The sequence below is a fragment of the Lepidochelys olivacea genome (genome assembly GCF_965140295.1).
Source record: "Lepidochelys olivacea isolate rLepOli2 genome assembly, chromosome: 3".
Taxonomy (NCBI): Eukaryota; Metazoa; Chordata; order Testudines; family Cheloniidae; genus Lepidochelys; species Lepidochelys olivacea.
In genome coordinates, this window is record NC_140413.1 from 29,848,135 (window position 1) to 29,920,223 (window position 72,089).

Genomic DNA, 72,089 nt, shown 5'->3' on the forward strand with positions numbered 1-72,089 from the left:
AGGCAAGCATGGTGAACATACCCAGTTGTGCTTTATAGCCCTAGCTTCCAATGCAGCTTTAGGTATGGTCCCAGCTACATGAGTAAAGTAGCTCAGTTAAATCTGCATGGCTGCTACAGTTCTGCTCCCTGCCCAGTGGCACACCTCAGGCAACAGAAGCCAGGACTTAACCCAGATGTTTGACAGCTGTGATTCTTCCAACTCCTCAACATACAATCCTTTTGGGAAAAGTCCTGTAGAATTTAACAGAAAATAGCATTTATATAGCTTTTTAACTACCGTATAAGATCAGTAGAGAGTTATTTTGGCAATTAATTGATCTTTGACTATTAGCGCTAAATATGCCCAATGGCCTATGATCGGATGTTAGATGGGGTGGGATCTGAGTTACTACAGAGAATTCTTTCCTGGGTGTCTGGCTGGTGAGTCTTGCCCACATGCTCAGGGTTTAGCTGATCGCCATATTTGGGATCGGGAAGGAATTTTCCTCCAGGGCAGATTGGCAGAGGCCCTGGGGGCTTTTCGCCTTCCTTTGCAACGTGGGGCACGGGTCATTTGCTGGAAGGTTCTCTGCATCTTGAAGTCTTTAAACCATGATTTGAGGACTTCAATAGCTCAGACATAAATTAGGGGTTTATTACAGGAGTATGTGGGTGAGATTCTGTGGCCTGCATTGTGCAGGAGGTCCGACTAGACGATCATAATGGTCCCTTCTGACCTTAAAGTCGATGAGTCTATATCCCAGCTATAGCATCCCATAGGATGGTATAAAAATGGTTACAAAGATACAATTCACTTTTAAATTCTATTGTTTTTAGAGTCATTTTGTTAGAACTCTATTGAATTAATAGAGATGCTTATTACATTCTCTAGGAGTTTTGTTGAAGAGAAGGCCACTAGCTTTGCCCTGTATCCTCTTGTGACATGTGCAGAGGGACACAAATTACATCAACAATTATGCATGAGAGCTAGTGTATAGAAGCAGATCCTTTGCAGGAGCATATGCACTGAAGAGTAGGAAAAGTGGCAGCTAGTTATCAGCAGAGGAAGTGCAAGAGAACACACAAGTTGATTAGTAATAGGGGATTCTGGCTAAACCATGCACATGGACATGTGTACGGCCACTAGTGCAGATCCATCCAAATACATGAGATGGGAGAGGAGGCGCTGGTCATTCAGCAGGACAAAGGATCAGGAAGAATTATGTAGTGAGTCACAGCCAAGTAGTGAAACATGCACATAAAGCTATATAAATGCTATTTTCTGTTAAATTCTACAGGACATCCAGGCACTAAGGGAAATCAAACACCAATATATAGACCATCCCTCCTGATCAGGCCAGAGGAACCCAGAAATGACCGCCTCACTGATCAATGTATTTTAAGCACAGGAGGAAACACGGTTATCACACCTAATACTACAGCTATTGGGAAATGCTGATTTTTTTTAATGTTTACAATATTTATTATTTGTATAGCTTCATTGGTGGTCAGGAAGGATGATCTTGTGGTTAAGGTAATGAACTGGGACTCAGAAAATCTGGGTTCAGTTTCTGGCTTTGACACAGTCTTCCTGTATGACTTTGCACAAGTCACTTAATTTCTTTGTGGTTCAGTTCCCCATCTTGGAACTCTTCGTGATCATCTTTGAAATCTCATGGAGGATGGTGAAGTCCCAGAGGAGTGGAGAAGGGCAAACATAGTACCTATCTTCAAACAGGGGAACAAAGAGGTCCAGGGGAATTAAAGACCAGTCAGTCAAACTTTAATGACTGGAACAAATTATTAAACAATCAGTTTATAAGCTTATATCTTATCGTCTAGATTATTAAGTTTATATCTAGAGGATAATAGCATTATAAGTGATAGCCAACATGGATTTGTCAAGAACAAATCGTGCAAAACCAACCTAATTTCCTTCTTTGACAGGTCTACTTGTCTAATGGATGGCAAAAGCAGTAAATGTGATTTATCTTGATTTAATAGAGCTATTGACACAGTCTCACATGACATTTTCATAAGCAAACTAGAGACATGTGGCCTATATGAAATTATTATAAAGCAGGTGCACAATGATTGAAAAAGCATCCTCAAAGAGCAGTTATCAATGTTTCACTGTCAAACTGGGAGGGCGTCTGTGATGGGTCTGATGTTACTCATTATTTTCATGAATGCCTTGGATAATGGAGTGGAGAGTCTGCTTATAAAATTTGAAGATGACACCAAGCACCAAGGGGGTTGCAAGCAACGGAGGGCAGGATTAGAATTCAAAAAGACCTCTAAACTGGAGAGTACGTCTAAAATCAACCAGCTGAAATTCAATAAAGACAAGTGCAAAGTACTCCACTTAGGAAGGAAAAATCACAAACATGGGGATAACTGGCTAGGTGGTAGTATCGCAGAAAAGGATCTGGGGGTTATAGTGGATGACAAATTGAATATGAGTCAACAATGTGCTGTGGTTGTGAAAAAGATTATCATCATTCTGGGGCATACTAATAGGAGTGTTGTATGTAAGATATGGGAGGTAATTGTCTTGCTCTGCTCAGCACTGAGAAGGCCTCAGCAGGATAGGTGTGTCCAGATCTAGGTGCTGCACTTTAGGAAAGATGTGGACAAACTGGAGAGTCCCAAGGAGGGCAACAAAAGTGATAAAAGGTTTAGACAACCTGACTTATGAGGAAAGGTTAAAAAAAACCTGGGCATGTTTAGTCATAAGAAAGGAGACTGAGGGGGAAACCTGATGACCGTCTTCAAGTATTTTAAGGGCTGCTATGAAGAGGACAGTAATCAGTTGTTCTCCATGTCTACTGCAGTAGTCAGCTTAATCTGCAGCAAAGGAGATTTAGGTTAGATATCAGGAAAAGCTTTCTAACTTAGCGGCGGCTCCAGGACCACAACCTGCTGACAGGGCTGGGCATTGGGGTGGTGAGGCTGGGCATCTATGGTTACACCTTCTACAAGATCTCCCAGGAGCGATTCCTGGACGAGCTGGAGCAGGAGGTAGAGGCTACCTGGGCCCAGGCTGCCAAGACCCCTGCGGACTGAGACCCTGCACAAGCCAGGGCTGCTCTCCACTTGGGATGGACCCAGCTGGAACTGATGCATATGCCAGGGACCCTCAGCAGTCTGACTCCTCCTGGGTTGCATCTGTCTTTGACATGTCTGGCACTCCCTATGGTGGGCTGAGTCCCCGTAGTGTGTGTGTATGTGGGGTTTCCCTCTCCCCTGTGCCCAGTGAGGACCAGGCTCCTGCTACCTCCAGTTAAACCTTCAGGTTGCAGTTGCAGACTGTAGTGCAACAGCACCAGGTTTGTTTCCTGACATGCTCATCTGCCATTCACCCTCTGAAGCAGGTGGGCCAGGGCCTCAATAAACCCGTCTAAATGATTTTAAAAAAATAGGATAATTATTTACTGAAATAGGCTGCCAAGAGAGGAGGTGGAATCCCCATCATTGGATGCTTTTAAGAACAGGTTAGATAAATATTTTTCAGGGATGGTCTAGGTCCTGCCTCACCACTGGGGGGCTGGACTAGGGGACCCATTTGGGTCTACATTTCTGTGATTCTATGATTTTATGGGGATAATCATTTTTCCTTTCTTCCACTCATCTGTCTTATCTTTTTATATTGTAAGTGCCTGTTGGCAGTACAAGCTTGTGGGCAGTCTCTCACTATGTACTCTGTCTAAACAATGGCCCTTGATTTCAGATGGGTTCACTAAGTGCTTCCATAATTATTAACAGTGATAAGAGTTATTACCAAAAGGCTTCTTGGAAGGAGTGGCATGAGAACACATTAGAACTATTGAAAACTTTTGGGAATCAAATGCTCCACTTGACACTTTTTACTATCATAATTTGCCTTTCATGACCTGTTAAATATTTTAATTAAATTTATGTAGCCTAAAGTTTAAACTACATTAAGTTGGTTCAATATTGCATTTTTCGCAATCTCTAGGAGAATACTAAATAATAAATGCCAGCCGATGATGGAATGAATAGTTTACACAGAACGTTTGAGGAAAAATTCCATTTTCTGAATAATGGGTATTTAATTATTATTTTTTTATATAAGAAAAAAAATAGGCTGTTCTCCTGTATGAAACAGCAGTTCAAGCACTGTTTGCTGAATATCAGGGGAAAAACACAGATGTATAGGTGTTCTGCTGCTCTAAGCAGGAATCCCATTCTAAAATGGGGAACCTGTAGTACTTTGAAAATGTTACTCAGGCTTTTTCTGGTTGGGAGAATTGCCACTTTATATGGTGTATGAAGAAATCCAAGGAAAAACTAGAGAGAGAAGGCAGAAAAGAAATCATTACTGGGTCTACCTGATAACATTTTGTAGATGTTGGGATCATAATATTCCATTGGGTTCCAGAGAATGCAAATTATATTCCATTGTCTCTTCGTCATCTCATACTTAAAAAATCTAATCGCCTAGCCCAAAGATTTGAAATTTGAGTGTCTAGTTGTAGGCATCTAAATACCTGTTTAGCCACCTAGATAAAAGTGGCCTGAGGTTGAGCACCCATAATTCCCACTGGATGTAGGAGGGAGATGAGGATGCTCTCAGCACCTCTGAAAATCAAGCTGCTTTTATTTAGGACCCTAATTTTGGGCATCTGTTTAGGTTTGACATTTTTGGCATGGTATATTTTGGCATAGAAAGATTTTAATAAGCTTGCAGTCTTTCTCTGTTAAACCGTATGTCAGACACTTGTCTTACTTCCTGTAATATATCAACCTTGATCTAAGCTAATGCTCAGACCTACCTGCCCAGCTACTCTTGTCAGCTCTCCATTTATTAAAGCTTTAGATGTGGATATGATTTTGCCCTGCTTATTGATGTTAGGCAATTTGGTCTGCATCCTTAGAGACCCGTCTGGAAAACTTTGCTTTCTTCTGTTTCATTTGGGCAAGATGATCAGAACTACAATCCACTTGCACTTCAGATTTCTGGTTCTTTGAATTTCCTTGGGGATATGCAGTGCTGCTTGCTGGCAGAAATGAAGCACAATTGTGCTTGCTTTCCTGCTCTATTTCCAGTGAATTTGCCTTTGTGTGTCATCATGGTTTGGGACATCCTGTTCATGCCCATCCTCAGGGTATTGGCTATGTGGGAAAGGAAAAAGAGTGGTGGAGCAAAGTGGTATAACTAGCTAGTAAATCTGTTTTCAGCTGCTGGCCATATAGTAAACCGTCTCCCCAGAAGAGCAACTCATTGGAGTAATTAAGAACTATTGGCAGTATAGCTATAAAAAGAACACCAATGTTACAGGGTCAACAAGAGACTTGAAAAGCTTAAAAGTTCAACTCTGCTCCATTGTGCGTATGCCGTAAACAACGTTTTCATTCTCCGCTGCCTTGTACCTTGTGTATCCATTCATGCCTGTGCAAAGGGGGTGTAAATCTCTGTCTGATTAGAATGGCATTGCTGTACATCCACTTTGCACTCTCTGTGCAGGTGTAAATGTTTGTGCAAGGCAGCACAAAGGCAGACTGAAGCTCCTTTGGGGCTGGTCTTCACTACAGGGAAATCAACACTGCTGCAATCAATGCAGCAGGGATCAATTTAGCGGGTCTAGTGAAGACCCGCTAAATTGACAGCAGAGCACCCTCCGGTTGATCAGCTCTCCAAAAAGAGTAAGGGAAGTCGACTGGAGAGCGTCTCCCATTGACGCAGCGTGGTAAAGACACCAGGGCAAGTTGACCTAAGCTATGACGAGTCCAGCTACGTGAATAATGTAGCTGGAGTAGTGTAACATAGGTTGACTTACCTCCGTTGTGAAGACAAGCCCTCTATATCTATCACCATGCATTTTTTGTCATTTAATGCAATCTATAATCTCATGCAGCTTTCCATACATTCCAATGCACTGCTTCTTCAAACTGGATTTGATTTTCAAGTTACAAACCAAGCCAGCCTGGAAGGAAATGCATCCAGTAATTTTAAAGTTAAACCTATGAACATTTAAAATTGGATGGTCATATTCATAGAGTTTAAGGCCAGAATGGACCATTAGATCATCTAGTCTGACTTCCTGTATATTACAGGGCGTTAAATTTCACTCAGTCACCCCTGTATTGAGCCCAATAACTTGTGTTTGGCTAAAGGCATAACTTCCAGAAAGCATCCAGACTTGATCTGAAGACACCAAGAAATGGAGATCCACCACTTCCCTTGATAGTTTGTTCTAATGGCTAAGATCGATGTTTACGTTGTGCTCCCCATCGGTACCCAGTCCAAGCTGGGGACGCTAATGATCCAATCAGCAGACCAAATTCGGTGATGAATCTTGGTCACGTGCCACCTGAGGCATGTTGCGCATATGCTAAGAAGAAGAAGAAGCTCCCTCACTGTTAAAAAATTGTGCCTTATTTCTAATATGAATCTGTCTGGGTTCAGCTTTCGGCCATTGGTTCTTGCTATGCCTTTCTCCACAAGATTTAAAGAACCTTTAGGATCCAGTGTTGTTTGTTTTTGAAAGTATTGATATACTGTAATCAAGTCATGTCTCGTCTTTTTTTTTTTTAGTAAGATAACCAGATTGAACTCCTTATGTCTCTCATTTTAAAGCATTTTCTCCAATTTATTGAAGGAGACAAGTGGTGCATTGATGCCTGGATTATTGACAGAGTACAGAGGCTGGAGTGTAGCACAAATATACACAGGCCCAGCTGGTGCTAACCATCATAGCTCTACTGAATGGAGCTACACCAATTTATACCAGTAAGAATCTGCCCCGTTTACTTTAGTCTTTGTGTATTTTTTTTTAAAAAAGCTTAGATTTTGTCTATGTATAACATCCCTAAATGAATTCCTAAAAAGCATCAGGTTGCATTGGATAAGAAAGGCAGGAACTTCAAAGGTAAGCCAGCTCACCTCCTAATTTTGGTTGTACCAATTCCAGACTCCAGCCATGTCTGAGAGCCACATGGGAAACAATTCTGCAAGATGCCTCTTTCAATCAGCAGCTGTCAAAATTTGCTTATCTTCAGATATCTCTGTAAGAAGGTAGAGCTGTGACCTCCCTCACTTGAAATACGGAGTATTAGGCTCCAAGCTCCAAAAATGTGAGAGGAAAGCCACCCATGTGGGAAGGCAGTTTGGAAGATAATTGCAACCAGCTGCTGACAGAGGTCATCAAGAATTTAATTCTTAAACAAGCTGTTACATAATTTTGAAAGCAAAGAAAGATCCTAACCCAGCCACAGTGTCTCTTATAGGGCTCAGAGTAACAGCCGTGTTAGTCTGTATTCGCAAAAAGAAAAGGAGTACTTGTGGCACCTTAGAGACTAACCAATTTATTTGAGCATAAGCTGTAGCTCACGAAAGCTTATGCTCAAATAAATTGGTTAGTCTCTAAGGTGCTTATAGGGCTCACTCTCCTCTGGCATTGGACCAGATGGTACTATTCACATACTCAGCTGGGCAGGGCAGGACTGACCGTCCTGCCTCAACTCTGACTGTGCCTACCCAGATCTCAGGTTGAGGTTTGGTGTGGAGCTCAGCCCCTGCTCTTCAGAAACCCCACCCTCTGAGCAAGTTGGGAAGGGAGGTGATAGAGTCTTGATGGAATAGCAGGGCAGACATGATGGGGGAATTAAATAGTAACATTTTAGGAGCTACACTAATTTCTATCCTACCCTTGGAGCAAGAGGGGATCAAGGGAAGAATTGCCACTGTCTTTGCCAAAGCCTATTTAATGAGCATTTCAAGTATATCTTGTGAACCAGCCAGCCTAGAAAATCATGCAATACACCATTAAAAAACAGGTAATCCCAGTGTTAAAATTACTTATAGCATCTTCTCTAGCTTTGCTGGTTTGTTAGGTGACAGACCTTAAAATCCCATTATTTTCATTATGCTCTTCCATGTGTGCTGTGCATGGTGCTTGTGGCAGAGTATCCCAGCCTGTGACCAGTCCGACCCTGGGTACAATTCACAGTGGTGGCTGGTCAAAAGGTGAGAGTGCTAGCAAGATTTGTTAACACTGGTAGGTAAGATGGAGTGAGGGATACATTGGGGCTGATAGAGCAATCTGCTGATAAAAAGGGAGTCAGGGAAGATTAGCCATTTGTGGGTTGTCTGCTCAAATTTCTGAATGCGAACTAATAAGCCTGCTTAAATGTGTTTCAGCTGTTTTGAGCTCTTTACAAATCTGGGTCTCATGTAAGCACTGATATCCTCCCTGTGTTAGTTATTTAGAAATCCCCGAGTCTGCCTTTCCAATGAGTTCTGTGCCCAAGAAGCTCTCTCCCTCTACTTCCTCTCAGGGTCACACTCACAACAGCTTTCCTGATTTTCTCTTCTCTCTCACACACACAGCTTGCAAAAACCAACCTCCTAACCTCTTGACCCACTCAGCTCAGCTCGTCTGAGGCCTTGCCATGAGGCCCAGTGCCCGAGGCAGTAGCCTCTATTGTTTCCAGCAGTCTCACTAAATAAAGGGGCTTAATTGTTCCTGAAAGAAGGATGATGAACACACGCACAGGCTTTCACGAGGTCTGCAAAGATGCTGGCAATGATTAGTACCTTACGTTAAAATCATACCTTCCTCTCCCGTTGAGATGATATCACCCCCTAATTCTTTTACATAAGTGGGATGTAAATTGTGCAGAGATCTTCTGCACAGGGGGTGAATCTCACCCTGTTGGACTTGTTCAGAGCATGTGGTCAGCACTTAACAAATTATAACCATTAGCATGTAAAACTGATAGACTATTAACAAGGCTTGTTACTAAGCGGGGAGGGGGTGGGAAATCCATCATACGTTCCTGATGGTTGATAAATAATGATTAGAATGAAAAATCTGACTGATTTAGAACCAGTTAAGGCCCATAAACCCCATCATCCCCCAAAGTATAATTTTCCATGTTTTGAACTATTTAAAATGTTCTGTCGTTTAAGTTATTTATCTCTGTATAGCAGTGGATGCTAGTTTAGTGACTCTGTAGGCTGCTTTAATTAAGATTACAACTCAGGAGATTACAGTGAAGAAGCAAAAAAGACCAATCTAAATATTTTATCAGTGGAGACAAGTGAAGGCACTTTGTTCTCATTTACCTCAGATCAGTGTGTTTGCAGACTTTCCTAAACTGTCCATCATCCCTTATTTTTGGAACCAGTTTCTTATTTTTAGGCTATTCTTTTGATTTTTTTTTAATGCACAAAGTAAAATATCCCATTACCAGCAACATTTTCCCAAGTTGAAAGTAAATTTTAATAAGCAAGCTCTGCATACCCAACGGCAAGAAAGTTAGCACAAATTAAATTTTACTCGGCAAGTAGAACAAAATTATAACTACGTGGAAATTGCTTTAATAGGCAGGATCTTAGTATCTGTAGATATTAGACTAACCTGGAGGAAATTGTTGTGGTGTTCAATGCTGATAAAAAATAATTATGAAAATGCACTAGAATTTCTGCCACTAAGGTCTGGAAAATGAAGTTTACAGAAGTCTCTCCTATAAATCTAGTTCTGCTGCCTTTGGGCTTATGGTCCATTGGAATGGATAGGATTAAACGGGTATGCAGTGTAGTCGTAGTTGTGTCAGTCACAGGATATTATTAGAGAGACACGGTAGGTGAGGTAATATCTTTTATTGGACCAACTTCTGTTTGTATGAGAGACAAGCTTTTGAGCCAGAGCTGATTTTTAGGTCTGGGAAAGGTCCTCTGAGCGTGAATGCTAAATGCAAGATGGAACAGATTGTTTAGCATAAGTAGTTAGCACATATTCTAGGGAACCATTCAAAGTAGGATAGCCCATTAACACCTCTGCAGTCAGAGGATTAAAAAAAAGGGGTGGGGGGAGGCTAATGTATTTGAGATTGTTGTAATAAACCATAAATCCAGTGTCTCTGTTCAGTCCTTTGAAAGGGCACCTATGGGTGCAGGTTGGGCTAGGGGAGTCTGGGCCCTAAGGCTGGCTCTCTCTCTGTTGGGGGAAACCTTAGTGGCCTATATGGCTCTGAGTGCAGAGCAGGCCAGAAATGGCCAGGTGGTGAGGATAGCCATCCTGGATCAGGGGGTCTGTTCACTGAGGAGTACTGCCAAAAGTTTCAGTCCACAAAGTGGACTGGGGTTTGCAGCCTTTGGCATTTGCCCAATGGTTGATGGACTGGTCTATCTACTGGTTAAGACCAGACACCCAAATGGTGGGGCAGATATTGGAAGCTCTGTTACTACAACAGTTCCTTCAGGGCATCCCCGAGAATATACAAGTGTGGGTCAGGCAGCATTGACCAGGTACCACGGATGTGGGGGTGAAATTGACAGGGGAATACACAGAGGTGGACATATAGTGGCTTGGAGCTTTGGAGGAAGACTAGAGAACCCACAGCAGGAAGGAGCATAGAGAGGAAGAAGGAAGAACCCAGAGGAGCTCCAGCTGGGACTTGACCCATTACATGTTATGTGGATAAATTGGAGAGAGTCCAGTGAAGGGCAACAAAAATGATTAGGGGTCTGGAACACATGACTTATGAGGAGAGGCTGAGGGAACTGGGATTGTTTAGTCTGCAGAAGAGAAGAATGAGGGGGGATTTGATAGCTGCTTTCAACTACCTGAGAGGTGGTTCCAGAGAGGATGGTTCTAGACTATTCTCAGTGGTAGAAGAGGACAGGATGAGGTGTAATGGTCTCAAGTTGCAGTGGGGGAGGTTTAGGTTGGATATTAGGAAAAACTTTTTCACTAGGAGGGTGGTGAAACACTGGAATGCGTTACCTAGGGAGGTGGTAGAATCTCCTTCCTTAGAAGTTTTTAAGGTCAGGCTTGACAAAGCCCTGGCTGGGATGATTTAATTGGGGATTGGTCCTGCTTTGAGCAGGGGGTTGGACTAGATGACCTCCTGAGGTCCCTTCCAACCCTGATATTCTATGATTCTATGATTCTATGCTATCTGTGTGGGTGACAGGGGAACACAAAAAGGGGTTGCCTGTATGTAGAATGTGGTTTTGCCAAGCTTTTCAGCTGGGCGGGGACTAGAGGGAAGAAACAGGAACAGAAACTGTCCACCATTTCAGTAATGGTGGGGAGAAAGCTCCAGAGGGGTCTTTTGGATACAGCCTCAGCTTACTTTCAGGTCCAGCGGGACATGGTGAAGCCTTGCTGGATGATTCCAGGAGAAACTATGAATGTAGTGTGTCCATGGGGATAAGAAATGCTGCCCTAAGGCCCAAGTGCCCCTGGAGCTCTGCGGGAGGTTTTGTTGGAAACAGGTCTCGGTAGTGGAGGGGCTCCCTATCCTGTTGTGTGGGCACTGACTGGAGCCCCTTCCCAATAGCGAAACAAGGGGGTGTAAGGAATCCCAGGTTGGGGAAAAGGAAATCAGCAGAGAGAGAAAAGTATAAGCCCGAGGGGGAAGCAGTAGTAGCCTCCAGACAATGAAGCCTAAGTCAGGAGGAAAGGAGACTCCTCCAGCAAACCAAGGGCAAGGGGATAGGAATAAAGGAAGGGATATACAGGGGAAACAGACAACCTGAACTCCTTAGTAGAGGTTGAGAGATCTATGGAGTCCCAGGCACCACAGCCCCAAGGAGAAGAAACACAGGCATGGTTTGCAGGGTTGGGAGAACCTGAAGCCCCGAGCAACCTCCACCCCCCACAAGATACAAAGGGGGAACCACCCCACAGGGTGTCCATGGTGTGATGACTTGTGGGCCACAGCAAAACTGTGGAGGTATCCTCTCCACATAAAATGTGATTTTTGTGGGTGAAGAATGAGTGGAACCCACAAGGGTGATCCAGATGATCACCATAAGGACACACAGAGATTCCTGCCAGGTGGCACCTCTGGTAAGTGAGGGAGAGCATGGGGAAAGAAAAATCTTACTGTCAGCAAAGGGGGGAGGTGTGTGACAGAGTGCTGAGCAACAGCATCTGACCCAGCACTCTGGTCACTGCATCTCAAATTAATTACCAGAGCAGACCTCATTAAGAAGAGCTAACTGATGGGCTGCGGAGAACTAAGAGGCTAATTAGGCCATAAGGCAGATAATACAAAAGGCATAGAAAGGAAGTGAGAAGGGGGGAGGCAGAGAGAGAAAGAGAGAGATCTTCCTTGCTTGCCTCAGGAGTTGAGGGCTCCCTAGGACTCTAGGTGTAAGGCTGTTTAAGGGTCATGGAAACTAATATTATAAATAAACTGCATGGGGTGTTTTACCAGCAAAAAGATCTGTGAACTGTTTGTGGACTTGAACAGAGGCAAGAGCAAGCTGGCCCCGCCTCAGTGTTTAATCAGGTGGCAGTGTTGTCTGTAAGCCATGCACCCTCCCAGATCTACACTATCAATTTTTAAAAATCATGGCATAATAATAATTTGGAAAGGGATGTTACAATTCTTTAAGTAGTCTACATGTGTATTTCTACTGGGTTGAACTAATGTTACAAAGCTCAGAGTTGGGGGGGGGGGCGGGGAGGGGATTGCCAAAACTTTGGAGGATAGAACTAAAATTCAGAGGGATCTTGATAAATTGGAGAACCTGGCAATAGACAACAAAATGAAATTCAAGACAAATATAAGTTGGTACACTTAGGTGTTACCCCCCAAAATGGATTCTGGACCGTCCCTATAATAACCTGCCTATCACCCCCTTAGTCTATTCTTCCTGAAGTAAGAGTTTCCAGTGTTGCTAAGGAAACACTAAAGCACACGGATATAACCTTCTGATAAAATGATCCACACAGGCAGTATATCTTCCAAAACACAGTATCTTTTTATTAAAGTAACTGAATGAATCCCTACTACAATGTACTCTAGGAATAGAAATCAAACACAAATTCCTTATTGCAAGTTAAAGATCATTCAAACCACAATCGCACACAGTTTAAATGATTCTAAGTGACATGCTTTGCTACAAATGGCCAGTTTGTAACAAATCACTGACAGCAGTTTTTAAATTGCTTTACAGTTGATATAGGTAAGTTGGAATCAGTAATATAATATTTATGCATTTTTATACACACACACACACACACACACACTAATCCTACATACTATTGTATACTATGATTAAAAGAATAGCAGGCTTCCTTTATAATTATGTTGGTATCCCTTTACATCACACTTGCTGCTTTATAAATAGCTGTTGCTGCTCAGCTCCTGGCAGTCAGCTTTGCTCCACTCTGGCTTTCTTCTCTCTCACTCTTTCTGAAGCAGCTTTTCTAACTTTTTTCCAGCAGCTCTTCTTTGGCTCCCCGGGCTGGCTTGCAATTAGTTCGTCTTCTCCTGACCAGTTCTCTTTCCTTAATTCAAATCCCGGCAGCTGGCCTTTTATGCTGCACTCTGGCTCTGTTCTAATATATCTTTATATTCTTAGAAGTAGGGTTGTCGATTAATCACAGTTAACTCATGCGATTAACTCAAAAAAATTAACCGCAATTAAAAAAATTAATCACGATTAATTGCTCTGTTATACCATAGAATACGAATTGAAATTTATTAAATATTTGTGGATGCTTTTCTACATTTTCAATACTGATTGCTATTACAGCACAGAATACAAAGTGTACACTGCTTACTTTAAATTATTATTTTTTATTACAAATATTTGCACTATAAAAATGATAAACAAAAGAAATAGTATTTTTCAAGTCATCTCATACAAGTACTGAAGCGCAGTCTCTTTATCATGAAAGTGTAACTTAAAAATGTAGATTTTTTTTGTTACATAACTGCACTCAATCACAAAACAATGTAAAACTTTAGAGCCTACAAGTCCACTCAGTCCTACTTCTTGTTCAGCCAATTGCTAAGACAAACAAGTTTGTTTACATTTACAGGAGACACTGCTGCCTGCTTTTTATTTACAATGTCACCTGGAAGTGAGAACAGGCATTCGCATGGCACTGTTGTGCCAGTATTGCAAGGTATTTACGTCCCAGATATGCTAAACATTCGTATGCCCCTTCATGCTTTGGCCACCATTCCAGAGGATGTGCTTCCATGCTGATGATGCTCGTTAAAAATAATGCATTAATTAAATTTGTGATTGAACTCCTTGGGGGAGAATTGTATGTCTCCTGTTCTGTTTTACCTGCCTTCTGCCGTATATTTCATTTTATAGCAATTTCGGATGATGACCCAGCACATGTTTGTTTTAAGAACACTTTCACAGCAGATTTGACAAAACACAACAAAGGTACCAATGTGAGATTTCTAAAAATAGCTACAGCTCTCGACCCAAGGTTTAAGAATCTGAAGTGCCATCCAAAATCTGAGAGGGACGAGATGTGAAGCATGCTTTCAGAAGTCTTAAAAGAGCAACACTCAGATGTGGAAACTACAGAATCCGAACCACTAAAAAGAAAATCAACCTTCTGCTGGTAGCATCTGACACAGATGATGAAAATGAATAATGCGTTCATCTGGTCTGCTTTGGATCGTTATCAAGCAGAACCTGTTATCAGCATGAATTCATGTCCTGGGGAATGGTGGTTGAAGCATGAAGGGACATATGAACCTTTAGAACATCTGGCACGTAAATGTCTTGCAACGCGAGCTACAACAGTGCCATGCGAATGTCTGTTCTCACTTTCAGGTGACATTGTAAACAAGAAGCAGGCTAAATTGTAACCAGACTTGTTTGTCTGAGCGATTGGCTGAAGTAGGACTGAGTAGACTTGTAGGCTTTAAAGTTATACATTGTTTTATTTTTGAATGCAGTTTTTTGTACATAATGTACAACTGAGCAGGGTACCTAAAGTGGAGCAGGGCTGGGGAAAGGCCAGAGGAGCTGGGGAGCTCCGACCTGAGAAACACCGAGGCTGCAGGCCTTGATGAAGGCCTAGGAAAAGGGTACTGGGGTTGCAGAGGGCAGCCCAAGGGTAGGCAGAAGCAGCAGGTCCAGACCCTCCTTGCTGATGATGAGTGGCAATTATACTGCAGTCCACCTCAGGGAGTGGGGGCTAGATGGTGACTGGCAGTAGCCAAAGACTGAGGCGAGGTGGGGTTAGAGGGTGGAGGTTCCCCGGGAGGGGTGGAGACCCAGATCTGTGGGGGTACTGCCAGGGGGCAGCACCCCGGTGTGAAAGGGGCACTGGGGTCCAGGAGGGACTCAGGGCCTAGCGGTAAGCGGGACACCAGCCTGCAGAGGATGCTCCGGAGGCTGGAAATGCTAATTTCCTGGACAACCAGCAGGAGGCGCCGCAGGGGTGAGTCCCGCCCTGCTACAGCACCATCTCAGAAATTCTGGGCTTTCTGCCAATTAAGTGAACTTTTCACCCTACCCTAATTAAGCTTAAGATCAGCAGCTTGAAGTGACTAGCTTTTATCTGTTCACAATAGAGATCAGGCACACAAAATGGAGGCGGGAGAATTTCTCTAGTAATATAGGGAAGAAAAACCAAATGCACAAATACAGAATGGGGGAAAACTGGTTGGGAACAGCACTGTAGAGAAGGATCTGTGAATTGTGGTGGATCACAATCTCAACATGAGTCAACAATGCGATGCTGTTGCAAAAAAAAAGCAAATGCAATTTTAGGTTGAATTTATAGAGGTACAGCATGCAAGTCATGGGAGGTGATAGTACCACTTTACTCAGTGGTGGTTAGGCCTCAGCTGGAGTATTTTGTCCAGTTTTGGTCACCAATGTGTAGAAAGGATGTAGAGAAACTGGAAAGGATCCAGAGGTGAGCAACAGAGATGATCAAAGGGATGGAATTCCAGCCATGTGAGCAAAGGCTGAAGGGACTGAGTATGTTAAGTTTGGAAAAGAGGAGATCAAGGGAGGATATGAGAGTGGACTTCAAATATTTGAAAGGCTGCCATAAAAGAGATGGAGAAAAATTAGGCTAGATGACCCTTGCGGTCCCTTCTAACCCTATGATTCTCTGGGTGTTGGGATAGCCTGAATTACCTCAGTCCTTCAGTTGCTGGTGACTTGGATCCCACTGTTCTACTCTAGATGACGATATATGAGGGTCTTTTAAACTGAACTGACTCAGGACTGGGAACATCCATTGTCAGTGCTAGTAATGCCCAAATTATACTGTAATTTTAAGTGAAAAGCTTGTTCTTGAAATTTGGAAGCTGAACGCTGGTTTGATCAGCTAAAGTCCTGGCAGGAGTTTTAGTGTGGAGACACTCTGATAGACTAGATCAAGTGGGGTATTACAAGAGGTAGAATTGCCTTTCTACTTAATCAAATTCTTCATCAGACTATGTGTAGGCCCAATTATCCTCTCTATAAGTATGTATTGGTTTTAATTGTGATCTGGCTTGGGAATATTAACATCTGGCTTAATTTTTAATTACTCCAGGTTTAAAAGAGGAACCTTAGTTCCTCAGATTTGAAATATGATAGATCTGGGTAGTTCAGTTGAGGAATTTATGTATAGAATAAGTTTTCCACCATCTTCAAATGAACCTTAAACTGATGATTTTAAAAGGTACTCTTATGCAGTATATATTTTGAAGAATAAATCTAGTATTGTAGACACTCAAACCAAATAGCTACTTTTATGAATTGATTTTCAGTAAGATGACTTTTTTTAAGAGAGACTGACACATCACATTTTATCTAACTTTTTGATATATTTTGGCTTCCCAAAGCTTTCAAGAGTTGAGGCTAATTTTATTTCACTTCGTTTTTCTGTTCTTAAAGTTCTCAATCAATATGTCATGAGAGGGAAGTCGAACTGCATCCAGTGGCTGGAAGCTGAAGCCAGACAAATTCAGACTGGAAATAAGGCATAAATTTTTAACAGTGAACGTAATTAACCACTGAACAATTTACTGAGGGTTGTGGTGGATTCTCCATCACTGACAACTTTTAAATCAAGATTGCCTGTTTCTGTAAAAGATCTGCTCTAGGAATTATTTTGGTGAATTTCTATGGTCTGTGTAATACAGAAGGACAGACTAGATGATCACAATGGTCCCTTTTGGCCTTAGACTCTCTGAATCAACTACTATCACTGGGGGGTGGGTCTTTCTGCACTCAGATTATCCTAGGACTCCACCTTTCCCTCACTTACCCCCTGCATGCTGGTGTATAGGGAGCCTCTGCAAAGACAAGCTTGTCCTCAGCAAGGGGAGGACAGCACCTTAGACAGCTGTTGGCTCCCATGTGCGGCAGAAGTGCCCTGGTTCCTCTGCCAGGACACTGAATGGTGGAAATTTGATGATGTAATCTGAAATAAAACATTTTGACAAAAATTGGTGCTTTCTAAACAGAATTCCTCAAATATGGGAGCTGAGCTCTGGTAAGGTAAGGGACCCTAGCACTGAACTCAGGTTTAGAACACATAGGAGGTGATGTTGACGGAATGCCATTCATATGGCTCCTGTCCTGAGTTCCAACATGACCTCCTATTCTGCCCTTGATGACATATTCTACACCTGAGAGGGTCAACTCAGCACTTAGTCTATAGTTAGGTTCCATGTGAGCATAGGTTCCATCTGGAGGATGAAGGGGTACTCACTAGCAGCCAGCATGGATTTACCAAGAACAAATCATGCCAAACCAGCTTGACTTCCTTCTTTGACAGGGTGATGGATAGGGGGAATGCAGTGGACATAATATACCTGGACTTCATCAAGTTTGACACAGTTGCACATGACATTCTGATAAATAAGCTTGAGAAATGTGGGCTTGACAGAACTACCATTAAGTGGATACATAATTCATTAAACAACCGCAAACAAAGAGTAATTATTAATGGAATGATGTCGGATTGGAGGGAGCACTCAAGTGGGATTCCACAGGGATCTGTTCTGGGTGTGGTGTTATGAAACATCTTTATTAATGATCTGGATGTAGGTATAGAGAGAACACTGATCAAGTTTGCAGATGACAGAAAAGTAGGGGGCTGCCAATACTTTGGAGGACAGAGCTCAAATTCAGAGGGATCTTGATAAATTGGAAAACTGCGCTACAGACAATTCAACAAAGACAAATGTAAGGTGCTACACTTAGGGAAGAAAAACCAAACGCACAAATACAGAATGGGGGAAAACTGGCTTGGCAGCAGCACTGCTGAGAAGGATCTGGGGGTTGTGGTGGATCACAACCTCAACATGAGTCAGCCATGCGATGCTGTTGCAAAAAAAGCAAATGCAATTTTAGGTTGCATTAACAGAGGCATAGCATGCAAGTCATGGGAGGTGATAGTACTGCTCTGCTTGGTATGGATTAGGCTTCAGCTGGAGTACTGTGTCCAATTTTGGTCACCAATGTATAGAAAGGATGTAGAGAAACTGGAAAGGATCCAGAGCAACAAAGATGATCAAAGAGATGGAATGCAAACTAGATGAGCAAAGGCTGAAGGAACTAGGTAATTTTAGTTTGGAAAAGAGGAGATAAAGGAGGGATACAATCGTGGTCTTCAAATACTTGAAAGTAAAAGAGATGGAGAAAAGTTGTTCTCTTTTGCCACAGAAGGCAGGACATGAGGCAGTGGGTTCAAACTACAGCATAGCAGATTTAGATTAAATCTCAGGAAAAACCTCCTAACTGTAAGAATAGTAGGACAATGGAACAGACTGCCTTGGGAGGTCTCAGAAGCTTCTTCACTGGAGGTTTTCAAAGGAGGCTGAATAGCCATCTGTCCTGGATGGTTTAGACACAACAAATCCTGCATCTTGGCAGGGGGTTAGACTAGGTGACTCTTGCAGTCCCTTCTTACCCTGTGATTCTATAAGAAGGATAAACTCTTAAAAGTGGGGTACTGGTACCCTCAAACACTGGAAGGTGAAAAATTGTTACTTTTGATCTTCAAGAAGCATATTCAAGAACCTCCAGTGTCCATAGCTTTGGCTTCATCCTACAAAGATTTAGCTTTGTAAATAGTTTTAACAGCTTGTACAGTTTTTACTGTTTAGTGTTTTATAGATCTCTTTGTGTTTAGATTTATTGCTTTTGGGGGGAAAATCCTCCCCACCGCTTGTACCCCATTCAGGTACTGGACTCTGTCTTCAAACTCCATTCTGTCCATTTTCCATTTCCAACTCTGTTCAAACTCTCGCATCAGCCTTTCCATTATTTTGCCTGGGATTGATGTCAGGTTAACTAGCATATAATTACCTGGTTCATCCTACTTGCCCTTTTTGAATATTGGCACAACATTAGCACTCTTTTAATCTTCTGGAGTTTCCCCTATCTTTCAAGATTTTTTAAAACTTAATATTAATTAAGTTAATTAAAAGTGAGCCAGATATTTCAGCCAACTCTTTTAGGACTCTTGAGTGCAAGTTATCCAGTCCTGTTTATTTAAAAATATTTATCCCTTGTAGATGTTTCATAAAGCCATGGTTTCTAATGGACTGGAAAGTACTTCATCAGCCTCACATGGTATGAATACATCATCCTGTTTACTAATTTCTAGCCTAAGTCTTAAGGAAAGACTGTGGTAGTTGTATTTTGTGAATAACTCTTGGGGGCATATCTATTTAAGATTTTCTATAGTGCCTACTAGTATAGTGTGCAAGAATTTACCAGATAAACTAGATTTCAATAGAGAGCCCATAGTGGACTTTTGTAATTTTCTTTTCTTTTTCCTTTCTTGGTTAGAGGAGATTCTGACTAGGATATTAGGAAGTTTGAGAGGAGGGAGAGCACTTTTATTTATTTTTCATTTTATGTGTGTCCCTAAGTGCTTATATGGGATATCACCTTAGTATCTGAACACCTTAAATTCTCCAGTTATGACAGAAATTATTTATTGAAGAGGAGAGCCAAGAAAGGAGCCCTAGAGGTGGTAAGATTCTGGTTTAGTCTATTTCCTCTGGAAGTTTATTCCACACCCAAATCTCCTTGTACAAGAACGCTTTATCTTTGTCTCCCATGCACTGTCTATTGAGGTTTTCATACTATATTTATCAAACATTTGAGCTTTAAAGATGAGCCAAAATAAGGAATGAATTTTCTGAAAATGACCTCCAGTCTTTGGAAGTTGGGATAAAATGTGACCCAATTCCAAACCACCCCGGCAGGAGTAGTACAAAACCAATCACCATCAGATGAGGTTTTACAAAATTAAAACCACTCCCAGTTTGGCTTATCTTTAGTTGCAATGTTGCTGCTTATCCAACAGGACAGATGGGGCCCCAAAGTTATAGTTGCAGAAGGTTTATTTGCACCATTCCAATTTTCAATCAGAAGTAGTCTTACCAAATAACCTTAATTAGAATTTTCAGGGACTGCAGAATTTTTTTTTTTTTAATTTTTTATTAAGGCTTGGATCTTGTCGAACAAAATGCTGTGTACTGATACCACAGCAACTCCTTAAATACCTTGGAATAACAAGTAGCTGTGCAAAGCAGTGTTATGAGTCACTGAAGAATACTGAGGTTAAATCAAATTACCCATGGGACTGTATTCATATAAAACTGTTCTAACTATGGGATGCACAAAAACCTCAATGAGTTTGATTTTCAGTTTTCTGTAACTTAGACCCAAGGTGCCTCAAGCAAGTATTGAAATATTAAAGCACACTGAATTAATGGCCACTTTTTAAAAATTTGGTCTAAATCCAAGATCACACAGAGTCTGTGGCAGACTCCATGTTGCCAGACTGCCAGTCCCATGCCTAAAAAGAAAGTGTGCATCACCCCTGCTTGTAAAGAGTAGCAAGTAAATTATGTGACTTTCAGCTTAATCTTTTTCTCTTTTCTCCCCACCTATACTATTGCTTAGCAACCTGTTTCAGCTTCCCTTCAGTTCTCTTTTCTTAAATCAGTTAGAGTCTGATCTTAAAATCCCATGCTTAACTCTGGTTTTGCTGTCACCTTATTTATTAGAACAATTAGATTCTCTTTGGCAAGCGGAGCTGGGCAAACAATTCATGTTAAAAACCCAAACCAACACATTACAAACCATTACAATCCATCAGACTCAGTGAGGCGGGAAAATTGGGATGTATATTCCAGTTCTGGTCTACCCACTCCTTCCACATGCCAGTCCCTCCACCGAGCAAATGGCTCCTTAACCTTTTTGTGACTTCTTTGTTGTCCAGTGTCCTGCAGCACTTGGGCAACCAACTGACTCACCTCCCACTCATAACCTCTTGAGAACCACTTCTCCTGTCTCCAGTTGTCACAGAGCAGGAACAGTCAGTCCACAGGATCTTCAGGGAGCAGACTGCTTTCTCTCTTCAACTGTTCAGTTAGGGTTGCCAGGTGTTTGGTTTTCGACCGGAACGCCTGGTCAAAAAGGGACCCTGGCGGCTCCGGTCAGCATTAAATGTCAGTTGGCAGTGCTGTGGGTCTAAGGCAGGCTAGTCCCTAGCTGTCCTGGCACCACGCTGTGTCCCAGAAGTGGCCAGCAGGTCCGGCTTCTAGGTGGGGGGCCCACGGGGCTCCGCACACTGCCTCCACCCCGAGCACCGGCTCCACACTCCGATTGGCCGGGATCTGCAGCCAATGGGAGCTGGGGAGCAGTGCCTGTGAGAGAGAGCAGCGTGCCAAGCCTCCTGGCCCCCCTGCCCAGGAGCTGCTGGCTGCTTCCGGGGTGCAGCACGGTGCCAGGACAGGCAGGGAGCCTGCCTTAGCCCAGCTGACCCAGGAGCCACCTGAGGTAAACCCGCACCCCAACCCCAAACCCCTGACCCAGTCCTGAGCCCCCCCCCCCAAATCCGGATCTCCCTCCAGCACCCCAAACCCCTCATTCCTGACCCCTCCCCAGAGCCTGCACCCCCAGACGTAGCCTTCACCCTGCCCCTGCACTCCAATCCCCTGCCCCAGAGCAGTGAAAGTGAGTGAAGATGAGGGAGAGCGAGCCACCAAGGGAGGGGGAATGTAGTGAGTGGGACCTCGGGGAAGGGGTGGGGCTAGGTGTTCGGATTTGTGTGATTAGAAAGTTGGCAACCCTATGTTTAGTAGCAGCAGGATCCAAAATGTTTCACAGGTCCCACTGCTACAGCAGTGTCTGTTTATATCACTCTGGTAGTAGGGTCTAATTCATGTGTGGTTCCCTAGGATAAATTAAGGGAAAGGGTGATTGCAGGCACACTGCTCCACCCCATGACAAAATCATCAACATGTGACTGGTGGGGTGCGGGTCTTGACCCTATTGAGGGGATAGCAGGGCCCCATGGAAAGGGAAGGGAGTTCTTAGCAATGAAAGATGTGACAGGGAGGCAAATTGTAGAAAAAATATCTTTATTAAAAATGCAGCGTGGACAGTGTTACGTGCTGAGACTCTTCAGTCTGAGAGACAGCAGCTTTACCTCTGCTTACATTTCTAAATACCGAGTCCCTTGGTATCTCACCAAACTACGTCCTTCCTAAAACTTGACTGTTTCTCCAGTTCCACTCATCATACTACGTTTTTGGATAGAAACCAGGCAGAGCTCTCCAGCACCATTTCAACAGTAAACAAGGTGAAATTCAGCCATTTTGGATGAGTTTCTGTACAGCGGGGGTCGGCAACCTTCGGCATGCGGCTATTACCAGCAGGAGAGTGAGTTGGGGGGGGGGAGCGGCAGAGGGTGAGAAAACCTGGATTTGTGCTGGAAATGGCCCAACTTGATGATCACTTTAGATAAGCTATTACCAGCAGGAGAGTGGGGTGGGAGGAGGTATTGTTTCATGGTCTCTGTGTATATAATGTCTTCTGCAGTTTCCACAGTATGCATCCGATGAAGTGAGCTGTAGCTCACGAAAGCTTATGCTCAAATAAATTGGTTAGTCTCTAAGGTGCCACAAGTACTCCTTTTCTTTTTAAAGAAAAGTTGGTGATTCAGACTAGTTGAAACAATTTAACCAGAACAGTTTGGCTAAAATCAAAACAACATTCAAAGCATCCGATGAAGCGAGCTGTAGCTCACGAAAGCTTATGCTCAAATAAATTTGTTAGTCTCTAAGGTGCCACAAGTACTCCTTTTCTTTTTAATTAAAATAGATGTTATTTTCCCTCCCAATTTCCCCTGCCTATAATTAGCATTGTCCATGCTTCCCTGGTAGAGGCTTAACAATAGCACTAACCTGCTGCAAAATGCTTCACACTTAGGGACAACAGCCTGCTTCCTGCTCCTGTGCTCAGCTTCTCCCAGCTCACACATGGAGTCTGACCCCAGCAACAGGGAACCTACTGTAGCATACCCCAAACTACCACACCCAATTCCAGATGCTTCCGGATTTGGAGTGCTTAATCTGCCTAGCAACAATGACTCAGACATAACTCACTCCTACCTCCCCCCAATGGGTCTTTTAAAGAGATATGTCCCTATTAGGCACATGGGTTACACTATACAAATAATAAACCCACTCTCTTGCCGCCTAAACACATCATATCACCAAGGGAAGCAGATAACATCTGCTGCAAGGAATCATTTTTGGTTGATGGAAATTGAAGTTCTGTGAACAAACTTCTGATTTTCTATTAGATTCTTAGCCTCTGACAATTCACATATTCCTTGTCTCTCTGTGACTCAGGTCCCTTACTCCTTTATATGATGTGATCATTTTGATCCTAAATGTATTAGCTTGACCATTATAATATTGTACATTTCTCCCCAAGGCATCTTATACAGATGTCCTGACTTATTACCATATCACACAATCCATCCCTCAACCCCAATGCCAAGGTGATGTTCCCTGAATTTATTTAGGATTATATTCAATTTCTGTTGTTCAATTTGTGCTTTTTATCACCCCCCCCCCATATATTTCTTAGAAGTTTCAGAATTCTGAGAGTACCTTTGCACCCACCTGACTATGCTTTGGCATGTTAACTGTCATATCCTTTAGGTATTAGCCTTGAAATAAATTCACTTTCTGCCTCTTAAAGAGACAAGTGTTACATTTCTCTTTATAATTCCCTCTTACTACTATTTTTACTCTATATGAAATATAAATAATTGACAGGTACAATCTGTCTCGGTCCCTCATTCAGGATCTTGAATTTACAATATGATCATGGCACATTCTGAATTTTAATCACAGAGGATAGGTTCATAGAGTCATAGATTCCAAGGCCGGAAGGAACCATTGTGATCATCTAGTACAGTGGTTCCCAAACTTGGTTCATGGCTTGTTCAGGGTAAGCCCCTGGCAGGCTGCGAGACACTTTGTTTACGTAGAGTGTCCACAGGTATGGCCACTCGCAGCTCCCAGTGGCTGCGGTTCACTGTTCCTGGCCAATGGGAGCTGCAGGAAGCAGTAGCCCAGCCCGTGCCACTTCCTGCAGCTCCCATTGGCCGGGAACGGTGAACCACGGCCACTGGGAGCTGTGATCGGCTGTACCTGTGGATGCTCAGGTAAACAAATTGTCTCATGGCCTGCCAGGGGCTTACCCTGAACAAGCCGCGAACCAAGTTTGGGAACCACTGATCTAGTCTGACTTTCTATATAACACAGGCTATAGAACTTCCTCAAAATAATTCTGAGAGCATATCTTTTAGAAAAACAGACAACCGTGATTTAAAAATTGTCAGCAAGGGAGTCTCCATTACTACCCTTGGTACATTGTTCCAATGATTAATTACTCTCACTGTTAAAAATGTATGTCTTATTTCCACTCTGAATTTGTCTAGCATCAACTTCCAGCCACTAGATCATGTTCTACCTTTCTCTGCTAGATTGAAAAGCCCATATTTGTTCCCCATGTGAGTACTTATAGACTGAAATCAAGCCACCCCTTAACTTTCTCTTGGTTAAGCTAAATATATTGAGCTCTCTGAGTCTACCACTGTAAAGCATGTTTTCTAATCCTTTATCATTCTCTTGGTTCTTTTCAGTGCCCTCTCCAATTTGGCAACATTCTTCTTGAATTGTGGGCACCAGAAATGGACACAGGATTTCAACAGCGGTTGCACCAGTGCCAAATATAGAGGTAAAATAAGCTTTCTACTCCTACTCTAAATTCCCCTGTTTATCCATCTAAGGATTGCATTAGCTCTTTCGGCCACATCATCACACTGGGGTCTCATGTTAAGATGATTATCCACCATGGGTCCCTATTCTTTTTCAGAGTGACTGCTTTCCAAAATAGAGTCCCCCATCCTGTAACTAACTGTATGGCCTATATTTTTTGTTCCTAGATGTATACATTTACATTTAACAGTATTAAAATGCATATTGTTCGCTAGCTCCTAGTTTACCAAACAATCCAGATTGCTTTGCATCAGTGATCTGTCTTCTTCCTTATTTACCACTTCCCCCATTTTTATGCCACCTGCAAACTTGATCAGAGATGATTTTATGTTTTCTTCCAGGTTGTTGATAAAAATGGTAAATAGTGTAGGGCCAAGAATCAGTTCCTGTGGGACTCTACTGGAAATACCATCCAGTCAGTGATGATTCCCCATTTACAATTATGTTTTGAGACCTATCACCTAGCCAGTTTTTAATCAATTTAATGTGTGCCATTAATTTCATATCGTTCTAGCTTTTTTATCAAAATGTCATGTGGTACCAAGTCAAATGCCTGAATGAAGTCTAAGTATATTACATCAACACTACTACATTTAGCAGTCAAACTTGTAATCTCATTAAAAATATCAAGTTAGTTTGACGGGATCTATTTTACATAAACCAATATTGATTTGCATTAATTACATTACTCTCCTTTAATTCTTTATTAATTGAGTCCCATATTACCAGCTCCATTATCTTGACCAGGATCAATGTCAATCTAAGAGGCCTATAATTACCTGGGTCATCTCATTTATCCTTATTAAAAATTGGCATAACACTAGCTTTCTTCCAGTCTTCTGGAACTTCTCCAGGACTCCAAGACTTATTGAAAATCAATGTTACCAGTTTTGTGAGCTCTTCAGCCATTCCTTTTAAAACTCTAGGATGCAAGTTATCTGGACCTGCTGATTTAAAAATGCCTAACTTTAGTAGCTGCCGTTTAACATCCTTCAGAGATAATAGTGGAATGGAAAAAGTGTTCTCAACACCATATGATAAGACTGTATCCTCTGTTTTTTCCCCCCCATATACAGAATAGAAATATTTATTGAACATTTTGGCATTTTCTGCCTTATTATTAATAATCCTACCATTTCCATCTAGTAATGGACCAATGTCATAGTCAACATGTGGATAGTGGTTGTCTGCAGTGGAGATATGATGTCATCCTGATACTCCGAGCCCTGTGAAGTCATTGACCAGGAGCAAACATTACTCTTGCTGCATGCTCAATATAGCTGGCAATTGGAGCTTGACCTTGCAAGATGCTGAGTACTGAGGAGAACTGGAACCAAGGTGATGTATATCAGCTTTCCATTCCCAGTCAATAGAGTTTAATAAACAAAGACTCTGTTAATGAGGAAAACGACCATGAACTAACATCAAATTGTATGTGATCAACTCATCACACATAAAAAAGTAAGAACCTTATAGCCACAAATCTGTGAGAACTAATATAAAATTCTAGTGGCCCTCTTTTTTGATATAATTTTATTCAGAATACACAGATAAGATCCAATGGCTGGAAGTTGAAGTTAGCAAAATTCATACAGGAAATAGAACACAAATGTTTAATAGTGACGGTAATTTACCATTGAAAGAGATTAGAAAAAGATATGGTACATTCTCCATCACTGGAGTTTTTAAACCACAATTGAATGTCTTTCTAAAACACATGTTCTAGTTCAATCACAATTTATTGAACTAGATGGAGGAATTACTGGTGAAATGGTTAATGGTCCCTTTAGCCTTAAAATCTATGAACAGACTTGGAGGGTTATATTAATAAGTATTCTCCCAAAGGGGAGATGAAAATAGTTCCTGAGATTGTATATATTGAACAAACCTGAAGGCTCTGCTAGTGCACCACTTATGCCTAAAGCAGGCCCTGAGGTCAGGGCTGAGGAACATTAGTAGGGCAATACATTTACTGCGTATGTGTCTGTTCTCAGGGAATCAGAGGACATCAGTCTCCAGGGCTGTTGAGCCAACATTTTCCATTAGCATGAAATTCAGTCAAAAAGAAAATCACTCAAACAAATATGACTTTATAGTTTGGATTGACATTTGGGAGTGCACTGATTATAACCAAAAATAACCCAGTGTCTGTGGGCCAGGCAGAGGTGCAATTGCACTGGGACTGCCCTCTGACTATTCACTAGGGTGCAGAGCGTCCAAATGGGGTTGGGGAGTGAGAAAGGCCTTGTCTTTGCCTTCTAAACACTGGCCTGTAGAGCAGGAGCAGTGCATGGTGGGGAGGGAGGGAGAATATGGTGTACCCCATAGAGGTGTCTAGTGCTGTGTGAACTTCCCATTTATTTGCTCCCCAAGCACAGCATACACTGGTGGACTCCAGGAGTGATTCCAAATCCTTCCCCTGGAGTGGTTTAGTTCTGTCTTGAGCTTTAAATTCACTTTGTTAGGAACCAAGAACCAAATTCTACAGCCCTTACTTAGTAAAAACTCCCTTGAAGCTAATTGATCTTAATTAGAGTAGAGATTTTATAAATAGCAAAACTGAAAAACAAATAATTCCTTGGCTCACTCACTAGACATCCTTATATAACAACAATGGTCTACATTTTTATCAAGAATATTACTCCAGATATCAAATATCCCTCATAAATAACCTGGTAATATCACTCTTTCATCAGAAGATTGCTTGCTTAATCCTGTGTAGGCAGTGACAAACGGCACACTGTGTCTGACTTGGCCATTTCTCTTGCTCTCTCTCATTATATTCATTTGGAATAAAAATGCAGTCTACCCTGCTGAGTAACCTTTACAATGGGTAGTGCTTCTTGGATGTGGTTCCAAAAAAGACAGAGCAATTCAGACTTTGAATGAACAGAAGCCAATTCTTTTAACTGGATAGCATTTCCATAGCAAATGTAATCATTTAGTACTGAAACATGAATCATTGCTAATTATTATTTTGAATATAATTTCTCAGCACCAAAAAGTGTGCTAGATGCTTGCCAGCACAAATTAATAGCACATTGCTCCTGGTCCAAAAAGCTTACAATATAAGGTCCCAATCCTGAAAAGACCATTGAAAGTCAAGAGGACTTAGGTTCCTAAAGGCTAGATCTGAAAGGGGACTTAAAATCAGCATTGCAAAGCCCAATGTTTAGGTCACCCTGCTACCTAGTGGAATTCACAGCCCCAAGTTAGGCAGCCTGTACAATGAATAGGGAGAATTTAGCACCTATGAGATCCACAAAAGCCTGTAAGCTGAGCAGGGAGCTATCTAAAATAGCCAATAGGAAATGGGTGTGTCCTGAGCCCCACCCCTCAAAGAAAGTTAAGTGCCTAAATCTGGGCCTGAAGGAGGCCTGCCTTCAGGAATTGAAGCTATAAACCTCTCCTGGTGTTAGGCACTTAAGCCTCACCTTGCAAAAACAAATGAACAAAGAGGAGGAGCTGCTGCCACCTGTTTCCGCATGGTTAGGGCACTCACCCAGAATGTAGGGAGACCTGGGTTCAAATTGCCCCTCTGTCTAATGTGGAGCAGGGATTTGAAGTAGGTCTGCTACTTCTCAGATAAGTACCCTAACCTCTGGGCTGTGTCTCAAACTCTCTTACTGAAAGTCTGAAAGGACTCCTCGTTATTTTTGCTGATACAGACTAACATGGCTACCACTCTAAAACCTGAAAGTCTTCTGCTTTGTATAAGTCACCATGTAATCAGTGGACCCAGGTGTTGAATTTGGGTCTTTAACATCCCAGCTAACTGCCCTAATAACTGGGCAATACAGTCACGCACGTTTTCTCTGGCCTAATGACTACTATGTATTTCAGGACTGAGGCAGACATGTATATGCCCACCAACAGAAATGTAGGTGGCAAGGGGACTTTACCAGTGGAGTCATAGGTACTAGGGGCTTTAGGTGTCAACAGTGTTAGATGGCAGCTGAGCTGAGACTGAGGTTGTAAGTTTTGGACATAGGCATCTAAAGTGGCAGTTAGGAGTCACTTTTTTTTCAAATGGTATTCCAAAATTGATTGGTATTTTGGCTTTTTGAGGTCATTATATAAATATGCCACTCGCTTTGCCAAAAATCAAGATGTGTTGGTCCAACAGACAGGATGTCTTTGGATTTTAAGTATGAATTCATTTATATATCCTGTCTTGAAATCTGTTTGGCTGGAATGATTTAAATTAACATTTCCTGTCAACGGATTGGAACTCCAGTCTCAGGAGACAGCTATCCATGGACATCTTACCCTATATCCAACCATAGCTAATATTTCAGCAATCTAAAAAGGAAAACAAAAGTCCTTGCTGAAAATTTCACTTGTCGAGTGGTATATTACCTATCTTCATTTAATAGGTTAACGTATGGACGCAGGGATCATACTGATTAGAGGCTCCGGCTTTTGCTTTATAAGACTTCAAAATAATGGATGAACATAGTATTAAACTGCTCCCTTGCATAATCCTTGCCTTTAATTCTGATCAGGGCTGGCAGAGTGAGGGGCAATTTGTCAGAGACTGATTGCAGTCCATTGTTTGCTAGAGCACGGTTAGAGTCACAAGGGTCCATCCTGCATCAACATGCTGTAATTTATGTGCTCATTTTTGTGTCCACTGATCAGCTGCATGAAAAAAGCAGTTTTGCTCCCTGCAGATAAAAACTGAAATAAATTCTGTCCTCTAAAAGCTCAATAAATTCTCAGGCCTGGTAAGCATTACTGATGTCCTTACAGTCACTAGTGTTGCTTGGAAAGGACGATATATTTGTCTTAGCAAGCATCATGATGCTGGCTCTGTGGAAGAGAAGACATATGTGTGATGTCATATTTATGAGTGTAAATATGGCATAACTGGAATACGTTTTATTCTAGATATGCCATGTAACATATCTTTGCAAAGGTTATGTTCTTCTGCATGTATTCATCCTATTTGTATGCATGTATCATTTTTATATCTGAAGTTATGAGTGTTGGCTCTATGCTTGTATTCAAAGTGTTTGCTGTAGAAAGCACCTAAGGCAGATGTGGTCAACATAGTGTGAAGGGGTTATGCAAGTAATTGGGAGTATTTGGTTAACAATGGACCTTGATAGGCATCAGTCCACATCTGAGCTTTCCTGGGAAGTCCTGGAGAAAACTGAGTAATGCTTGGACATGTGAGTTGCCCATGTGATTCCAAAACTCCATTTTGTAGCTGGTTCCTACACGGGGAGAGAGGGGTTTCCGCCCACAAGAGAGAAACTATATAAGCCCCTGGGAAAACCCCTCCATTTTGTCTTCAGCTGGCACAAAAGATAGCCTCTCCACCCCAAGAAGATGCCTGAAAGAAACTGGAACAAAGAACAGTAACTACAGGGGTGTGAGTGATTGCTGGACCCAGACTAGAAGGAGCCTAGTCTGTAAAAGAAGCTTACTGGAACCTCTCTGAGGGTGAGATTTCATCTGTAATCACTTTCTTACTGTATTAGGCTTAGACTTGCATGTTTTATTTTATTTTGTTTGGTAATTCACTTTGTTCTGTCTATATTACTTGGAACCACTTAAATTCTACTTTTTGTATTTAATAAAATCACTTTTTACTTATTAATACCTGCGGGGGCTGACAGCTGTGCATATCTCTCTATCAGTGTTATAGAGGGTGAACAATTTATGGGTTTAGTCTGTATACCCTTTATACAGGGTAAAACGGATTTATTTGGGGTTTAGACCCCATTGGGAGTTGGATATTTGAATGCTGGAGACAGGAACATTTCTTAAGCTGTTTTCAGTTAAACCTGCAGCTTTTGCGGGCTGTGGTTCAAACCTGGATGTGTGTTTGTAGCAGGCTAGCGTGCCTGGCTCATACCAGGCAGGGCACTGGAGTCCCAAGCTGACAGGGAAAACGGGCTCAGAAGTAGTTTCAGAACATCAGGTGGCAGTCCCAAAAGGGGTTTCTGTGATCTAACCCATCACAATATGTATTTAGGAAAGCAGGTTTGAACTAGTATAAATGGTGAATTCTCTGTAACTTGAAGTCTTTAAAACATGATTTGAGGATTTCAGTAACTCAGCTAGAGGTTATGGGTCTATTACAGGAGTGGGTGGGTGAGGTTCTGTGGCCTGCAATGTCAGACTAGATGATCATGATGGTCCCTTCTGGCCTAAAAGTCTATGAGTCTACGACAAAGGTACATAGGACAGCAAAGCATGGAGTGCTCCTACATTGCTAGCTGTAAATAATGAATGGTTGGATTCTTTCAAATATAACTTAATATAGTTTCGGATATAATTTTTATAAAATTTATGCGTTAATTATGTATCCCCATGTAATATACCTGAGCACATTCTGCAAAAATTAAAATAATAGCAAACACTAATGGAGTCAGTATATCCAGAAAAAAACAACCTGCTCCTCCTTTCCCAGCAACAGTAAATACTGTGCCACTTAAAATCCAGATTAAACAGGTGTGTCTTGCATTGCATCCTAACCTCTGGCTTTTGTGGGCTGCAAGAAGAGTGTGAGTTCCAAAAAGTGAGGGGCTTCCATCTGCTCAGCCTGCTGCTTGTCCCTAGGAGTCCAACCTTGGGGGCAGCAAGCAACAGTGACCAAGCTGACTGCAATCAATAATACAGGGGGGAAATATAATACAGTATGTTGTATGAACAAATGTCTTAAACAAGTATAATGATATTTAAATAGATCTAGAAAAGATATGAAAATGAGACAGGTGACTAAAAGAAATAAGCAAGGGAATAAACAGGACAGATGAGGGATTAAAGGGAAAGAGGACCTAGAGAGAAAGAAAGATAGGTAAGGGTTGGATATATACATAGCTTCCAAAATATTAGATCTCATGCAAAAAAGTCATTGATGAGGATGTTTAAGCAGTTTGCAGAGCAGCAGACTATAGTGTACATACATATGACCACTCCCTTTAACTTCATTCACAAGTGACATAATCACTTCAGTGCTTGTAGACTTGGACACAGCCAACTAGCACTGCAAATAATATTGTAGGTTTGTTACATTAATAAAATAATACCAATAGGATCTTATAAGAGGGATAAGGCAAAATGCCACGTTTATTGTAAATACAACAGTTAGCATATGCTTTTCAGTCACACGATATACACACACACACACACACACACATATACAAGTCCTGCAGATGGTCTTTATAGTTACCAGTCTGTTGTAGCTCAAGTCAATCTAATGGCCAGTTAGACTGAGCACGAGTGAGGAGCAGGGCTCTGTCGGTTGCAATCTGATGCTCCAGGCTTTGCAGGACTGAACCCAGAGTTCCATGGCAAAACACCCCATCTTTATAGTTGTAAATTCCCATTTGAGTCCATGCATTTTGCAATGTCATCCTGTAATCATTAGTCCTTAAGTGGTGTTAATCTTGGGGTTTTCTGCTGTTATCATTCACCTTCGGGGGTGCCTGCCTCACCTCTGAGGTCATCAATGCTGCTAACATGTTTAGTCTCAGATACAAAGGATATTTTCTGATTGTCTCCTGCTGTTTCCAAGTCTCTCACTTTTTCTTGCCCACCTGGACATTGGTGATGGCTTTTACACCTTATCTTTTCCTGATGCATGCATTCCTCATTCACACAAACAATCTCTCACAGAAACCTTCAAAGGTACACAGAATACATTGTAAATTAAGCCTTGCTAAATCTTATAACTAAAACAATTCACACTGGGGCTTCAGGCCCTCAACATTCCTTTAATCTAATTAACATAGACACAATACAAAATCCTGTCTTTTACTAACTAAACTTTATAACAGGTCCTAATTGTAATGCATATGGGAAACAGGATCCCACTCTCAGACAGTAATTCCTTTCTGTTATTCAAAAAGGGTGGCTGGCAGAATGAAATCAAGATTTACATCAATTCTTATAGTACAATTATAAAATTTAGCCCTACAGGTTGACTATAGCATGGTCTGTGAGCTCTACATACTATTGGGAAACAATGGGGTCTTTATTAAAACATAGGAGGCCAACTGTCTCAAATAGCTTATTAAACACTATGTTTGTTTAAAGAAAAGGAGTACTTGTGGCACCTTAGAGACTAACCAATTTATTTGAGCATAAGCTTTCGTGAGCTACAGCTCACTTCATCGGATGCATACTGTGGAAAGTACGGAAGACCGTTTTTATACACACAAACCATGAAAAAATGGGTGATTATCACTACAAAAGGTTTTCTCTCCCCCCACCCCACTCTCCTGCTGGTAATAGCTTATGTAAAGTGATCACTCTCCTTACAATGTACAATGTAAGGAGAGTGATCACTTTACATAAGCTATTACCAGCAGGAGAGTGGGGTGGGGGGAGAGAAATCACCCATTTTTTCATGGTTTGTGTGTATAAAAACGTCTTCCGTACTTTCCACAGTATGCATCCGATGAAGTGAGCTGTAGCTCACGAAAGCTTATGCTCAAATAAATTGGTTAGTTTCTAAGGTGCCACAAGTACTCCTTTTCTTTTTGCAAATACAGACTAACACGGCTGTTACTCTGAAACCTGCGTTTGTTTAGAGTCACTAAGCCAGATCCAGCATTACATACAGCCAGCAGAAACACCAGCTTAGCACCAAATAGAGCTGGGCAATGTATTTATAGCAGATTTTATAGAACAAATTTAGCCCTTTTTTTTTTCCTGTTTGCAAATCACTGCTGGAGTCTGTCACTGGGGCAGGGAAAGGCTCTGGCAGTGCCAGAACCTTTTCCTTCCAAAGTGAAAGACTCCAGCTGTGGTGAAAGGCTCTAGCGGGGGAGGCATCAGGGGAGGGTTCCGGCAGTGAAAAGTTGCCACAGCCTTTTCCTGCTGCCTCTCCTGCTGCCAGAGCCTTTCACTGTGGTATGTAGCTACACATGACCACACTGTGGATAAAGCCTGCTCTGCACTGCTATGTGCAATTACACATACCCTGCATGCTGCTGTCAGTGATCATCATGTATTTACATCATGTATTTTATACATAAGACACAGTGAAACAGAGTCTAAATGGTCACAAGTGGTGCTATTCATTATTTGTAATGCAGTAGGGTCTAGAGATTTTCACCATGGTCCTTTCTCGCCTTGGAATCTATAAATCCCAATTGGGGATTGGGCTCCCATTGTGTTAAGTACTGTACATACACACAGAGACTGTAAAAATATGGGTCCTGGCAAAGAAACTCACAATTTAAGTATCAGAATCATTTCCCCCATTGTACATGTGGGGTTTTTTTTTACACAGCAACAGGCAAAGATAGGAAAATATGGTTGTAAACCCACAAAAATTGGTAGGGGACTTGAAGGCAGGTGTAAATACCTGAAATGGCTGAACTCAATTATTTGAATTACTAGATTTAAATTGATATACTGAAGTAAATGATTCCTAATAATATAACATCATTAGTGGTTATAAAGTGCTTTGAGATTCTCAGATGGATGATTCTATAGAAGTAAACAAACAAACCTAATTAATTGGATAATTATTATATACAGCAAAACTCATTAGTTGTGTGAAACACAAGATATGTCTGTTACTGAACTGCAACTAAACCTAAAGTGAACCTGGCTAACTCAACAGCCAAATTGTCTGACTAGATATGTTATTATGCAGACCATTTCTTTTGTTTAATCTGACCTTTTCTTCTCTCTGTTCTTCATAATCTCCTTTTAATTAGGCTGTTGGTTGGGGAATTTCACACAGACCATGCTGAAGGGAAAATCCCTTCCTCTTCTAAGAAGATGTAGGGAAGGGGGGATGTCTGGAATCTAACTCCCTTGGGTTCTCAGCCAAACGGGCACAGACATTTATGGGAGTTTTCTCCCATAAACGTATCACTGGCAGGATTGCAGTCAGACAGAACACCTGGAAAATGCCTTAGGACCTGAGTGGAGAACTAAAAGTATGTATTACATTTATGACATGGAGTGCAGAAAACATCATGGTTATTGTGACAGAGGATCTGGGGTCTGTCAGCAATTTATAGTTCAAATCAAGGAAAGGTGGGCAAGAGGGATATATAACGAGGAAAATCCATTCTGCCTATTTGAGAAGGCACTATACAAACTGAATCCAGCCAGGGTGAAGGCATGATCTAATACCTGTAGCCAAGAACATGAAAATGCAAATCAGAATTCATTGATGGTGAGCATCTCTTGACTGGTGAGCATCGCTAAGCCATTTAATTACATATGTGAAATACTGTAGTTGGAGCCAGGAAGATGGGTAGTGTGGCTGTTATCAGAATAAGGAGGACAATCATCCCCATCCCCATGCAATTTTTGCATTTCCTCCTGCAACTGACCAAACACTGTGTTGTGGCCATGCTGATGTATCTTCACCTCCCCCTCACTTGAGAGCTGACTTGGATCAAGGAACTTGATAAGAGGTCTGGTGGAGATGGGAAAGGATCTCTGGGACACAGAAGGGAAAGGCTGCATTAGCTGATCTGTAAATGGTCTGACGGGACTGATTTGAAGAGAAGTAAGATTTTTCTGTTCCCTATATAACTAATCTAAGGGAAGCATACTGCTCAGAGCTTTGCAAAGGGTTCAGATGCGGGTTTTTTTTGTTACTTTTTGTAAGCCATTTTGTTTTACTATAATCTTCTCTCTTCTTTTAATCTTTTTTAAAATAAAAATTACCATTGAATGGGTAACTTCACACACCTGGCCCCAAAAAGATGAGAATTCCTCAATCTCTAGGGAGTGGTGCTGAACAGTAAAGAGTTTCTGGAGCCTCAGTCCCAGCCAGAGGTCTCAGGGTGAAATCCTGGCCTCATTGAAATCAGTGGCAAATCTCCCACTTACTTTAGTGGGCCTGGATTTCACTTGTCATCAACAGGCATAGACAAAGATGTGCTCTCCTACTGATGTGTGTCACCAAAGGGACATGGGTCACATACAAGGGGAGAAGAACTACAAAGATGCAAGGTGACCATGGGGGTGCAGGTGACAGTTACAGTAATTCAGACCATTTACAGATAGGCTAATGCAGCCTTTCCCTTCTGTGTCCCAGAGAGCCTTTCCCGTCTCAGAAATTGTAGCTCATGAAAGCTTATGCTCAAATAAATTCGTTAGTCTCTAAAGTGCCACAAATCCTCCTTTTCTTTTTGTGGATACAGACTAACACGGCTGCTACTCTAAAACCAGTAATTCACTGTAAAGTCTTCATAGTCATTCGCTGTTTCACATATTGAAGCTTCAATTGCTAGTGTATGTAGCGGTTGTTAAGTATACACAGTTTGAAGCACTCTCAAGTATTTAGGACAGCTCCTCAGGCTGTGTGAAGCAGTGCTTCTCCATTGACTGAAGTGGAGTCCACCACTGAGGATCTGGCTCATGTAACTAGCTTCACACCAGTCCACCATTGAGGATCTGGTACATGTAACTAGCTCACAAGTTTTATTGTGAGAAAATTGGACTTCACGGTATAAAGACTGGCCTTTAAAAACAAAAGAAATACTGTGGTCATGAGTGAAGAGTAGTACTTCCTGAAAACCTATTCAGTTAAAACTTGGTATGCGATTGCTATTCATTTGGTAAGAAAAAATTAGATGTCAGAAAAGCCAGCAAAAGCTTTTACCCAGAGTGATTTGATGGCATTTTGTATTGATGGAATGCTGCCCTCTGGCCTGTAATCCTAAAATATAATATAGATACTCTCTGAAGTAAGACAGCTTTAGAAATCTGGTTGGAGAGAGACTGCAGAGATACCTAGATTGGAGCACAGTGTCTTCCCAAATAAACTCACAGCACAATTGATCTTGACATGTACTATATTGTTCTTATCTGAAAGAAATTGAATACAGAAAGTCTCTTGCAGCAATTGAAAATAAGTCTAGTGAAACACATAGGGTTACACTCTCAGGGCACAGACTGTGGATTAAAGTTTTTGATGTGCAAATTCTTTTACATTGTTTTTAACAGAATTCTGCTTTTACACTGCACAAAGGTTCAGCTTTCACTTTGATCCTGATAAGCCTTATTTATTTTTATTGATTTCTAGGCACTTGTATGGCACTCATTACTGTACCTGTAATGTCTTATTGCTTCACAAACATTAAAGAATTTTCCCATGTGAGATAAGGAAATATTATTACTCCATTTTAAAGACAAGGAAACTGTGGCAAAAAGATGAAGGCCAAACTCCAGTGCTTAAAATAGACACCAAAGTCTGAATTTAGGTACCTAAATAAATGGTCTGATTTTCAGAGGTTCTAAGCCCCTGCAGTTCCCATTGACTCTATTGAAGCTCATGAGTGCTCAGCACCTTTGAAAATCAGGCCACTTACTCAAGAATTTAAATATAGATTCAGGTCCCCATTGTAAGATAATCAAGTTAAATGTCAACCCAAAATCACACCGTAAGTCTGCATTAGAATAAGGAATAGAGCCCAGATCTCTTGATTTCCAGTCCAGGGCCTTTAACCACAAGTCCATCCCCCCTCTGAGGGGAAAAGCTATCCTTTTTTCAAAACTATAGGGTATCTCTACTCCTATGTACCCAGAGGCAGCTTAGAGCTGTGAGTCAGGTCTGTGAGATCCTCAGGCCTCTCCCCTGGTGGAATATCTGATTGCTGTGACACCATGCAGCAGCACTGTCAGTTATCTTTGCCTTCTAAGTTTCTTTTCCCTTCATCAATGACTGGGATGTGGGTAGTCAGGCCTAGTGGTTAGCAGGGAGTCATAGTCAGGAAACACAGCCCAGGGTCAGAGCTGAAGTGAGAAGTCAGGACTCAGAGCCGAGGGTCAGGACTGGATTACCTGGAGTAATTACAAGGCTAGGCACAGGGGCTATCACAGCCATGGACAAATGCTTTGAGCAACTAGTGAGCTGCTGCTGGGCTTAAGTGCTGGTCTGTTCATTCTTCCCACCCATCAGGCAGTGTAGCCAATCAGACAGCCTGTTACAGGCCAGCTGTGCTCATTAGGTTGCCTGGAGACTGACTCTGCTTCTGATTCCTTCGTTCATTTTGAGAGCATAATTTAACTGTAGGTCTTCTTTGTGTGAACCGTACCTCCTCCCCCCCCCCCCCCCCGCTTGTAAACTGCGCTGGAAGGCCTGCACTGGAGATTTCTTCAGAGAACCAGCAGCTTCTTCCCTGACTGGAGACTTGTTCCCCCCCTGTAGAACTATGCTTCATATGGCTGGAACAACGTCTGGTGCCAGAAACATGGAGCTCACAGGTAGGCCTTGAAGTCCCTCTGCCCATCTCCCAACCGTCTTAGAAAGAAACAGCTTGAGAAGAAAAAAAGTAGCTCTCTCTGTTGAGCTGTATCTCAGAACGCCATATCTGTTCTCCCTCTAATTCCTGGTATTTTCCCACTGTCCCTAAAGTCATCCATTCAGTGTTTATAGTCATGGGGAAGGAAGCAGGGATTTTCCTCCCACCCTGATGACATGGCAGCTCAAGCTACCTTTGCAGCTCCCCATCCTTGTTATGTTTTTATCTTACATTTAGCCCCAATTTTTTCCTCTTTAGAGTATGTACAATACAAAAACTGATCATCTACAGTTGCCTCATGTAATTAAGTTTAGGAAGAGGTGTGCTGACTCCTCCTCAGGGTCCCACTATGGCAAGGAATGTAAGATAGAGAGGCTGCCAGTCATGAAACAAAACAAAACAATGAAAGTTTAGAGTAAGAAACGGTGCCTCTCTCCCTTCCACTCATTCTTTGAGAAGATTATCCAGTTTGAGTGGGATGAGCTAGCCAAGGGCGAATGCTTCACCAAGCATACGTCAAAGTAATACCCTCTTCTGAATGACAAAGTAACTCCCAAAGTTTGACGCAGCCATGGTATCTCTCACTAAAGACACAGCCAACCCCGCAGAGCAAAACTCCTTAAGAAAACATCAGAAGGACTGATACATAGAGGGTTCCCTTTGAAAAACTGTGGTCCACTATGGTCCTTCAGACATCCCTCTCTTGTGCTTCTTTCAGCAAGGCCATCATCTTAAATAGTCTAAATCTATGATTTGACTGAGAGGAACGATTATAAACAGTCAGTGCTGGAAAAAATCTCCCTCACAGCTTCTTACCTTGGAAGCCCTGAAATTGACAGCTAGAGCAAGGACATCTAATGCGGTTAGCAGGAGGCACATTTGGTAGTAGTGCTTTGTAGTGGTGCAGCAGCAGAAGTTTTGGGGTGTGATCTTTCAGCAATTTACCTGCCCCAAACTGCCAGCAGATCTGATGTCATCCAGAGATGCCACTGGATGTTACCATCCTGCCCTCTCCAAGTATAAGCCATAAAATAACCTTGTGGTATCTCTTACTACATCTGAGTGAGTGGCAAGGTTGGCTAGTTGGGAAAGAGTAGCCTGGCCCATCTATCTGGCAGCCTGTATCATCAGGGAAGCCCAGGATGCTTACCATGAACTCAGTGCTGAGGAGGTCAGGAGCTGCATTTCAGTGAAGGCTTCCCAAGAAAGGTCAACTAGAGCAACTGGAAGAAATCTCTTGGTACTGTCCCTGGATTGAGACTAAGATTTCCTCCACCTCCAGCCACTCCTTCAACTCCCTCCATTTTATGCATGGCATCTAGGACGTGTAAGTTTAATGTGCCCCAGTCTCCTCTGTTCTCCAGTCATTTACTCCAAGCCAGTCTGGATCCCCGCTCTGGTGTGTCATGAAACCTGGGTTATGGGCTCTAGCCCTATCCAGAGAAGCCCAGCCAACCTGTCTGGAGGCTTCTGTGACCCAGATAGGTATTATACCCCCACTTCCACAGAGGCTCTGGGACTCCTTGTGCAATCCTGTCCTTCTCAGAAGTTTTACATTCATTTTCCATCTACTCTTTTCCATCATCCTCTTCTCCTTTGTGTTTCCCTTGTTAGCTGCTGTGTGGGTTACAGTTGCACGAACAGAATGATTTTATCAGTGAAGAGGTAATGCAGCCATTAAAAAGCATTACTGTGGCTAAAACAGAACCATTAAGATTATAACAATAGGATCCCTGTTATCTGGAAATATATGTGCATAACAAGACAATGTATTTGCAGTGGACTATGGCTAATACACGTGGTAGGTCATAAACTGGAATATTGATGAGTTGAACAAATTAACAGAAATGAAAAATGGCAATGCTATAATTTAAAACTGTTTTATTTTTTTTGTTTCTTCAAGATACTTCTCTTTCTGTGCAGGAGACCAAGAAACATATATTCTTCATTTCAATTCTTTCTCACAAAGCGCTAAGAACTAAGTTATTAATAGTTTGGGCTAGATCCACAAAGAGATTTAGAGGCCTGACGCTTTAGGAAAGTGGGAGACCTAAGCAGGGGTGCCAGAATATGGGGGGGCCCAGGGGCCATGGCCCTCCCACTTTTTGCCACAGGCCTGTCTCCCTGCCCCTCCTCTTCCCCCTGAGGCCCTGGGGTGGGGGGTGAGGGACACGGGCCCGGGGTGGGGACACCTGAGAGCAGCCCCGGCCTGTTTCCCCTCTCTCGGACCCCTCGTTCAGGACAGGAGGAGGGTCTGCAACTCCCCACAGCTGCCTGTGTGGCTCTTACCTCGACCCGGCTCTGGCTTCTGGTCTGGCCTGGGGGCGGTGCCTCGGGGGCCGAAGAGGGAGTCCTCTAACCACTGGGAAATTGTGTGTAAGGGGATCACCTCTTCCTCTTCTGTGTTTTGCGAGAAAGGGTTGACCTGGGCTCGTAATCCCAGGAGAAGAGTCGTGGTTGTGAATCCTGGGAATTGATGGTGGAGCCTCCCTCAGCACATCCGACCAGAGAGTTTTCGAGAAATCCAAAGTCAATAACAATCAGGATTTCCAGTCAAGAATTGTTGGGCCAAATTCAGAAGTGACTTGTGAGACTCCCTTAGATACAGCTTTCCTAGACCTAATTACGTCCATTTACCAAGGTTTGAGTATGAGAGAGTCTACCTTGATATGTTTTACATTCTGAGGAGTTGGAAGATGGCTTCTGAAAGTTAGGGATGGCCTGCTGAACTTGTACACTCTTATACCGTTTGTGACAGATTGACAATAACCTGTAATATCCTGAACAACCCTTATGGAATTAAAATAAACTTTAGTGAATTAAATTAAACATTATTGAATTAGGGTTAATATCTTTGGGGTACATTGTATTAAAAATGCAGTTGTTGTGTATGTATTGCTGTGGCATTGTACATACCTTCTCTAGTAAGAAAGGGGAGTGCTAATAAACTTCCTCCACTCTCAGCCTTTGAAGCTATCTCCCAGAGAGAAATGCATATACAAGTTCAAACTGGATTCTCCAGAGACCAACAGGCAAAGAAAAGACTTTTGGATAAAAGCGTGGGTTTGAAATTGACTCAGGGCCTTCCTCTTGCTCCAGCAAATAAACAGGACTCCTAGTCCACAGCGGGGTGCAATATCTAGGGGAGGTTTGGAAGGACTTGGACTAATGAGGCCCCATAAGACTGTGTCGTTGTTCTGGGCCGAAGCTCTGATGAACTTGTAACCACGAAGAAACCTCTAGGGAGGGGTGATCCCTGGTAAGCTTATTAGCATGTGTGTAGGTTCTTGTTGTTTTTAATGTGTTTTTTTTGGGGGGGGGTAATACTTAATCATAGAATCATAGAATATCAGGGTTGGAAGGGACCTCAGGAGGTCATCTAGTCCAACCCCCTGCTCAAAGCAGGACCGATCCCCAATTAAATCATCCCAACCTTTGTCAAGCCTGACCTTAAAAACTTCTAAGGAAGGAGATTCCACCACCTCCCTAGGCAACGCATTCCAGTGTTTCACTACCCTCCTAGTGAAAAAGTTTTTCCTAATATCCAACCTAAATTTCCCCCACTGCAACTTGAGACCATTACTCCTTGTTCTGTCATCTGCTACAACTGAGAAGAGTCTAGAGCCATCCTCTTTGGAACCCCCTTTCAGGTAGTTGAAAGCAGCTATCAAATCCCCCCTCATTCTTCTCTTCCGTAGACTAAACATCCCCAGTTTCCTCAGCCTCTCCTCATAAGTCATGTGTTCCAGTCCCCTAATCATTTTTGTTGCCCTCCGCTGGACTCTTTCCAATTTTTCCACACCCTTCTTGTAGTGTGGGGCCCAAAACTGGACACAGTACTCCAGATGAGGCCTCACCAGTGTCGAATAGAGGGGAACAATCACGTCCCTCGATCTGCTGGCAATGCCCCTACTTATACATCCCAAAATGCCATTGGCCTTCTTGGCAACAAGGGCCCACTGTTGACTCATATCCAGCTTCTCGTCCACTGTAACCCCTAGGTCCTTTTCTGCAGAACTGTTGCCAAGCCATTCGGTCCCTAGTCTGTAGCGGTGCACTGGATTCTTCCGTCCTAAGTGCAGGACTCTGCACTTGTCCTTGTTGAACTTCATCAGATTTCTTTTGGCCCAATCCTCCAATTTGTCTAGGTCCCTCTGTATCCTATCCCTACCCTCCAGCGTATCTACTTCTCCTCCCAGTTTAGTGTCATCTGCAAACTTGCTGAGGGTGCAATCCACACCATCCTCCAGATCATTTATAAAGATATTGAACAAAACCGGTCCCAGGACCGACCCTTGGGGCACTCCACTTGACACCAGCTGCCAACTAGTCATGGAGCCATTGATCACTACCCGTTGAGCCCAACAATCTAGCCAATTTTCTATCCACCTTATAGTCCATTCATCCACCCCATACTTCTTTAACTTGCTGGCAAGAATACTGAGGGAGACCGTGTCAAAAGCTTTGCTAAAGTCAAGGAACAACATGTCCACTGCTTACCCCTCATCCACAGAGCCAGTTATCTCGTCACAGAAGGCAATTAGATTAGTCAGGCATGACTTGCCCTTGGTGAATCCATGCTGACTGTTCCTGATCACTTTCCTCTCCTCTAAGTGCTTCAGAATGGATTCCTTGAGGACCTGCTCCATGATTTTTCCAGGACCTGAGGTGAGGCTGACTGGCCTGTAGTTCCCAGGATCCTCCTTCTTCCCTTTTTTAAAGATGGGCACTACATTAGCCTTTTTCCAGTCGTCCGGGACCTCCTCCGATCGCCATGAGTTTTCAAAGATAACGGCCAATGGCTCTGCAATCACAGCCGCCAACTCCTTTAGCACTCTCGGATGCAACGCATCCGGCCCCATGGACTTGTGCCCGTCCAGCTTTTCTAAATAGTCCCAAACCACTTCTTTCTCCACAGCGGGTTGGCCATCTATTCTCCATGTTGTGATGCCCAGCGCAGTAGTCTGGGAGCTGACCTTGTTCGTTACTTTTTACCTTAAGAATAAAGTAGGCTTGCTTAGAAAAAACAATGTGATAATTTCTATCTGTAGCAATCCCTCTGTTCTCACTCTCTGAGGAGAAAGCAAGCAGGCCTGTTTAGACAGACTGTCTTCGCTGCGAAATACACAGAGAAGCAGTGAATACAGAACAAATACCGAGGCACATGTGCATCTGGTGTTCATACATCTATTGAAACATTACCTCCATGCAGTTATGTTTAGAGTTTATGCAAGCAATTTATATCTGTCAGGCTCTGCATGCTGCTTCATCTACTGTTTCAATGTCATACTTAATCTTTAAATTTCATTGCCGGGTGTATATATTTCTGCTTAGTAACTGTAGCTGAAATAAAGAGAACTTCATTGTGTTATGCAATTACTGTAAAAATGACATTGTGGCATTTTTGTAATACATATTTAACAAAGCAGTATCTTTCCGATTCCCTAATTGGTGCAAATACCAACAAAACTGTGGATTTTGGATTAAACTGGGCTAAAAGCTTAATAATAATTTCCAGATTCTGATGACAGGCTTGCTCACCTCCAGAAAGTTCATCTGATATTCACCCTTATCCCCACTGAGAGCCACTTCTGTACTTACTGATCAAAATGAAAACCATAGAGGAGGCTTTTTGTACATAAAAAATAAATTAGTGTCTGGTATGAAAATGATGACCTATTTTCAGTAGACCTAACATAATTTTAATCCAGTGCCAAATGCTATCCAAAGCTAGAGGGACATTTTGTCCTTCTGTATGGTATGCATATGGGGCATATTCTCTTAAAGCTCACACAACTTCCATGATTAATGAAAGTCATCCATGCATGCTGCTAGGAGAAGAGGTTCTGTAACAGTGTGTACAAACTTGATATTCAACTCACAGTTACAACTGCCAGGATCAAAGTCAGAGGTAGAAGTGACAGCAGAACTGTAGTAGGCATATCGGGGCAAAGGCAGAAATGGAAGTGGCATATCCTCCCATTATGCAGTCAGCCCAGCTATTTGGGAAAAGTATCCTGGGCCCTGTGTCAGAGTTGTTCACAATTAACACCATTTCCTGTAAGTTAGCCTCCTCAGTGAATAGTGTGTAAGCATGAATGGGTGGAATCGTTTCATTGATTGGAGTGCCAGTCTATTTTAATGAGAAATATGTCAAAGCTACACTATTATTAGTAATCATCTGTATTATAGTACTGCCAGTAGCCCCAGCTGAGACGAGGGCCTGCATTGTGCTAGATGTTTGCAAACATATAGTAAGAGAGAGCCCCTGCACTGGAGAAATTAGTCTAAATGGATAAGACAGACAACAGATGAGAGGGGAAACAGAGGCAGAGAGAGAGGTGAAGTGGTTTTCCCAAAGTTATACAATGTCAGGGGCAGAACCAGGAATAGAACCCAGCTCTGCTTGAGTCCTAGTCATCTGACCTACCCAGAGGGCTATGCTGCCCCACTTTTAAAGATCGTTATACCTTTTAAGAATTGTTAATAATTCATATATCAGACTAACTATGGACAGGTTGGCTAACAGGTCCTCTGAAGTGGCTTTTGTGGAGTACATATGGAGTCTCCTCCCTGTCATTTCGAGGGGATTGCTAGACAGGAGTAGAGAATGTCATCCTGTGATCCCACTCATGGTGTGGGTTTTCTCTTGGTAGCTTATGCAAAACACCTGCTACAATTTGGTTTATGAGCTACTTGAAGTAATTTGTATAAGGCATTCTATTTATATTCTGGGAGATAGACTCTAGAATGTGCTGATTAACCTTTTCACACCTCTTTATAAAGTACACCCTCTGGAAATAAATCTTGGAGGCACAGGTAATTTATGCAATGACAGGTTTCAGAGTAGCAGCCGTGTTAGTCTGTATTTGCAAAAAGAAAAGGAGTACTTGTGGCACCTTAGAGACTAACAAATTTATTACGAAAGCTTATGCTCAAATAAATTTGTTAGTCTCTAAGGTGCCACAAGTAATCCTTTTCTTTTTCAGGTAATTTATAGTATTCAAAATAATCAGCCTTGTCTCCAGTAGCAGCAGAGGTCTGTTCTCCAATTAATATGTATACATTGAAGTTAGAATATATTCTCTAACTTCATATTTGCCCTAAAACAATTTCTTTGGCATGTTTAAACTCTGAATTTTCCTTTATTTTCTCTCTCCCCTCCCCCCACTGTCTCTTTTGTTTTGTTTTTAATTTCCTGTCTCTTGAAATTTGGATCTCTTAAGTTAAAAATATCACACGTCTTGAGGTGGTCAAGATGCTGCACTTGCCATCTCTGGAAAGGGCTTTCCATTCCTCTGCAGATTTAGTGATAAACCATGCTGCAGAAGTTAAGATCAGGGATTTTTTTGTAGCTATACACCTCGTGAAGAGATTAGACGGGAGAATATCTAAAGGCAAAAATCCAGTGTCAATCACAGATGGAAAAACATGATTTCTATTCAGTTAATCCTCTTAATCTTTGGCAGGTTTATTCTTGAAGGTAGATTTTACCCATTTCCAATTAGGATGCTGAAACAGAAGCTGACTTCATTTTAGCTTGTGAAACTTAAAGTCAGTATCTCGCCCGTATCTAAGTTACAGTGTTTCTGCAATTTAAATTTTTAAAATAGAAAATAAATGGAATGTGATAAGTTTATGCCATTACCACCAGAGTATGGACCTGTACCAATGCCAGTTAGAATCAGTGGAAGCATTCCCATTATCTCCACTTGAGTTTTTATTTTTAATTTAAAATGTTAAAAGTCAAATCTGAATATTTATAGTGATTTTGATTCAAATATAATAATAACTCAGAGCAAAGTTTGGGCCGGTGTGTGGGTGGCTGTTTAAAGCTTGCTAATTTCCATTTCAGAGTGCTGTCCACACAGAATATTCCAGTGGCACTTGCAGAAGAGTCCATCTTCCCTCTTAATTTCAGTTAAAACTTGGTCAAAATTTTAACATAAAGCCCCTTTTCAAGAAGACCCTTGTATCTTTTATTTCCTCAAAGACCCAGTGGCAGAGCAGCCCTCTGTCCAAGAGACTAGATGGTTGGAGCATGCTTAGTGATATTGACTGGATTAGTCAGTGAAGGGGTGGGATCACTAAAGCGCTCCAGACACCCTCTCTGCCCAGGAACTGTTTGTGCTGGCTTCCACAGTTCTTCCAGGTAATGGCAAGTAAAGCAAATGAGAGACACTACAATAAACTATCACACGACAAATCTAGTCAGCCTGTGGATTTTGCCGCTGAAGGATATCATAGTCATATTGCATGGCAACTTGATTTCATAGATTATAAAGCAGGAAAGGGACCACTGTGATCATCTAGTCTGACCTCATGTATAACACAGGCCATAAAACTTCCCCAACATAATTCCTAGAGCAGATCTTTTTTAAAAAAACATCCAATTTTGATTTATAAAGTGCCAGTGATGGCGTATCGACCACAGTCCTTGGCAAGTTGTTCCAATAGTTAATTACCTTGATGGTTTCATAGATTCATAGATATTTAGGTCAGAAGGGACCATTGTGATCATCTAGTCTGATCTCCTGCACAACGCAGGCCACAGAATTTCACCCACCACTCCTGCAAAAAACCTCACACCTATATCTGTCCTATTGAAGTCCTCAAATCGTAGTTTAAAGACTTCAAGAAGCAGAGAATCCTCCAGCAAGTGACCTGTGCCCCATGCTACAGAGGAAGGTGAAAAACCTCCAGGGCCTCTTCCAATCTCCCCTGGAGGAAAATTCCTTCCCGATTCCAAATAGGGTGATCAGCTAAACCCTGAGCATATGGGCAAGATTCATCAGCCAGATACTACAGAAAATTCTTTCCTGGGTAACTTGGATCCCACCCCATCTAATATCCCATCACAGGCCAATGGGCCTATGTACCATGAATATTTAATTACCAAAACCATGTTATCCCATCATACCATCTCCTCCATAAACTTATCGAGTTTAATTTTAAAGCCAGATAGATCTTTTGCCCCCACTGCTTCCCTTGGAAGGCTATTTCAAAACTTCACTCCTCTGATGGTTAGAAACCTTCGTCTAATTTCAAGTCTAAATTTCCTGGTGGCCAGTTTATATCCATTTGTTCTTGTGTCCACATTGGTACTGAGCTTAAATAATTCCTCTCCCTCTCCAGTATTTATCCCTCTGATATATTTATAGAGAGCAATCATATCTCCCTTCAGCCTTCTTTTAGTTAGGCTAAACAAGCCAAGCTCCTTGAGTCTCCTTTCATAAGACAGGTTTTCCATTCCTCGGATCATCCTAGTAGCCCTTCTCTGTACCTGTTCCAGTTTGAATTCATCCTTCTTAAACATGGGAGACCAGAACTGCACACAGTATTCCAGGTGAGGTCTCACCAGTGCCTTGTATAACAGTACTAAAACCTCCTTATCCCTACTGGAAATACCTCTCCTGATGCATCCCAAGACCGCATTAGCTTTTTTCACGGCCATATCACATTGGTAGCTCATAGTCATCCTATGATCAACCAATACTCCAAGGTCCTTTCCCTCCTCCGTTACTTCTAATTGATGCGTCCCTAGCTTATAACTAAAATTCTTGTTATTAGTCACTTAATGCATGACCTTACACTTCTCATGATTAAATTTCATCCTATTACTATTACTCCAGTTTACAAGGTCATCCAGATCCTCCTGTAGGCTATCTCGATCCTTCTCTAAATTGGCAATACCTCCCAGCTTTGTATCATCCGCAAACTTTATTAGCACACTCCCACTTTTTGTGCCAAGGTCAGTAATAAAAAGATTAAATAAGATTGGTCCCAAAACTGATCCTTGAGGAACTCCACTGGTAACCTCCCACCAGCCTGACAGTTCACTTTTCAGTAGGCCCCGTTGTAGTCTCCCCTTAACCAATTCCTTATCCACTTTTCAATTTTCCTATTGATCCCCATCTTATGCAATTTAACTAATAATTTCCCATGTGGCACAGTATCAAACACCTTACTAAAATCTAGGTAAATTAGATCCACTGTGTTTCCTTTGTCTAAAAAATCTGTTACTTTCTCAAAGAAGGAGATCAGGTTGGTTTGGCACGATCTACCTGTTGTAAAACCATGTTGTATTTTGTCCCATTTACCATTGACTTCAATGTCCTTAACTACCTTCTCCTTCAAAATTTTTTCCAAGACCTTGCACACTACAGATGTCAAAATAACAGGCCTATTATTACCCGGATCACTTTTTTTCCCTTTCTTAAAAATAGGAACTATGTTAGCAATTTTCCAATCATACGGTACAACCCCTGAGTTTACAGATTCATTAAAGATTCTTGCTAAGGGGCTTGCAATTTCATGTGCCAATTCCTTTAATATTCTTGGATGAAGATTATCTGGGCCCCCTGATTTAGTCCCATCAAGCTGTTTGAGTTTCGCTTCTACATCAAATATGGTAATGTCTACCTCCATATCCTCATTCCCATTTGTCATGCTACCATTATCCCTAAGATCCTCTTTAGTCTTATTAAAGACTGAGGCAAAGTATTTGTTTAGATATTGGGCCATGCCTAGATTAAATGGTTAAAAATGTATGGCTTATTTCCAGTCTGGATTTGTCTCTCTTCAATTTCCAGCTACTAGATATTGTTAAACATTTGTCTGCCAGATTGAAGAACCCTCTATTATCAAATTTCTGTTCCTCATGTAGATACTTGTAGACTGTGATCAAATCATTCCTTTACTTTCTCTTCTTCTTTGAGTTATTGTCCCTGTTGGTGCTCCATGTCAGGTTGAGTACCTATTTTTGAAATCTTGATCTGAGATTTTTGTTAGCAGTGTCTGCAGTCCACACCTGCACCCTACATGCTTCTGTGCTCTGGCATGAAGGTATATAGGGAGGAGTGGATGCACCATCACTTTTGTTCCTTCTTACCTGCCTTCGGTTTGAGATGGAGCATTGTTGTATCTGCTTGTTATCACCACAGCTTTCTTAAATTTATTCCTTATATAGTATCTGCTAGACAGTGCTGTAGTTTTGGGGTTCCCAATGAAAACATCATGCAACAAAACGCAGTTCTAACATGTATAGTCTGCTGCTGTTGGTTCATATGATGTGTTTTGACTACTTTTGGTTATCTACGGAGTTGCTAAACTCTTCTGTAAAAATATTTGTTTTCAGAAGTCAATATTAATTTCCAAAGGAGAGTCTCAAATTACCTACACTTGGATCGTAATCTTCAGGTCTCAGATTTGGATGTGGACTAGCAAATTGGAAAACGTCCTGAGTTCATGTGACTGAGACTTATTGAAGTGCACAGACATTTCCATTCCTTGACTAGTCCTACCAAAGGAATCTAACAGAGGAGAAGAGTGGGTAAGAGAGTGGAGGTAGGATTTAAAAGCACCTCTCAACGGGAAATAATAATCAGATATTGGGTAAAATTTTCAAAAGTGCCTATGTCCCATTTTCAAAACTGATGTAGGCACTTAGGAGCTTAGTTCCCAAAGTTGGTTTTGAAAATGCAACTTAGTCACTTTGAAAAGAAGAGGGATAACAAAAGTGGCTAAGTCGCAACAATAGGGACTAAGCTCCTAAGTGCCTAAATCAGTTTTGAAAATGGGACGTAAGCACTTTTGAAAATTTTATCCCTTTTCTTTTCAGAGCACAGTAAAAGCTTTGTTAACCAGCACGTTTGTGGAATGGGGGGTGCCAGTTAATCAAATAGTCTGGTTAACTAAGAGTTATATTTACCAATGGAATATCAATTTTGAAAGAATTAGACTACAATAAAATGAATAAAGTATAAAATAATATATGAGTACTCACCAATCCAGCAGTAGTACTGCAATGCAGAGTGGTTGGTTTCTTGGAGCACTTAGGTGTATCCAGGTAAAGTTTTCTATACAGTAGGTTATCTTATGGCACCACATATCACTAGGTGCAGTGCTTGGTGTACACCCATATCACTAAAAATACACTTAACACTAAAACTATACTGAACATAATTTAATTTAATCTTTCTTTGATGATTCAGAAGGCACTTCAGGCTCTTGCAGTGCCGCAGGGTGATAATTATCAACATCAATTATCATTGTAGATGTAGAAGGTGTAGGAGATGGGACTGAATCTATAATGACCCTATGACACACCCTGGAAGCTGCTTTTTTGAAATCCCTGATATCAGCTTGCTTACTTGTCTTCTGCCTCTTTTGCATAAAAGTAGAGTGCACAATGTGCCATTGCATAACCTCCCGAGCGGTATACTATCCCCAGTTACTAGATTGAAGGTTTATATTGGGAGATATTAGAAATGCCAGTTACTCAAACTTTCCAGTTAGTAAAGTGCCAGATAACACAGCTTTTACTGTACTTGTTTCCCACATTCATCTTGTACTCCCACAACCTTGCTTTCCCTACCTCCACTTTGGGTCATGACCCTGCAGTCTCAAATTTGGATCCACAGGCTTCCCAGTCAACTGATACCTCCCTGTTCTCACACAGCAGCTCACAACCAATTGACTGGGCAGAGAGACCATGAAACCTGAAGCTACAACAGGGAGGCCTCCCTTGGGCCTTGACTGGAGGAACACCAGAACTTCTGATTAATCAGGTCTTCCTATTTAAATCCAAAGAGATGCACAGGAAGTTGTTCATATAACTGGTCACTGCCTGGCTGCTGCTTGGACTCTGACCTGCCCAATTCCCGGTATCGTGACTCCTGGTGCCTCGAATAGTGTCTGACCCCATCTGGATTAGTTTCTCTAGCTCTTGCCTGATTGCTGGTAACCAAATCATGACTCTCCTGAACCAGGTCACTAACCACTAGACCCAGGCAAGTGATCAACCTCTGCTGGTAGAAGAATTGAGCTCACCTGAGTGGGCTGCTTACCTCCAGGTAGCCAACCAAGCATGAAAAGCTTGAGTTGCACAATCAGCCACTGAGAACCAACTGCTGTGGGAGCAGGAGAGCCAACCCTGTACCAAGGCCACAACCCTGTCGGCATGTATCCACCCCTGAGCAGGGTCCCTCAGTACCCCTGCTGGAACAATTTGATGATAACAGTCAGCTGTTCCGGGGTTCTATGAATCAGTGCCAGCTCCAGTTCTTATGCTATTCCCTGGCCTATGCCTCTGACCAGGCCAAGGCAGGCCTGGTAGTCTACTGTCTGGGGAAGCGTTGAATTGAGCCTCCCCTTGATGGAGGGCAGTCGTCTGATACTGCCAAAACTGGGACACTTTGTCTTCAGTCAGTTTCATCAATTTATAACGACTCTCGTCATTTCCCTTGGCAGAAGCTTCTTTAAGGAAGCTTCAGCAGAGACAGAGCACCATTACCTCTTATGTGGAGCACTCTGCTGGCTTACTGCAGACACTGATGGAGCCTGTGGGAGGAAATTAAGGATGAGTTGGCAGAGGCAGAGGATCCTGCAAGCCTGCATGCTTTCATCAACCTTGTGAGAACAGAGAGAAGAAAAGAAAGAGTCCCTTCAACCACCCCATCTCCATGCATGTCCATTAACATGCACCTGGCTTATTTAAACAGTGCAGATAGACCTAGCCTGCCGGCAGCTTGCTCCCAAAGAAAAGGAATGGTGTTGAAAATACCATCTATGTTTCTACTGTGGTGGATCCAGTCATTCTATATCAGCTTGTCCTGTACGAATTCCAAAGAACTTGGGAAATGAATTGCCCAGGTGTGGTAACGGGGAGTAGTCTGGACCTCAAGTCAAAAGAAGTCCCCGAGTTTTGAATGTTGGTTTTAACCACCTCATGCACTCAACTCCCCAGGAAGGTCTCCCACCTGCAAGTATCGATCCAGTTGTGTCTTCCTGGTGAAATCCGACAGATCCCAATGCAGCAGGCCCTGATTGGGGCAAACAACTATTTTATAGACGTTGCAGTGGCTTGTGCTCTGCAAAACCCTTTACAGCCTAAGGCAACCTCTGATGTAATTGAGACTATTGATGGCTCTCACTGCTCTCGGGACCTGTATCTGAGGAGATGGTCCCATGGAAGTCCTTGTCCAGGAGCACAGGAAATATTGCAGTTTGGGGTGATACACTCTCCACACTTTTGGCTGATCCTTGGGATCTCCTGACTGGACCTCCATAATCCCCTCATCCACTGGTGAAGACAGAAATCAGTTTCCCAATGGAATTTTACAGAGACGCTCCCAGGGACTTGCCGATGTTGAGCTAGCCACCAGCCTAAGGGAATCTCAGGCAAGAGTGGCTGCCCAGGCATGTAAATCCTCAGAGCCTATTGCAGAGCTCCTCTATAAATCCCAAGAGTTCACTGGTGTGTTTGGAGGGGGCGGGGAGAAAGGCAGATATCCTTCCTTGCACCAAGGCTATGATTGCCTGATAGATTTTTCAGCTAGGAGTGCAGACTGCTTTTGGGTGAATCTATACTATGTTGGAGCCCAAATTGGCAGCCCTATGAGATTATCTCCAAGAAAACCTAGCTAAAGGGTGCATTCATAAATCAAGACTGCTGCTCAGAGCACCAGTCCTCTTTGATGAGAAGAAAGATGGTAGCCACCAGCTCTGTGTAGATTACTGAGCCTTGAATCAAATCACAATCAGGAATTGATACCAACTTCCTCTAATTCATAAATTGTTGGATTGGGTGAGGACTGTTGTAATATTTAAAAAACTACAGGGGCCTACAGTCTCATGTATATTAGAGTGGGTGATTAATGGAAAACATTTTTAGGACTTATTATTGGCCACTTCAAGTATTTATTAATGTCATTCAGCCCAATGAATGCCCTGGCCACCTTCCACTTTCCTCAACAGTGTGTTACGGGATATACTAGACCAATATGTTATAGTCTTTCTTGACGATATGTTTGTTTTTTCTGATAACCCAGAACAGCACAATTTCCATGTCAGAACAGTCCTAGAAAGACCACACCAACATGGCCTCTGTGCTAAATTAGAAAAATGCGCTTTTGATCAAACCGCTATAGAATTTCTGGGTTTTAATCTATCTCCTTGTCTCCTGAAGGAGTTAAGGTGGATCTGCATATGGTCCAGGTTGTTTGTGATCGCATCACTCCTCAAAATGTTTGTGACCTGCAATGCTTTCTAGGATTTTCCAAGTTTGTTCTCTCCTACCATCCCACAATTGGAAGTGGCAATACTGAATAGTGGCAATAGTGATCAATGGCTCCATGTCTAGTTGGCAGCCGGTGTCAAGTGGAGTGCCCCAGGGGTAGGTCCTGGGGCCGGTTTTATTCAATATCTTCATAAATGATCTGGAGGATGGTGTGGATTGCACTCTCAGCAAATTTGCAGATGATACTAAACTGGGAGGAGTGGTAGATACGCTGGAGGGCAGGGATAGGATACAGAGGGACCTAGACAAATTGGAGGATTGGGCCAAAAGAAATCTGATGAGGTTCAATAAGGATAAGTGCAGGGTCCTGCACTTAGGACGGAAGAACCCAATGCGCCGCTACAGACTAGGGACCGAATGGCTAGGCAGCAGTTCTGCGGAAAAGGACCTAGGGGTGACAGTGAACGAGAAGCTGGATATGAGTCAGCAGTGTGCCCTTGTTGCCAAGAAGGCCAATGGCATTTTGGGATGTATAAGTAGGGGCATAGTGAGCAGATCGAGGGACGTGATCGTTCCCCTCTATTCGACATTGGTGAGGCCTCATCTGCAGTACTGTGTCCAGTTTTGGGCCCCACACTTCAAGAAGGATGTGGAGAAATTGGAGAGAGTCCAGCGAAGGGCTTAGGGGTCTGGAACACATGACTTATGAGGTGAGGCTGAGGGAACTGGGATTGTTTAGTCTGCAGAAGAGAAGAATGAGGGGGGATTTGATAGCTGCTTTCAACTACCTGAGAGGTGGTTCCAGAGAGGATGGTTCTAGACTATTCTCAGTGGTAGAAGAGGACAGGACAAGGAGTAATGGTCTCAAGTTGCAGTGGGGGAGGTTTAGGTTGGATATTAGGAAAAGCTTTTTCACTAGGAGGGTGGTGAAACACTGGAATGCGTTACCTAGGGAGGTGGTAGAATCTCCTTCCTTAGAAGTTTTTAAGGTCAGGCTTGACAAAGCCCTGGCTGGGATGATTTATTTGGGGATTGGTCCTGCTTTGAGCAGGGGGTTGGACTAGATGACCTCCTGAGGTCCCTTCCAACCCTGATATTCTATGATTCTATGATTCTATGAATATTACTCCGATACAAAGGGTGCAAGCTAGGAAGCCTCTCATATACTTAATTCCCTCAATTTCCTGAATGCTGCTGTCTGACAGGATTTACTTTCCTTAATTTGTTCTGCCTTTGCTTTGGGAATACCTCCTGATGAGTTAGCCACACTAAACAAAAAGCCCCTTGGCACTTGGAAGAAAATCATGTTTGCGAAGGACCATATCTATGTTCCCCTGGTCTTTCACTCATGCGGTGCTAGAACTATGTCATGGCCTCCCACTAGCAGGACATTTGGAACACTACAAAAATTCAATGTTTGGTATCCTGTGCCTTCTGTAATGTGTGCACCTGTCATAAATATAAAGGAAAGGGTAACAACCTTCCTGTATACAGTGCTATAAAATCCCTCCTGGCCAGAGGCACAATATCCTTTTACCTGTAAAGGGTCAAGAAGCTCAGGTTACCTGGCTGGCACCTGACCAAAAGGACCAATAAAGGGACAAGATACTTTCAAATCTAGGAGGTGGGGAAAGGCTTTTGTCTGTCTGTTCTGTGTGCTTGCTGGAGAGAGATTAGGAAAGCAAGCAATCCAACTCCATTAGAATTAGTAGGTACTAGCAAGGGAATGTGTTAGCTTATCTTTGTTTTGGCTTGTGATTTTCTCTGTGCTGAGGAAGATGTATTCCTGGTTTTCTTTTTGTAACTTTAAAGTTTTGCCCAGAGGGAAATCCTCTGTGTTTTAAATCTGATTGCCCTGTGAGATTAGCTTACCTTTTAATTTTACAGAGGTGCTTTTTTTACCTTTTTTCTTTCTCATAAAGTTCTGTTTCTTTTAAGAGCCTGACTGATTTCTCTATTGTCCTAAGACCCAGGGGTTTGGATATGTGATCACTTTGCAGCCAATTGGTTAGGATATTATTCTCAAGCCTCCCCAGGAAAGGGGGTGTAAGGGCTTGGGGGATATTTTGGGGGAATAGGAACTCCTAGTGGTCCTTTCCCTGATTATTTGTTAAATCACTTGATGGTGGCAGCATACCCTCCAAGTTTGTGCCTTGGGGAAGTTTTACCTTAAGCTGGTAGAAATAAGCTTAGGGGGTAATTCATGTGGGTCCCCACATCTGTACCCTAGAGTTCAGAGTGGGGAAGGAACCCTGACAGCACCTATGCCAAGGCATCCCACAGAAACCCTTCAGCCTCCTTCAACATCTGGCAACTCCACCTAGGTCTCGGGCAATTATCATATTGGATATTATTGTAGAATTGCCAGAGTCCAATGAGTTTACAATGATCTTGACCAGTGGTTCTCAAATGTTGGTACTGGTGACCCCTTTCACATAGCAAGCCTCTGAGTGCAACCCCCCTTATAAATGAAAAACACTTTTTAATATATTTAACATCATTATAAATGCCGGAGGCAGAGCAAGGTTTGGGGTGGAGGCTGACAGCTCGCGACCCCCAATGTAATAACCTCGTGAACCCTGAGGGGTCCCGACACCCAGTTTGAGAATCCATGATCTTGACAGTCATAGACCACCTTACAAAAATGGCCCATTTCGTTCCCTTTGCTGACCTACTCTCATCCAAAGAAACAGCCCACTTATGGATAACCCATGTTGTTAGTCTCCACAGTCTCCTAATCACATTACCTCTGATAGTGGACCACAGTTCATCTCTCAGTTCTGTTGGGAGTCAATTTTTATCAATTTAAATGTTTACAGTTGCAGGAAATTATGGGGGGGGGGTCACGCAACAGAGGATCAAGCAATAATTATTTAATGACCGACACTGAGATTCAGAAAATTAAAGCTTTCTAACCATTAAAACAAAAATTATTAACATCTCATGAAAATATACAAAGTAAATACCCTTAAATCAAACTCAAAGGTGCTGTTTGAGAATTTTATTTTGCCTATCTGCAAATTTCCATTGGGATATTCAGTTGCCAGTGTTTATCCCAGGTCTCACTCTTGGAGTGAAGATGCCAGTCTGCATACTCTGAAAGTAAGAAGGGGCCTTGCCTTCCTCCTTTATAGGTAGGGCCCTACCAAATTCATGATCCATTTTGGTCAATTTCATGGTCATAGGATTTTAAAAATAATAATTTCACGGTTTCAGATATTTAAATCTGAAATTTCCTGCTGTTGTAACCATGGGGGTCCTGACCCAAAAAGGGGCTATGGGGTGGGGGTGGGGGGTCGCCAGGCTATTGTAGGGGCGTCGTGGTATTGCCACCCTTACTTCTGTGCTGCTGATGGTGGCGGTGTTGCCTTCATAGCTGGGCTCCCAACCAGCAGCTGCGGAGCTACTTGAAGCTCCCGGAGATGAGTCTGACCCGGCCGCAGGAGGGCCCCTGCAGGGAAAGAGGAAGTCCTGTCCCTTCCCAGTCTGGCTGGGACTAGCATCTGGAGATTGGTGCATGGTAAGAACCCCCATGCCCTGCCCCTCCCCTACACTAGCCAGATTTCATGGATGAGACAAGATTTCATAGGGGAGAGCAGATTTCATGGTCCATGGTGTGTTTTTCATAGCCATGTATTTGGTAGGGTCCTATTGATAGAGCCCTATTAAATCTTACAGGGCTTCTCATAGACTTTTTGTTTCTTTTGCAGAATGAAGAGATAACCAATATCCACTGAAAGACTATTGAAATGGGTTTCGGGGTACATCTTAGCTAGTTTTAAAGCTTCCGGAGTGCGTCCCCCTCCTGTGGTAACTGTAGATTCCCTTAGGGGTCAACCCACTTCTATAGCCATGCTTAAGAACATATCCTTCATAGATATTTGCAAGGCCACCACCTGGTCCTTCATTCACACGTTTTCACATCACTATGCTATTGTGCTGGCTTCCAGGGCAGATGCAGCATTCGGTGAGGCTGATCTCCAATCTGTCCTAGATCTCCTGACATGGAGCACGCATCTGAACAGTAACTCAAAAATGAAGGAGAGGTTACTGTTTTTTCCCTAGGGTACTGCACTACCCCACCTCCTTCCCCTCTCCTTCAGAGTCTTGCCTTGAGACTCTGTGGTTGAGAAGGAACTGTTTTATAATGCTCCACCGCTCCCAGGGTACAGGGGTGTGTAGGGCACAGGTGTAGACCGTGGACATTGGTCTCTGATCAAGAGTGCATGGGGGTGCACAGATCCTGATGTGATGCACCCATAGGGACAAAACATCTTGAACAACTCTAGTTACCATACAGATAAATTACCTTTTCTTTTGTAAGCAAAAAGACTGAGCTCCTTGAGTCAATCACTATAAGGCATGTTTCAGAGTAGCAGCCATGTTAGTCTGTATTCGCAAAAAGAAAAGGAGTACTTGTGGCATCTCTAAGGTGCCACAAGTACTCCTTTTGCCTATAAGGCATATTTGCCATCCTTTAATCTTATGGCTCTTCTTTGAACCCACTGCAATTTATCCTCATCCTTCCTGAATTGTAGACACCAGAACGGAACACATTATTCCAGTCATGGTCGCACCAGTGCCAAATACGGAGATAAAATAATCTCCCTACTCTGACTTCAGATTCCCCGATTATATATCCAAAGATCACATTAGCCCTTTTGACCACAGCATTGCACTAGGAGCTCGTGTGTAGGTGATCATCCATCAGGACCCCCAAATCTTTTTCAGAGTCACTGCTTCTCATGATAGAGTCCCCCATCCTGTGAGTATGGCCTGCATTCTTTTTTTCCTAGATTTATGACTTTACGTTTGGCTGTATTAAAACTCGTATTGTTATCTTGTGCCCAGCTTCTGAAGTGATCCAGATCACTTTGTATCAGTTGACCTGTCCTCTTCATTATTTTAAAAAAGGAGTTGGATAACGTTATGACCAATAGCAGCATTTGGAATTATGCATACTAAGATAGTGTGGGTAATCACATCTCACACTTCAAAGTATATGCTGACTATTGCAAGGCTCAGGAAAGAATTGTATCCCCTATATCTAGCATTGCAAACTGGCAGATGCATTATGGGTTGGCTTCTCTTTAGGTATTGGTTCACTGCCAAAGGCAGGCTACTGGAATCAATGGACCAATTATCTGATCTAGTGCATTTTTGTGAATGAATAAGGGAAGCCAGAGAACCCCATTCTGATCCTTTGCATGGAAATTCTAATTTTTTTTATTCCTTCTAAATTCTCTTTAAGACATTCAGTCTCAAATCTGAAATGTAAAACTCTTTGTGTATAAATATCTCCTGAATCTGCTTGGGTGCCCATCACTAGAATCTGGGCACGTTTTCAAACAAAATATTAAACTCTGAGCCAGCACCAGCCCTAAAGTCAACCTTAAAGCATCACGGAGTGCCAGAATGCAGAAACTGGCAACTCTGCTTCTAACACTATCTCTCATTTCCCCTTTCTGCATCATCTTAGATTCCATCTATACTGTTTTTACCATGACAATAGAAAAGTGTCTAAACACAGATTAAAAATGGTTCCTGCCATTGTGTTTTAAACATGGTTTGCTGGGTCGATGTATGCACACGTGTTTTAAAACAATTTACACACCCATATTCTTGACAGAATAACTAGTTTAGCTAGTATTCTAGAGCAGCCACTGATTCAAGACCATAGATTTCTAAAATGCTTATAGCATGGTTAAGTACGATCAGCCAGGCAACCCAGGTTTACAGAATTTTGGATTAAGAGACTCACTCCAGCATATGCCAAGTTCAAAAGCTCTTTCAGCTTCAATGCAAGAGCAGCTGTGCCTCCTGTCAAAACTATAATTCAGGGAGATATCCCTGCCCTGGTAGTTGTAAGTGGGTACAAGAGTACAGCTGTGAAAGCTGAGAAACACGAAGAAATGCTCACGAGGTGCATTTTCTCTGTACACTGAAGCACTTCAGAGAACAGTCACAATGTTTCTGATATTCCAAGCTACTTGCAGATTTATCCAGATAAATGTTTCTTCTTTCCAATGCATTTCATTCTCTGCAAGTGCCACAGCAGGAGCTTGAGTGCAGTCAGTCACTTCAGTGACATTGGGAGACCATCAATTACAACATAAAAGCCTTTCTGTTTTTGCTGGCATTGGATAAAGTGGCTGGAAACTCAATTAATGTCTGAATCCATTGTATCATAGTACCCAGGAAGCGAGCATACCATCAGGACACAGAAAGATGAGCTTGTCTGCTTTCTTTGTGACATTGTGCAGATGGGCTGGACAGACCTCAGGCCAAATGCGACTCTCAGTAATGCCAGTGTAAATTCAGAGTAACTGCATTTACTTCCATGAGGTCACTTTAGATTTACATCAGTGGAACAGGGAAATAAGTTGCCTCATGCCCTAATAAGAGTCCAGAAAGTAGTTTTGTGTTGGGCAGGAAATGAACCTCTTTTGACTAGACCAGCTACCCAAAAAACCTGTATGTATACTCCTCAGACTTTGCGGAGGGATTAAAATCTGAAACCAAGAGCCAGCTATGAATTTTCCAAATGCACCTTATTTTTATGAGAAACTGAGCTGAGTTGCAGCATCTGAGTATCTCTGAAATTTGGGGGTTGAAATCCAAAACCAAATGTTGTGACTTGAGCCCATGTCCATACATAAGAGTGATCTAAGATGGCTCAGTTATCCAAACAGAAAAAATATATATAAAATACAAATCCATCAAGTGGTGGATAACTATACCAAAGATGCTGAGGGCTACACCGATCAGAGATTTGCTTCACCAACCTGTACTTCAGACAGCTATTAATCTGTCTAATATAATGCCTGTTTAAATACTACCCTCTAAAAAGCTGGGCACAAGAATAGAAAACTAATGGAATTTTATGCATAATTTACATCAATGAACCTTTTTTTCATTTTTGAATGTGTGACTAGAAATGAACTCAGCAACATTTTCAGAAATATACATCTGAGCTGAATTTGCCAACTTTGCAATTATGTATCTGATGAAGTGGGCTGTAGCTCACGAAAGCTTATGCTCAAATAAATTGGTTAGTCTCTAAGGTGCCACAAGTATTCCTTTTCTTTTTGCGGATACAGACTAACACGGCTGTTACTCTGAAACCGTTCACAATTATGTTTTCACAAGATGATTTTCAATAGTGCAAACAACTGTTTCCTTGAGAAAGCAAAAAAAAAAAAAAAAAAAACCAACAAAAACAGATGTGAGGAATAGAGGGGGTTCAGTATGAAGGCACGGGGCTGAATGTCTGTTACTGTGTGACCAGGACAAGTCCCTTTGACTCTCAGTGCTTCTGTTTCCCCATCTGTAAAATAAACGATGGGATCAGGAAGTGAGAAATGCTATATGAGGCATTGTGCCTATTCGATGGCACACTGGACTGGGACACGGGAGACTTGGGCTCTATTCCCAGCTTGCCCCCGGCCTGCCAGGTGACTGTGGGAAAGTCCCTTCATCTCTGTTTCCCAGTTTCCCCACTTATAAAACAGAGAACTTACCTCCTGTGTAAAGTGCCTTGAGCGCACCTGGAGAAAAACACTATATAAGAGCTGTGTATTGCTGTTTATTAAGCAGAAGAGTATGTGGGCATAACCACTTCTTTAAATACCCATTCCAATCTCAGTAGCATTAGGGAAGCACACAACACCCCTAAATTTGTCAGCTGATTGTCTCATTTAACAATTTTTGAATTATTCAAAAGCCCATTGTTTTAATGAGTGGCTGGTGCATGCAGCTGAGGAAAATGGGAAACGGGGCACTACCTTAAGTATTCAAAACGTGGTGCATAGCCCTTTCCCATAATTATTGCTTCATTTGTACTTCTGAACAAATTCTATTTTAGACAATTTTAACCATAATTGTTCCTAATTTCCCACTAGGGAGACTGGGATCCTGTACCTTACAAGCCAATGACAGACTTGCCAGTTACTTTGTCAGGTAAAGGGTCAGACCAGAGGCACTGACTCCATGGGTGCTCCGGGGCTCAAGCACCCACAGGAAAAAATAGTGGGTGCTCAGCACCCAGGAGCCAGAGCTTGAGTGTGGAATGTGATGAGCTCTGTGCTGCTAACCACTTCTGCCCTTGGGGCATGGGGTTTGTTTATAAACAGAGGCAAGGTGATTAAGATAACAAAAGGCTTGTCATTAAATTATATTAAGGATCGTTACATGAACCTGAAAGCATTCAAAGGCACTCCAGTTAAAAGATAGGAAACAAAGGGTAGGAATAAATGGTCCATTTTCAGAAGAGAGAGAAGTAAATAGTGGTGTCCTGGAGGGGCTTGTACTGGGACCCGTGCTGTTCAACATATTCACAAATGATCTGCAAAAAGAGGTAAATAGTGAGCTGGCAAAGTTTGCAGGTGGTACAAAATTACTTAAGACAGTTAAATCCAAAACAGACTGCAAAGAGTTACAAAGGGAATCTTACAAAACTGGGTCACTGGACAACAAAATGGCAGATGAAATTCAATGTTAAATACAAAGTAATACACATAGCAAAATATAATCCCAACTATATGTACAAAATGATCGTAGAATCATAGGACTGGAAGGGATCTCGAGAGATCACCTAGTCCAGTCCCCTGCACTCATGGCAGGACTAAATATTATCTAGACCATCCCTGACAGATGTTTGTCTAACCTGCTCTTAAAAATCTCCAGTGATTGAGACTCCACAACCTCCTAGGCAATTTATTCCAGTGCTTAACCACTCTGACAGTTTGGAAGATTTTCCTAATGTCCAACCTAAACTTTTTTGGTGAAAATCAAAACAAAGAAGTCATTAAGCACCTTTGCCATTTTAACATGTTCTGTTATTGTTTTTCCCACCTCGTTGAGTAACGGGCCTACCCTGTCCTTGGTCTTCCCCTTGCTTCTAATGTATTTGCAGAAAGTTTTCTTGTTACCCTTTATGTCTCTAGCTAGTGTGGTCTTGTTTTGTGGTTTGGCCTTTCTAATTTTGTCCCTACATACTTGTGTTATTTATTTATATTTATCCTTGTAATTTGACCTAGTTTCCACTTTTTGTAGGACTCTTTTTTTTGACAGGTTTCAGAGTAGCGGCCGTGTTAGTCTGTATTTGCAAAAAGAAAAGGAGTACTTGTGGCACCTTAGAGACTAACCAATTTATCTGAGCAAAGTAAAACTATTTCCCCTTGTTTATTCTCCCTCCTCTCCCCCCCGACTGTTCCTCAGACGTTCTTGTCAACTGCTGGAAATGGCCCACCTTGATTATCACTACAAGAAGTGTGTCGTGTACCTTCCCACCCCCACCCCCCCCCGACTCTCCTGCTGGTAATAGCTCACCTTAAGTGATCACTCTCCTTACAGTGTGTATGGTAACACCCATTGTTTCATGTTCTCTATGTATATAAATCTCCCCACTGTATTTTCCACTGAATGCATCTGATGAAGTGAGCTGTAGCTCACGAAAGCTTATGCTCAAATAAATTTGTTAGTCTCTAAGGTGCCACACGTACTCCTTTTCTTTTTTTTTGAGTTTCAGATCATTGAAGATCTCCTGGTTAAGCCAGGGTGGTTCTTGCCATACTTCCTATCTTTCCTCTGAAGTGGGATAGTTTGCTCTTGCGCCTTTAATAATGTCTCTTTGAAAAACTGCCAACTGTCTTCAATTGTTTTTCCCCTTAGACTTGCTTCACATGGGATCTTAGCTACCTGAGTTTGCTGAAGTCTGCCTTCTTGAAATCCACTGTCTTTATTTTCACAAAAAGAAAAGGAGTACTTGTGGCACCTTAGAGACTAACCAATTTATCTGAGCATGAGCTTTCGTGAGCTACAGCTCACTTCATCGGATGCATTCAGTGGAAGCTCACGAAAGCTCATGCTCAAATAAATTGGTTAGTATCTAAGGTGCCACAAGTACTCCTTTTCTTTTTGCGAAGACAGACTAACACGGCTGTTACTCTGAAACCTGTCTTTATTTTGCTATTCTCCCTCCTACCTTTCCTTAAAATCATGACCTCTACCATTTCATGATCATTTTCACCTAAGCTGCCTTCCACTTTCAAAATCTCAACCAGTTCCTCCCTATTTGTCAAAATCAAATCTCCTTTAGTGGCTTTCTCCACCTTCTGAAATAAAAAATCGTCTCCAATACATTCCAAGAACTTGTTGGATAATCTGTGCCCTGCTGTGTTATTTTCCCAACAGATGTCTGGGTAGTTGAAGTCCCCCATCACCACCAAGTCCTGTGCTTTGGATGATTTTGTTAGTTGCTTAAAAAAAGCCTCATCCATCTCTTCTTCCTGGTTAGGTGGTCTGTAGTAGACCCCTACCATGATGTCACCCTTGTGTTTTACCGCTTTTATCCTTACCCAGAGACTTTCAACAAGTCTGTCTCCTATTTCCATCTCAACCTCAGTCCAAGTATATACATTTTTTAATATATAAGGCAACACCTCCTCTCTTTTTCCCCTGCCTGTCCTTCCTGAGCAAGCTGTACCCTTCTATACCAATATTCCAGCCATGCATATTATCCTGCCAGGTCTCTGCAACGCCAGCTATGTCATAGTTGTGTTTATTTACTAGCATTTTGAGTTCTTCCTACCAGGTCTGTCCCTAGGGGAGTGCAGGGCCCAGGGCAAATCAGCCTGTATGGGGCGCCCCTTAACATTTTTTATACAGGTGAAATCTGGCTACAGTGAACTTCAAGGACAGCTGCTGGCTGTAGGTTAAATATTGATAGTGCCCAGGTGTATAATTATAATGTTATATTATATTTTAGTTCTTTCTTATAATTATAATGAAGTTCATATAATTTTTAAAAAACCCTCACCGATCATGATCAGTGTCATGCCACTTACATTCTGAAATCCACCTTCCTAGACTTCCTTCCTGCAAACTCACTTCCCAGGTGCATATGATCTTGCTACCCTCAGTGGATTTTTAAAAAAAATGTAATTACATATTCAGAACACTGAAAGCCCATGTCTCGGGAACTGGGTGGCCCTTGGAGGGCCTATATGTGCCCTGGTGCTGGGGGACCCCAGGACCCTCCAGCATGGAGGAGGAGCTCTAAAATCTGTTTTCTCTGGGGGGCTGGAAGTGGGAGAGGAGGTGGAAAAGCTGATGGATGGAGGACCCCAGTCCTGGCGGGTGGTGGAGAGAGCACAGTTGTGGGACCCCAGGTCCTGGTACAGTGGGGAGGGGGATCCCAAGACTGGAGAGCTGAAAGGCAAGGAGGACCCTGAGGCAGTGTGGGTGATAAGGGCTGGCACTGGCCTGGAGGTGGCATTGGAGGACCCCACCCTGTGCTGTGAGAGAGGAGAAAGGGCAGTGCAAGGTGGAGGTGTGGGGCACTGGGGGGACACCAGTGCTGAGCGACGGGCTAGGGATGATGGAGACTACTGGCTGGCACTCACCTGTGCTAGGGATGAGGGGATGCCTCTGCAGGTGGAGGGTCCTGCTGGAAAAGGGAAAGGTCTGTCCGAGGCAGAAGGGCAGGGTTAGGGTTAGCCTGGGTCAGCCTAAGCTGGCACTAGTGGTTGGGAGGCACGAGCACCCTGTGGCTGCAGGTGATGCTGCTGCTGCCGCAGAGACTGAGCCCAAGCCCAGGGGGCTGCGGGCAAGAAAAAGAAATAAATGCTCAGGCCGGTGAGTGCATGGGCCCGACCCCTGCTGCTGGTGCCAGGGCTCCCGCTAGCCCCTGGGTCACCCTGCCCCCTCCCACATCCCCCTGAAGCGCAGGGCCCCCCAAACCGCAGGGCCCAGGGCCATTGCCCCGGTCCGTCCTATGGACAGGATGGCTCTGCTTCCTGCTTATTCCCTGTACTTCTCACATTAGTATAGAGACATCTAAGATACTGATTTGATTCCCCCCACCCCAGTTATGTCTTGTCTTTCCCTTATCCCTGCTCATGCTCCCCCCAAATTCTGACCCTTCTCTTAGGTCTCCATGTTTTTGACTTACCTGTGGGCTTTGGTCACCTGCTCTGTTCGGACCTAGTCTAAAGCCCTCCTCATGAGGTTAGCCAGTCTGTATCCAAATATGCTCTTCCCCTTTCTCGATAGGTGGACCCCATCTCTGCGTAGCAGTCCTTCTTCCTGGAACAGCATCCCATGGTCAAGGAAGCCTAAGCTCTCCTGGTGACACCATCCTTGCAGCTAGACACCATCCTCACCTCCAAGATGCATCGGTCTCTGCCTGGGTCCCTACCCTTGACCGGAGAGTTCGAAGAGAACACCACCTGTGCTCCCAACTCCTTCACCCTTACTCCCAGAGCCCTGTAGTCACTTCTGATCTGCTGAGGGTCATACCTCACAGTATCATTAGTGCCCACATGAATGAGTGGCATGGAGTAGTAGTCAGAGGGCCAGATGATCCTCGACAGTCCCTCCATAACATCTCAGATACGGGCCCCTGGCAGGCAGCATACCTCCCGGGATGCCATGTCAGGGCAACAGATGGGTGCCTCTGTCCCCCACAGAAGAGAGTTTCCTCCTGGGAGTGGTGGCTGCGATCCTCCCAGCTTTGATTCCTCATCGCTTGTTTGCCAGGACAGCATAACGGTTTTCCATCACCATAGTGGATGGGTTGGGAATGGGGGTGGAGCACTGTCTGCTGCCAGAAGTAACCAGTATCCAGTGTCCTCCCTGTGACAGAGCCATATTCTCCTCCCCCGGTGGTGTGACCGCTGTCCTCTGTAGCTGGATAGCTTCCTCAGCCTTGGATATCTCCATATGAATACTCTTGAGGAATTCCTCATGGGCACGGATGCTCCTCAGCCTAGCCACCTCCTCCTGTAGCTCTCCCACCTGCTTCCAGAGAGATTCCATCAGCAGGCACCTTTCACACTGGATGGTCCCCCCAGCCTGGCTTTCTGAAAGTTGGAAATGCAGGCCACAGTCTCTGCAAATCCACACCAGGATCTGGGCAGAGGCATCCATAGTTAGGTTGTCTGTCTGGGTACAGGCGCGGGCGGAGGAGACAGGAGCAGCATTGGCACTGGTGGTCTGGCCCTACCTCACCATAGTGATTATATTATGACTCCCTTCCCCAAACTCCCCTGTTTGCGGTCTTCTGTTCGCTAGCTCCTCTTGATCACTTAGCTTCTGGCTTTTAAGGCCTTCTCTCCTAGGTCAGCCCTACGCCCTTGTTAATCACACAGGGGGAGGGTGATCACAAGGCTGATTGAGGCTGATCAAAGATCATCAAGGATGATCCAGGGAACAAAGGTTCAAATAGTCCCCAGACACAGAATCCCAACTGACCCTGTAACTGAAATAACCTGAAAGAGAAAGAAAAATCACTAACAGTCAAACTCACTCACCCCAAGATTAGTACTCGCACATTGTTCGTTCATCAGGGGGATGACCTTCTCCCCGTCTCAAACTTCGCTGTTTGCGATCTCCTGTCGTCCCCCCTCTTCCGCCCCCCCCCCCCCCGATGATGGTGCCTAAATTAGCTGTTACCCATCAAGAAAGAGATTTTGGAAGCATTTGCAGCACTCTGGAAGCACTGTATTTCCAGAATACTGCAAATGTATAAGAATTCTTTTCACTGTACTTGTATCATCCTGAACTCATTCTCCAGCTTCAGAACGCTTAAAAATTATCACCAGTCATCAGTGGGACAGACACAATTGAATAATGTAGTTGTCCTTAATGTGCACCAAGACAATGCCAGGGAACTAGATGTGAATAAGATTGCTGACAGTTTCATCCAGAAAGCAGCAGTGAGACATAACGTATTTAAACTGGGACTTTAGTGAAGACATCTTGTAGGTGATTGTCATGATTTTAATATACTGTAATTCAAGATAATGTAATTATGTAGTTCATAACAATTAAACCATTATTAAAATAGTAAAGATGCCAATGATAGACACATTCAGTAACTAGAATACGAAAGAAGTGTATAAATATGCTGAAAATACACTCCCCCAAAACTGGAAGAGTGCCCAATTCCCCCCCCCCCGCCACACACTTCTTCAAAAGCATCCACCAGCAAAAACAAAAGTCGGTGCCTATGGGTCAGACCATTAAAGTGCACTCTGAAAATCTTACCCATTAATTGAAAATGTAAAATTTCCCTCACCTTCCTATTTATCCTGGTGCATGTCCATTTTTCATTCTCTAGGTTTACAGTAATATTGAGAATGAAATTAATTGGAGCTGTTTGTAAAATCTACTGGTAGCTCCTTAGTCTACTGATCCACCCACTTATGTAGAGATGAAAACAAAAGGCAATTTTTGACTTAAGAAGGTTAACAGTCTTTAAATATTAAATGCTTTTTCACATGAACATACTGTCACTGTTTTCAAATAGTTGTTTTGAAAAAACCCTTTAAAATACTGTATATTCTATAAGAACTAGAAAATGCAAAACAATAATGGAAAGCTTATTTATTCCTGAAGATGCTTTAAATATGCTGCTGTCAAATGACCTTTGTGCAAGAGACAAGGATAAACCACACAGTATGAGCAGCTGAAAGGAGGAATTGAAAAGACAGAGAAAGCAAAGATTTTGCTTATTTGTTTAACTTGTTTGTTGCAGAAATGTTTACAATAAATTTGTTAATAATCGAATAACCTTTGATTTTTTCAAGATAAACATTTATGTAAAATAATGCAGAGGTAATGATTACAAAGGAACAAAGACTATCATTGAGCACAGGGTAAGAAAAAAGAAAGCCTGCTGCTTTTCACTGGCTTTTCTTTTTTTACATTATTTATTATTTGGAATAACCCTTTTAAAATCTTCAATAAGGCAGGTGCTTCAATCAGGTTCAGATGTTTCTCATTAAAGGGCAGCTTCTCTGAATGCCAGCCAGCTCTTCTCTGTGTATTTAAGTTGCATTTCATGGAATCCAATGATTTCTCTGGTATGTTTCCCAGTAGATCCATAGCAAGACAACCAACAAAAAGGGGAGATTGAGAGGAAGCCTAATAAATGGAGGAGGAGGCAGGAGAAGGGTTGGGGATGGGGAGTCCTTCCTTGGAAGTTTTTTAACTCTGGGGAGTCCTTCCTTGGAAGTTTTTTAAACTCTGGTGCAATTTCCTGAATGTTACAAGATTTTAAAAAATAATCTTTTAGGCATTTACTTCATTATTGTAGTATCTGAACACTTCACAATGTTTTAAATGTATTTCTTCCCCTCACAACTCCTCGGTGGGGTAGGGCAGTGCCATTATCTCCATTTCACAGAGAAGCAACTGAGACACAGAGAGGAACTGACTGGCCTACGTTCACATAAGGAAGTCTGTGGCAGATCACAGAACTGAACGCTGGCCTCCCATGTCCCAGACTGGTACACTAGCCCCTGGATCATGCTTTCCCTGTAATTAAAAAAAAAGACAGTTTTCCCGGGAGACTAGTGATTTTTTGGGTGCCTAGTTTTATAGGGCTAAATTTTATAATTGTACTATAAGAATTGATGTAAACCTTGATTTCATCCTGCTAGCCCTCCCCATTTGAATAGCAGAAAGGAATGACCCTCTGGGACTATGAGATTCTGTTTTCCCATATGCATTACAATTAGGACCTGTTATAAAGTTTAGTTAATAAAAGACAGGATTTTGTATTATGTCTATGTTAATTAGCTTAAAGGAATGTTGAAGGCCTGAGCACAATGTAAACTCTTTTTGACCACAAGATTTAGTGAAGTTTAATTTCTGTCTTCTCTGTGAGAGACTGTGTGAATGAGGAATGCATACATCAGGAAAAGATAAGGTGTGAAGGCCATTGTTATAGCCAGATGGTCAAGGAAGAAGGAGTGAAGAGACTTAAGGACACCAGAAAATCATCAATGCGCATCCATAATGAAGGAAGGGCAGATTGACGACCCTGAGGGGAAGGCTGGCACTCCTAAAGACAATTGATTAAATCGAAAACAGGACAGGATGACCCTCTCAAAGGTGTGTAACCCTTCTGCCCGTCAGAGTTGGCAGCAACAAGGGCCGGGTTCAATATCTAGGGGATCCATTCCAATAACACAATGCAAACCGGCTCGAGCCCCCACCCAGTGACCTGGGACAAATATATAGCACCCCCACTGGGCGCCTCCAAGAGGCAATACTTCCCCTCTCGCAAGCACAGAGTCTGAGTGTAGCAAAAAGCCTTTTAATAACAGAGAGAAACAATGTGGCATTATGTTGGGGAAACACCACCAACAGGATTCATAACACAACTCATGAGCAAAAAAACCCACCCCAAGCAAATTGGGGCATGCCCTTTCCCTTTGGTTCTTGAGTCCAGCAACCACAGATCACCCAAAGTCCCAAAAGTCCAGTGGCCCAAAAGTCTCTGTCCCTGGTCAGGGCAGCCCCAGAGTTCAAAAGTTTATCTGCAGAGCTTTACCTCCCAACCTGGGTGGAGATGGGGCGGGGAGGAGGGAGAGAGAGAGAGAGAGAGAGAGAGGGGTAAGGGGGCACCTTACATGATCTGAAGCTGACCGCCCCATGAACTGCTTTGCTCGGCTGGGCTCTGCGGCCCACAAGCAGTTCCCGCCATCCTATGAACTCCTCCACCACTGTCTACAAGGCACTCCAGCCATCCCACAAACTGCTCCACAATATATCTTCATGCTCCCCCACTACTTAACACAATGCTCAGTGATTTCAGCTCTTAGGTGAATTCAGCTTGTAGTAGGGGAGCCTCAGTGCTTGTGCACCATTAGCCCAAAATGAGCTCAGCAGCTTGTAACTAGACTCCTAATGGAATCAAAATTAGCTCTGATATTCTACAGTGGAGAGAGGAGGAGGTGCAATTAGCATGTAAGGCCCTCACCCGGGGGGGGGGGGGGGCACACCATGCCACCAAGTATTAATACTTGTCCCCAGCCTCTCTCAATTCACAGAGTTTTGGAACCCATGTCCCTTGCCTAGCGAGTGCTGTTTAGTTGATGGTGAGTCCCTCCATCATAACAAAAGGCCCAGTACAGTTCCAAGCACAGTTCCCATAGTCAGGGTAATAACAATTTATTCTTTCTGCCCCAATAACAGAGACACTGGGGATCCCACAGCAGCCAAAGTGACCATTTGGGCAGCTATGGGCTCATGCTAGGCGGGGTGGGTGTGCCTATGCAAATGAGATCAGCCCCTGAAATTCTTTTCCACAACTTGCCACACCTCACCACCAGATGTCAGGGTGGAGCTCATCCTGATTCTGCTTACAGGTGTTTTGAAATGTTAACACCAATCAAGGAGTAACCGGTCAGAAACTGAAACAGCAAAATCCATAGACTTCAACAGAGAAAAATGACTATAAGAACAGGGTACTTGGCCATGAGACTTTGGGTTCATCTTGCCACACTCCAGGAGCATCGGATTGTGACCGACAGAGCCCTGCTCCCCTCTGCGACCAACTGGTAGGCCACTAGATTGATCCAGACTCTGGACTGGTAACTATAAACATCAACTGGCAGGACTGTGTGCATGGTGTGTGTGTGTGTATGTGTGAGTGAGATTGAAAAGCATATGCTAACTGTTGTATTTACAGTAACTGTGGCATTTTGTGTTATCCCTCTTATAAGATCCTACTGGTATTATTTTATTAGTGTAACAGTTTGAGATGCTCAAAAGGGATCTGCTTTTCAGAGAGGGTGGTGCTTGACAGTGGTGAAACTTCGCTCCAAGATTCCTTTATCAAACCAAGTGCAAGACTGAGAATAAAATTTCCAAAAGCATCTAAGTGACTTAATCTCCTAAATCATTTAGGTGCTTTTGGAAATTTTACCCTAACTGTATGAAGCAGGTGAATTGAGTCTAATAGCTCATTTCACATAGATCCCCAAGCAGGCATTAGATGGTAAGGACTTTCAATCACTGAGTCAAATTCCAATCAATAACCTAGAGCCAAAGGCTTTGTATCCCCTGAGCCATCCAGTCTCCTCATTTTGTTGTCTAAAGAGATGCTATTTTGGAAGATCAGGTAAATATGAGGGTAGCTTTAATAATCTCTTGCCTTAGTGGAGTCATTTTGGCTTACTTCGTTATAAGAAAATAGTTACAAATATATTCCTATTCTCCTGCTTATTCCTTTTATATGCAATTGAAGTTTATTGTTGTCATTTCTTCTGCCTTTCATCTTTCACAATCTATTTTCTTTATCAGTATCAGGGTTTCTCCTTGGGTAGTGGGAAATTAAAAATTAGCTGGCTCATTTTCTCACAGTTTCCCCCAGTTTCTTTGTCTTCAATTTCAAATATTTTCCTTGGTTTTTTGGTTCTTATAATTGAACTGGAGGTTTTTAATTCTCTTTTTAATGTTAATTAGTGAAATGTGTCCTGTTGGGTTACCCCTTTTTGATTTCCACCAAACGGATGAGTATGGAACCGTTTTGTTCTTGGTCATAGTGTAAACAAGAGTTCTAATGGCTTGTAAATCAACTCTAATGGGTGATATATTAAACAAACAGGAGAATGGGGTGGGAGGAGGTATAGTTTCATGGTCTCTGTGTATATAATGTCTTCTGCAGTTTCCACAGTATGCATCTGATGAAGTGAGCTGTAGCTCACGAAAGCTTATGCTCAAATAAATTGGTTAGTCTCTAAGGTGCCACAAGTACTCCTTTTCTTTAAACAAACTCTGTTTACAAAGAGCAAAGCATGATATCTAGCTGAGATAAGCTTAGCATAGCTCCTACTGGCTTGGTAAAAGGAAAGCCCTTGTTTGACTCCTCCAATACAACACATAAGCCTAGGGGGCCTGTCTGAGCCTTGACTAAAGTGAAAAGCAAGATGCATACAGCTATTTCAGCTATTGGATGGAGGGTCTTCCCTAATTAATTAAGTCCACTTTAGTTTCTGGTCATGACAGAACTCTGCACTTCTGTTATCCCTGTAATATTTTTGGATGCTTTCTAAGCCAGTTCAAGATATGAACCTTTACCCTGGTTATTGAGAACAATCTGCATAGGCTTCCATGACTGATGTATTAAGATCAGAAGGAAAATATGTGATACATTTTTTTGGAATAAATGTTCATACTCTCTTAAATCTGGTATTCTCTTCTAAAATGAGTCTGTCA